At 35.9% G+C, this 72089-nt stretch overlaps 1 protein-coding gene across 3 annotated transcripts; it reads left to right on the plus strand.

The window, feature by feature from the left end:
- Window positions 1-20692: 20692 nt before the first annotated feature.
- LOC107774644 (MADS-box transcription factor 23-like) lies at window positions 20693-40169 on the plus strand. Of its 3 annotated transcripts, none has more exons than XM_016594248.2 (9): window positions 20693-20767; window positions 20863-21065; window positions 30499-30577; window positions 32692-32753; window positions 32837-32936; window positions 33024-33065; window positions 33200-33283; window positions 39312-39460; window positions 39974-40169. In XM_016594248.2, the coding sequence occupies exons 2-9, from the start codon at window positions 20884-20886 to the stop codon at window positions 39975-39977; spliced, it is 702 nt and encodes a 233-aa protein (XP_016449734.1). In that variant the 5' UTR covers window positions 20693-20767; window positions 20863-20883; the 3' UTR covers window positions 39978-40169. The 3 variants fall into 3 exon arrangements, with proteins under 3 accessions (XP_016449734.1, XP_016449736.1, XP_016449735.1); XM_016594250.2 differs by having other exon boundaries at window positions 33200-33241; XM_016594249.2 differs by having other exon boundaries at window positions 32701-32753.
- Window positions 40170-72089: the final 31920 nt, after the last annotated feature.

A 72089-nucleotide genomic window follows, 5' to 3' on the forward strand; every position in this document is an offset into this window, starting at 1 on the left:
CTATGAAAATTTTTGGCAAATATTTCTGAAGAAAAAAATTATTATTTCATTTTCATAATTTAATTTATTCTTATTAATTCTTTTGTTACTACAATATTTCCTGGATACATTAACCCCAATATTTTCTGAATCAAATCTAAATTAGTGTCTATAATTCTCTTGTATACATTCCTTTAACAAACCCAAACTACGGAAAGATACCATGGCCCATGATATTTCATCCCCAAAATCCACAAACTCAATTGCCCAAGCTTAAATGTCGGAAGACCTAACGCTCTGCCCGGCTCTAAGTAGTCTATTATAAAGGACGAAATAGTGTTTTCTTTATCCGATGTGGTAAAAGAGAGGCTAAGTTGCTGCCAGCCATATCTCTTCCAAAATCAGGATGTAAAATTATTCTTTTCTCTATCTTTTCTTTGTTGAAGAAAGATAAGAATGAATTTATCAAGTATAACCAAATGGATCAAATTAAGATAGTTTTTAATGATTAATTGACAGTTCATACCGTGTATAATTTGTTTCCTTCGAGGAACACAATTTTGGATATTAGAGGTCTTATATAAGAAAAGATTGATAATGTTACATTTATACACCTTAAATAACACATTAAAATTTTATATAATAATTTCTTTAAACAAGAAGTAAACACACTTTACATGGATAAGTAATTGATAAAGTTATTAGCTAATTCTAACCATGTATAGAAGATCCAGTTATTTCAATAATATTAGAAGTTAATCAAGAGGATTTAGAAGTAAAATTAGAATGTTAATCAATACTTAAGTCACACCTATAATATGCACAAATAAATATCATTTAAGTAACATTCTATAGTTAAATTACATTATTTTTAATACATGTAATAATAAGATAACACGTAAATAAGATATACCGCTAAAATATTAGTATTTTTCCTTGTGCATATTGTCTATTCGAAGAGACAATTAAACTTCATGTCAATAATAGCTATAGTTGAATATTTTTTCTACTTTAAAAATTATACTTAAAATTATTCAAAAATGCCAAATTAAATATATTTTCTAATGATATTAGCTCAACAATAGTTGGATTTATGATAATTAATATGTTATTCCATTAGTAACGGGCGTTATTCTTTTGTAATATTCAATCCAAAAAAAATTGCAACTATGATCCTCGTATGAGATTAAGTTCTAACCACAGGTATCTTTAAAAAAGAAAATATATGCCAACAATAAATAAATTAACTAAATATGATAATTCTATTAACAATTCTATCAATATTGTTGCTTTATTCCTTTTTCTTTTCAACCCCTTTTTAGAGTGAGATTATTGCATAATAATTTATTGACTTGATAAAGAAACTAAATGTTTAAAAATAACATTCACTTGTGATATCATTAGCATTTTCTATATTATTATAATTATAATTTCTTAAATATATTTTTTTAAAATTATTTCCGGGATAATCTCTAGCTAAGTAAATCCTTAAGTCAATCCACAATAAATAATCTTCAGCTAAACTTGTAGCAACAAAATCCCCGCGTAAATTCTCCAAAAAAAAAAGAATTCTCAAGTAAATCCGCAATAATAAAATCTCCAACTAAATTTGCATAATAAAAATCCCCAGGTAATACCATAGATAAGTATATCCCCAGGTAAATACCCAAGTAAGTGTCCCTAACTAAATCCGCAGGTAGATTTACCTAGGAATTTTCTTGCGAATTGGCAAAGGAATTTATTTTTGTTCATTACTTGCGGATTTATCTATGAAAACGGTACTTGCAAATTAATTTCCCAAATAATTCCCCAGGTAAAATTTTGCGCAAAATGGCGCCAAATTTACCTACGGATTTGCCTAGGGAAAAGTTTTTGTCATGTGCAATATTCTAAAATTTAAGAATTTCATATTTCTGCATGGAAATTCGTAGGAAATATTTGCGGAAAAAATTCCCAAGTAAAATCCCTAGGTAATTCGCACTTTTCTTGTGACCAAAAAAACCGATATTTTTTTTTGGCTTAGTTTGGTTTTGGTTTTGAAATTTAAAAATCGATCAAATTTGGTTTGATTTTGGTTTTAATTAAAAAAACGAACCAAACCGAATATAGGAATAACTATTTTAAATTTATTAAAAAAAACTGAACCAAACCGAATATAGGAGTAGCTATTTTAAATTTATTATTACACCTATATATATATATGTATACTTTTATACAAAGTTTTAAAATTTTTATAGTAAATATTAATCGTTTGCACTTTTAGTATAATTCTTTACCTTTACATTTTAGTTTAATTGGTGGTTTTCTTTTGTTAAGTGTAAGAATATATTTCATGTTAAAAATAATATATTTTTATATTGAATTCTGCGTTCCGAGGCCTTAAAAATCTCTTTTAGCATCACCTCGATTTCCGTGAGCAGTCTGGACGCGTAGCCGGAAAGCTTATATGTGAAAATCTGTGAAAAATGATAAATTTTGACTATAAAATAAATTAATTTGACTTCGGTCAACATTTTGGGTAAACGGACCCGGACCCATATGGGACTTGGGCGTATGCCCGGAATCTAATTCCGAGGTCCCAAGCCCGATAAATGAATTTTTAAAGAAAATTATTTTCCGAAATTGTTTAAAGGATTTGGAAATGAATTTTGATTAGAACATATTGGTATCTGGCACGTATTTTGGTTCCGACGCTCGGTACAGGTCTTATATGTGATTTAAGATAATTCTGTGAAGTTTGGTAAGAAACGGAATCCGTTTGACGTGATTCGGACCTTAAATGTAAAATTTGATGTTTTAAGAAGTTTTGAAATATTTTATTGATTTTGAGGTTTAAGTCGTTGTTTAAGGGGTTAATTTGGCGATTTGATCGCACGGATAAGTTCATATGATTTTTTGAGTTAGTATGTATATTTGGTTTGGAGTCCCGAGGGCTCGAGTGTATTTCGGAAGGTTTTTGAACTCATAAAAGTTGCAGGTTTTTGTTGTTCAGTGCCGAGGGATTTTTCTCTTCGCGTTCGCGTGGGCACACTCGTGAACGCGTAAGGCAAATCTCCCAGGTGCCAAATTTCTTCTTCGCGAACGCGAGGCTAAGGGGGGATACCCTTCGCGAACGCGACTTAGCATACACAAACGCGATGGCTTATGAGCTTGGGTAGGGTGCGGTATTATACCTACGCGAACGCGATCACCTGGACACGAACGCGAAGGCTCGAGGAGTTAGTTCTCCGCGAACGCGAGCCCATTTCCGCGAACGCGAAGGTCTCTCAGTCCTAGCTCATCGCGAACGCGATGAGCCTGTCGCGAACGCATAGAGCAAATTCGCCCAGTTATTTTAAGTTTCAAAAACAGAATGTATTACGGGAATTCCACCATTTTTCATATACTTCATCTTCTCCACACCTCTTGGGCGATTTTTGAAGGGGAACTTCACCATAGCTTCATAGGTATGTAATCCTAAGCTCGTTTTCTTCCATTTTATCAACACCCACTTAATTTCTAGGCCTAAAACATGAAATTAAGGGTAGAAAATTAGGGATTTGGGTAGAGTTAAGACTTTTTGATTATTTGGGAATTTGACCTCATTTTGGAGTCGGATTTCAAAATAAAATATATATTTGGGCTCGTGGGTGAATGGGTGATCGAGTTTTAGTCTGAACCTCGTGTTTTGACCAAGCGGGTCCGGAGTCAATTTTTGATTTTTGGGAAGAATTATGGGAAAGCTATAATTAAGCATTGGAATTGGATTATTTAACGTTTATTGATGTTACTAAGTCGATTATGTCTAGATACAATTGATTTGGAGCCGAATTCAAAAGGAAAAACTGTGTTTGAGGCTTGAGTTGGTCGTGGAAGTTCGAAGTAAGCGTTTGGTCTAACCTTAGCTTGAGGGATTAGGAGTTGTGTCCTATTTGATATTTGCTTCTTGTTGAGTACGACGTATATGCATGGTGATGAGTATCTATACGTTGGTGTCGAGCATGACCGTGAGTCTTAAATTGTAATTTATTGTGTGTTCTTAAATAGTACTATAGATGCTTTAATTGATGATTCTCGATATTGAGCAAGGATTAAGTTTGTTTTCGTGGAAATTACTGATGATTGAGTATTGGTGTTAGCTGAGATGAGTAGAAGTTGGGTTAAGATTGGTTATAGTTGTTTCTCCCTTGCCGGGACGTATTTACTTTTACTGTCGAATCCCTTGCCGGGATAGTGTAGTTTATTATTGATCCCTTACCGGGACTCTTGGTATGGTTGTTGCTAAAGGTATATAAATTTTATGTTGGACCGGGTTGCACGCCGCAACAATACTATATATGGAACGGGTTGCACGCCGCAATAATGTTATGTTGGATCGAGTTGCACACCGCAATAATACTATATATGGAACGGGTTGCACGCTGCAACAGTGTTATGTTGGATCGGGTTGCACGCCGCAACAATGTTATATTAGATCGGGTTGCACGCCGCAACAGTGATATAAATGGATCGGGTTGCACGCCGCAACAATGTTAAATGATAGGGATTGGATTACGCGCCGCAACAGTGTTATTATGGTTTTGTTGTAAATCTTGAATTGTTCTCTCATATTTCTCTTAAGTTTCTGCTGGATTCGATATTTCTCCCGTAGCATGTACCCCTCCCATGTTAATTGTTTATTCCTGTTTATTTTCCGTTGTATATTATATAACTGCACAGGTTTATCTGGAGTCTGGTCCTAGCCTCGTCACTACCTTGCCGGGGTTAGGCCAGACACTTACCAGCACATGGGGTCGGTTGTGCTGATGCTACACTCTGCACTTTATGCAGATACCAGAGTGGCTTTTGGACAGTAGCACTTGGGGAGCCTGCCTTCAGTCCAGCAAGAAATCCCGAGGTAGTCCTGCAGGCGTCCGCAGGCCCGACGTTCTCTTCTACTTTATTATGTACTCTGTTTTCATTAGATTTCGAGACAGATTGTATCTCTTTCAAACATTTGTTGTAATAATCTTAGTCCGTCTGTGATATTGTGACACCGAATTCCGGGTAGAGATGTGTGTTGTCATTATCGTACTGGTCTTGGTTATTATTTGATTAAGTCTTCCGCTTGATTTCATTTATCGTTAATATCTAAATGTTGGATACCTGTTAATTCAGATTGTTAAAAAGGGTTAAAAATGAAAGAGTTAGAAATTTTCTATGCTTAGTGGCTTGCCTAGCTTCTACGAGTAGGTGTCATCACGACTCCCGAGGGTGGAAAATTCGGGTCGTGATAATTTTTAATTTAGTCTTTAAATTATTCATCACTATTTGATTCAAATATCATCAATATATCTTGGTAAATAATAGACTTCTCAAAGAGCAATTAATTTGATAGTGTTACGTTGAAAATGTGGTCGCCGAAATGTGTGTTTGGTAGTGTATCTTATATCTAAGAAAAAATCGACAAATAACCGAAAAAACCAAAAAACCGACATAAATCGAATCGAGAAAAAATCGACTTAATTGGTTTGATTTGGTTCTAATATTTGAAAAACCGACTTACCTGATTTGATTTTTTTTATAGGAAAAAACCGATCCAAATAGAACCATGAACACCTCTACTCTTACATCAGTAAAGATTCAGAATTAATAGTATAATAGTACACCACCTGATGAGTAAAATATGTGGGCATTTTTGATAAAAGGGTAAAGGAGAGGTTGAATAGTAACTTTCTTCTTGGTTTTTCAAACTTTATGATATGCTGATGATTGACACCTGTCTTAGCTCGTACTTAGAGGTATAGAATATGGAGTAGAATTTATCCCACCAATTAAATCTCTCTCAATCCAAGGAGTTCAATCCCAAATCAAGTACAACTAGTCGTGGTTTTTTTAGTCTTACAAGTATTATTACGTACAAAGGTTTACAATAAGAGCCAATGTCATTGGTTATAGAAAAATTTTCACGTGGGCTTAACCAATGGTAAGCCAATTTCAGCAGACAAATCAGCCATTGCCTTTTGTGATTGTCGTCTCCCTAAAAGCAGTAAATATATATAACCACTCTAATTTTCAGCTTTCAGGTCATTCTAAAAGCACTCTCACAACTCATCATCATGCTCATAAAAAGAAAAATATAATAAAATAAGTAATCTTTTACTGTTAATATATGTTAAATTACGTACATGGATAATATAAAAATTTATGGTATATCGGCATTGTTTTCTTTTCTGTGCATATAGCATCATAACGTACTCCATTAAAAAAGGAAACAAAAGATAGGATTGAGACTTGTAGCTGGCACGCTTGTCCAACTAAAATGGCAAATGCTGATAACAGACAATAAAAAAGGAGGCCTCACTCCATCTAGATTGAAGTTATTATTTTGTGTCTCATACAATTGACACTAGTTTTATAAAGCTCCTTTTTGTCTCACAAATTTGTGGATCTCAATTTTACACTTCTGGGTCCATAAAAATCTGGGTCCACAAAACTATGACACAAAAAGGAACCTCATACAACTAGTGTCAGTTGTATGAGACACAAAATTAAATTTTCCGTTCTCGTACACACACATAGAGAAAGAATGAGTTTTTCGAGAAGAACGTTGTGTTTGACATCTAAAAAGAAAAAATATACTTTACTACTTTATCTAATCTAATAAGTCCAAAGCTTACATTAATTAGTTTCTGATTGAGTATTCCTACGATTTATACTTGGTAGTTTTCGTAAAATATTGATGGTACTGATATATTGTCTTTTTTTCTCATTTTCTCTTTTTGCCTCTTTTCGTTTTGTCAAAATTAAGGACAACTGAGAGTTGATCTACAATGACAGTGATGCTCTAACCTAGAGCTCATGCATGGAGGAATTTTCTAGAAGTAACCGATAGAAAAGAGGAAGAAAAAAACTTTTCTCATTAGCTTGAAAGAGTACAAGTTGGCTATCTTTATAGACTCACATACACGTGACTATCATATGTCTCTAATCACCACTAACATTGTTTAACTAACTCTAATGACAGTTGTACATTAGCTGGCTTATTACACATTAACAAAGCAAGTTATTCAACTAACTATTTTAATACTCCCCCTCAAGCTGGAGGGTGGAACAAATCAAGCACTCCAAGGTTGGATAAAAGCAGTTGGTGATGCTGAGCAGTTCACAAAGCCTTTGTCAAAAGGTTTGCCAATTGAGTTTTGGTGTTGACATGCTCAGGCAATATTAGACCATCTTTAATGGTGCCTCGAACAAAATGGTAGTCTATCTTTATATGCTTCGTTATTTCATGATAGATAGGACTGGATGCAATTTGGATAGCTGTCTTGCTATCACAAAATAATTTTACAGGCTTAGTGACAGATACATTCAGCTCTTCTAACAGTCCAGTTAGCCAAATCACCTCTGAAACTGCAGCTGCTATACTTCTATATTCTGTCTCTGCTGAGCTTCTACTCACAGTGTGTTGCTCTTTTGATTTTCATGATATAAGAGAATCCCCCATCTTCACAATGTATCCCGACTGTCTCGTATTTGGGCAGGCTGCCCAATCACTATCACAGTACACAGTCAACTATGTGTATGAACTATTTTTCAGCAGAACACCCTGACCAGATGACCCTTTCAAGTACCTTACCAATCTAAGTGTTGCTTCCCAATATGAGACTTTAGGTTGCTGCATGAATTGGCTAAGCACTTTTACAACAAAGCTAATATATGGTCTGGTCATAGTGAAATAGATTAGTCTCCCAATAAGCTTCTGATATGAGGTAATGTCTGTAAGAATAGGATATGTGATTCCTCTACATGTGCATCACAGTCTACTGTGGTAAACTTAGCATTTGCTTTCAAAGGTGTGTTCACTGGCTTGGCTCCACTTAAGCCAACATCAGAGATTAGCTCAAGGATATACTTTCTCTGATTAAGTAGTATCCCCTTCTGAGATTCCAGAACTTCAATCCCCAAAAATATTTGAGCTCACCTAGATCTTTTACCTTGAAATACTTATGTAGTGTTTGTTTTGCTTGATCAATTAATCTTCCACTATTTCCAGTAATAAGGAGATCATCCGCATTCACTAGAATGATAACTATCTCATTTCTTTCTTTTCTAGTAAATAAAGAATGATCATAGGTACTAAATGTAGTTAGCTGCTTTAAGAGCATCAGTCAGCTATATGTTTCATTGCATGGATGCCTATTTCAAACCATATAACGATTTGAGAAGTTTGCACACCTTATACTCCCCTGGCTTTGGAACCCTTGAGGCAAAACCATGTAGACTTCTTCCAATAAATCTCCTTGTAGAAAAGCATTATTGATATCCATTTGGTATATAGGCCAATTGTGTGAAGCTCCAACACCAATCACTGTCCTGACAGTTACCATCTTGGCAACTGGGGGAAAAGTTTCATAGTAGTCCAATTCCTCTTGCTGAGTGTAGCCTTTAGCTACAAGTCTTCCCTTGTACTTGTCTACTTCTCCATTTGGCTTGTACTTGATCTTATATACCCATTTTGATCCAACTGCTTGCTTCCCTTTAGGTAGGTATACTAGCTCCCAAGTCTGATTTTGTTCTAATGCATTAATTTCTTATTGCAGAGCTTCAATCCACTTCTAATCTATGGATGCCTCATTGAAGGTTTTTGGTTCTGTATGAGCTGAGAATAGGCTGAGATATTCTTGATAGGCTCCAGACAAGTGATCATACCCCACATAATTAGCAATGGAATATGAACACATGGTAGGCTTTACTGCAGTGGTGACATGATCTTTGAGCCAAATAGGTGGCTTGATTACTCTCTTTCCTTTGCCACAATCAGGCATTTGTTCTCCAACACTTTGTTCACCAACACTGACTTCTTCAGCTGGTTCTGAAGCCTGCATAGGTTCTATAGGATCTGCTGATGTATTGGATTGTGAATAGGTGGCATGACCTTCTGTGTCTGCAATATGTACTGTCTGCATCTCATGATCAACATTGGAAACTGGTTCTGCTGCTTCTTCAAATCCTACAGAGTTGTCTACTTGTTGAACTGCAAGAGGTTGATCCTCATACACATTATAATCTTGTGTATGTTTAACATTGTTTGTCATGTCTGTAAGAGGCATAAACAACACCTCCGCTTACTTCTCAACTGGCATTAATCTAAAGGGGGAAATCTCTTCTCTGAAGCTAACATCCTTGCTAACAAAGAAAATTTTTGAGTCTAGATCAAACAGTCTATATCCTTTCTAAGTCTCAGAGTATCCCATCAGTACTGCCTTTCTAGATCTTGGAGCTAGCTTTTCACCCCTAGGTAAAGTGCTTGCATAACACAAATATCTAAATACCCTAATATGGTCCAGTTTGGGCTCCTTGCCATGAAGCAATTTGTAGGGTAAATTTCCATCCAACATTGTAGTAAGTAACTTATTGATCAAGTAGACTGCAGTCTTCACACATTCTCCCTAGAATTTGATAGGGATGGAACTGTAAATCTTCAGGGCTCTTGCAACTTCCAATGTATACCGATGCTTTCTTTCTACTATACCATTTTGTTGGTATGTAAGCACAACTGCTTTGGTGAATTATACCAAGAGAAGAGAATAATTCATTACATTGAGAGTTGAAAATTTCTGTTCCATTATCTTATCTTAATGTTTTCACAGTGACATCAAACTGATATCCTATCATTGCTAAAAAATTATTGAGTACAATTAAGACCTCACATTTTGACTGAATCAGACAAATCCAAGTGTATCTACTGTAGTCATCAACGATGGTTACAAAATACTGCTTTCTATCAAATGTAGGCTTTCTATAGGGTCCCCAAACATCAACATGTATCAGCTGAAAAATACTATTGGACTTACTTCTACTATTAGGAAAGCTTAACCTGACTTGCTTTACCATTGGACATACTGGACAGTGTTCCTGCACTATGCCATTGGCTTTATTCTTTAGACTAGGTATGTGCTGCACTGCAACTGCTGATGGATTCCCTAGCCTTAAGTGCCATAGTTCTGCTCCATTTTCATCATTCTTTATTATTGTTGCACCTATAGTAGGCGTCCACCCTCTTTGTAGAATGTAAAGACCATTATTCTCTCTACCAATTCCCATCACCTTGCCACTGTAAAGTCCCTGAAACACTCAGAAACTAGGGAAAAAGGTGACTGGACACAGTAACTCCTTGGTTAACTTCGAGACTGAAAGCAGATTGAACTTGAAGTCTGGTACATGTAACACATTTGTGATTTTTTGACTTCCTAAGATCACTGTACTGCCTGCACTTGTTGTCACACCTCCTTTCTTACACTACACCCCCATAAAGGGGTATATAAGGAGTTTTTCCAATTAAAGGACAATCGAAATGAGATTTACATTAAGAAATTCAGAGTTGCCACTTAGGAGATTTATGGTATCCCAAGTCGCCGGTTGAATCCCGAATCGAGGAAAATATGACTCTGTTTAACAGTCCGCGAACCAGAAATCCGAGTAAGAAATTTTGTTAACCCGGGAGAAGGTGTTAGGCATTCCCGAGTTCCGTGGTTCTAGCACGGTCGCTTAACTGTTATATTCGGCTTAATTATCCGATTTTAATACATGTTTTAACCTATGGTGCAATTTTGACTTTTATAACCATTTTTATTCAATTTCAAAGAAGATTTGAACGTCGTTTAAAATACGTCTTTGGATCGCGCCACATAAAATGCACCCGCAATCCTAAACATATTTTATTCAATGTTTTAAGATTTGATTTGGGTCACATGAAATGCACACCCGAGTAATTAAAATGAGATGAGAATAACCAAATCCCCCTTTTTATGTCCAAATTCCTTCTCGTTACCAACCAAAACATACATCCAACTTCAATCTTTCTTGAATCAAAAAAAAAAAAGAAAAAAAAACAGCCCTTGGTCTTGTTGACTTGATACTAACATAAGCAAAATAAGATAATAGAGATTTATACCTATTCCTTAATAAAGCATCCATGAAACTTTAACATAAATAAACAGAATTAAGAAATTTTAGACAAACAATGCCATAACAGAACACACACATAACATCCATAGTCATCAATATTGAGAGGAAATTAAAAATCATAGAGAAGTTAACCTCAGAACAACGCAATGTTGGTTCTGAAATGCATAACACCAGAAAATTGGACAGCAACAATTCGACGAACCCACGAGTCTGCCCGGAACCCTCGAACGGACAACCTCAATTTGAAAATGACACTACTACCACAACAATGGTGACACTGGAGCAACAATCAAAATGACACACACGAAGGATCGCCAAAGATCTAAGTCCGGCCGAACTCGGTACAACACATCACAAAATCCAGAACTTGTTAGATCTACACTAGTTCGGCGTAGAAGTAAAACACACGTGAATAATGGTGATGAAACAATTAACTATTTTCTGTTCGTTCATCCTTGACAGTGTGAATCCGACGGTACAAAGTCAGTAGAGGGGGAGGAAGGTAAGAAGCAATGGCTAGGTGCAACATCAGTCATGGTCATCGCTGGCCATCACCTCCGGTAGCGGAGACCATGTAAAGGGCGAGACCTAGCTTCAGCGAGCTTTATTTTTGCAGCTGCTAAGAAATGGCCTGGGCGGATCTGGGTCTGTCAATGAAGAAGAAGAGCTTAGGGTGTGTGTGAGGTAAGGCTTCATTTATGGCTGGTTCGTGGTGAAGGAAGGTCCGGCGATGGAGTTTTGGTGGTGAGTGTGCGGCTGGTGGGACGTGCTAGGGCGTTAGGCTGCAGGGTGGTCGACTGGTGGCATGAACGGCGGTTCACGTTGAGATGGAGTTCAGGTTTCTGGTTTTGAAGGTGATGAACACTCGAAACTGGATCATGAACGCATAAACCAATTTCGTCTAGGGTGGAGATGGTCGCTCTAGGGTGCGTCGTTCATGTCTGTTCCGTGCAAAAAAGAAGAAACAACGACGACAGGATTTTTTGACATCGCCGAACTTGGTTGACGGGGGGATGCAGAGGGTCGCCGTCTGGGTGATCGGCGTGAGGTCAGGCGCGTGGTGCGGTGATTTCCAGCGAAGGGTCACTATTTTGGGTTATTCTCTGAAGAAGATGACTGACGGAGGGGGGGGGGGTCTCCTTGCGCAGCTATTTTCAGCTGCTCGTTCAGCCTTTTTCGTTGTTTTTTTTTTTTTTTGATTTTTAAGCACTTATTTATAGGTAGAGTCTAGGTCTAGGTGTATCTTTGTGTATTTTGCCCATTAGTCCCTAGGTCTTTTATGTTAAGTCCTTAGAGTCTTCTTTATTTATTTATTATTTATTCCAAAGAAGAGTCTAGAAGGGTCCCTAGGCTTAATGAACTAATCCGAATTGGGCCAAGAATTGGGTTCTAAAACTCTTAAAATTATGATCCAACGCCTAAATTGACTCAATTTAAAGTAAGATAAAAATACTACACAGTCCAAAGCTAATCCTAATTAATTAAACTAAACATAAAACTATTTTTGTATTTTCGAAATTATATAAAGATAAAAACAAGTACTATTTTTGTATATTTTTATTTAAATTTATGAAAGATACGTAAGCTAAAAATATATTTTTTCGTAATTTTCCATTTTTATGACGAAAATAAAGTAAAAAAGTTAAAAATAGTTGAAATATCTATATTAGGCTTAAATTAAATATTTACATACTAAAATACAAAAAAACTTGGGGAGGGTCAAAAATCACATGTCTACACTTGTTATAGATGATTTATTCCCTGTTGGTACTTGTACTCTACTATCATGTTGTTTCTCTAAACTTCTTTACTCTTCTAATAACTCTTTGTAGAGTGTAATATGATGTGAAGCTCTAGAATCAATTATTCACTCACAAGCATATGTAGTAGATAACAATGAAATAGTACCTGCTACCATATTTGTATTGCAATCAGTTGGTGGTGGCTTGTTTAGCAATTCCATCAGCTGTGAATATTCTTCCTCAATGAAAAAATGTCCTTGCATCTGACCTTCTGCAACTACATTATTGACTTAAGGTCTGAACCCTCCACCAGCTTGTGTTCTTACATTCGATTGTCCTGAGTTTCCACCAAATTGTCCTATTTTCTTCTTGCTTTTGAAATTTGGAGGGTATTACAATCTTGTAACAATTCTTCTTTAAGTGCGTTTTGTAACCACAATGTTCATACACCAATCCTGTAGCTTTCTACTTAAATCCTTGTGTCCTCCCTGCAAGCATGGTTAGTGGATCCCTATGAGTGTCTACTATACCTAGCGACCTGGCTTTCTTCCTGAGTAACAACAACATATGCCTTATTCACAGTCACAACTGGTCTTCTAGCAAGGATATTGCTTCTCACATTGCCATAGCTCTCATTTAGGCCTATAAGAAACTGTAACACACGCTGTAACTTTAAGTGTTCTACAGATGACCTAAATTCTTCACAATCACAGGAAAATAGTTGGGCTAAAACATCCATTTCATCCCATAAGTCTTTCATTTTTGTGTAGTAACTAGTCACTAAGTCTGTACCCTGCCTCATTGTTGCAATTTCAGTCCAAAGGTGATAAATTCTAGTTAGGTCTGATCTGTCAAACCTTTCTTGAAAATCATTCCAGACTTTTCTCGCATCTGAGGCGCACACAATACCCGGCATCAACTCAGTCGAAACTGTACTCCAATCTATGACAAAACTATTGCGTTACCTTTTTCCCACTGCTCAGCTAATTCCCCTCTGTATCTACTTTTCACACATGATCCGTCTACAAATCCTAGCTTACCCTTTCATCGTAGAGCTAATTTCATTGCCCTTCTCCACATGGCATAATTCTCTGGACTTGTGAGCTTAATCGGATTAAAACTAGCCCTGGAGTATCTCCTGTTTGGAAAAATAGCGGATGAGTGTGATCGAGTGAGCTTACCTCATTTTCGGCCATATCTGCAGATTTTACCTTGGAAAACAGCTTGATTTCACCAGAGTTTTGCACCGATGCAGATTCCTCACGATCGCCGCTCTGATACCATGTCAAAATTACGAGCAATTGAGAGTTGATCTACAACGACAGTGATGCTCTAACCTAGAGCTCATGCATGGAGGAATTTTCTAGTAAACGATAAAAGAGAGGAAGAAGAAAGTTTTTTCTCATTAGGTTGAAAGAGTACAAGTTGGATGCCTTTATAGACTCACATACACGTGACTATCATATGTCTCTAACCACCACTAACAGTGTTTAACTAACTCTAATGACAGTTGTACATTAGCTGGCTTATTACACTAATAAAGCCCAGTTATTCAGCTAACTATTTCAATACATTTTCTTGAGCTAATGGTCTATCGGAAACAACCTCTCTATTCTCTCTGGGTAGGGGTAAGGTTTGCGTACATAGTACCCTCCGTAGGCCTCACTAGTGAAATTTCACTGAATCGTCGTTGCTGTTGTTGTTTTCGTAAAATTGGCTCTATGCCAATAATACCACATTACCGAAACATTTCCTCTTCCTCTCTTTCTACTTATCATGTCTCTATGAATTTGCAGATAGCCAAACCTATGGAGTATGTCTATTAATTTGTATGTGATTATTATTAAAGTTCCTTCCGACATGTTGAAAGACATAATTAAATAAATAAATAAATATTTTTTAAGAGCTTAAATTATTAAATTAGATTATTACGTACTTCAATATAGTATCAAAGCAAATAAAAGTGATAGATTCGAGTCTCCACCACTAATTATTAAAAAAAAAATTCACGCGCATGACCTATGAAAAAGAATTAGGTCCGCACATTTTTGTCCATGGTTAACATATACATGCTCATTTTGATACTTGCTACTACAAATTTCATCAGACTTTAATACTAATTATCTCATTTTCTTTCCATAGCCGTAGATTTGGCTTTAATACAGCAAAATATTAAAACAGAAAACACAATTTCCCCAATAGACAGATATCTTTTGAACTTACCTCATTTTTTAAACAGGCATTTTCCAATCATTTTTAGGGCAATTCCTTGTGCGTGCCAGAATTAGGAAAAAAGAGGAGGAAGAGGAAATTTTGGGAGTAAAAACAAAAGACACACAAAAGAAAATTGGACTAATGGACTGAAACTTGAAAGTGAACAACATTAATAGGGTGAAACATGTATTACGAGAAAGGTCACGTGAATCTCTTGAAAGTAGCGAAAGAACGCTAATATTTTTATTAAAAAATTAAGAGTCAGAGTGAGGTCCTAAAATGTTTGCCTTTTACAGATAGTTTAAGGTTGAAGTTATTCAAAATGGGAAAATACTTTTTCCACTTTTAGGAAAAAATAGGGAAGACTTGGATTCCCCACGCGTCAGTGATTTATATGGCGACGGCGCCATCAAATGGGGTTCCCACTCCTCCAAACTTAAAAAAATGTAGTCCTAGCAAAAGTTTAATTAAAAGCAAAAAAAAAAAAGTAAAGTGTAAGAAAGTGAATTTTAGTTTTATGTATGACAGTCTAATAGTTTAACGTTTAGCGTATTATTTCCCAAAATTTAGATCTGCATTCAACCAATTAGATTTAATAAAATAAAATCAATCTTAACTAATATTAATGTCCGAAAGATATGTTAGCTGATTTTGTAGTTAGATAATATGTATATTATCCTAATGGCAATAAATGTTGATAACACTAATAATATTCAATGAACCAAAAAGAGGGGATATTATTAAATAACAATAAATAGCAATGAATGACATTTAAGTAAATAATAACGTGTAAGTCACCCGAAAAGGAGTGAGATCTATGGATATTCCTTCTGACAATGATGAATAATTGATGAACCTTCTAATGTTCAGGCTGTTCTTGGATCAAATGGAAAAGTTAGGTAAGAATCTTAGAAAAAAGGTATTTGTTGTATGTTTGCAATAAAGCCATATTCTGTATAGAAAGTCAATGTGTTTTCTTACAAATGAATATGTTATGCCCCCTATTCTTGTGCCTCTTTCTATTTATAGGGAACATATACCAAAAAACCCTAATAATATATGTACAAAAAATATCCACTAGAATATTCTCTTTTGATATCTTATCCTAAAACTAACCGTTATTCACGTCCATCATTTATTTCTCTCTTAAGCAACTAACTTAATTAAGGCTTCACTATTAAACACTACTAGAAATTCGGTAATTAGACACCCAAAAAAGCGACCAACGTTGGTCGATTTAGGCAAATTACTGACCAAAACTCGTCCAAACACGTTTGGTCGCTATTTTGGTGGTCGTTTTAGTATACCGACCAAGGTTGGTCGCTAATTACCGACCAACGTTGGTCGCAAAGGTAAAAAGACCAACTATGCAATTTAAAGCACATACCGACCAACTTTGGTCGGTAATAATATTTTAATAATTTAATTTTACCAACCAAAGTTGGTCGGTATATTTAAATTACGTTATGTTATTAATTATTAAAATTTAAAAATTAGCGACAAAAGTTGGTCGGTAAAGTAAAATATATATTTTTTTATAAAAAATTAAAATTTAACCATGCCGACCAAAGTTGGTTGGTAAAGTTGAAATCTGGGTAATCCTTGTTCAATAACCGACCAACTTTGGTTGATAATTTTTTTTTTAAAAAAAAATTAAGCGACCAAGGTTGGTCGCTAATCAACAGATTTTTGTTTAATTAGGAACCGACCAACTTTGGTCGGTTTTCTGGGTTTTAATTTTGGCAGAAAATGCCTGTTTTGGCAGCTACACCACCTGCCAGCATACCTAAATCCCTAAACAACAACAACACAATTCAATAAATACATTAAAACTAACAAATTAAAGTTTAATAGAACTAAAAAATGCAAAACCAAGTTCAAACTTATTACAACTAGTTCAAAACCGGTTCTATTTGTCTAGTTCAAAGTATATAAAAGTCAAGGAGTGTTTATTACAACATCATCATCACCGTCTGATGAAATTTCATCTAAAAGGCGGTGTCGAGAAGGGTCTTGTGGAGGACGGAAAGAACGACAACGGGGAGGACGGGAGGAACGATCACGGGGAGGACGGGAGGAACAATCACGGGGATGACGGAAGGAACGCTCACGTTCATGTCGAGCCTCTGGCGATGACTCACGAGACCAGGCAACAGAAAAGCTCCAGTAGATAGGAGAGTTCTGATCTGAGCTTGCATACCAAGGAACTAAACATCTCTATCCCTTCCTCTTTCCTTGGCCGCTTCTAGTTCAGATGTGAGTTTTGTCGCAGTCTCCGCATAGCGGAGAGGCTCTCCCTATCAAGTTGATAGCCTTGCTAGGAAGTCCCTATTCCTTTCATTCCACACTTATAGTGATGAAATTTCTTAGTAGGAAGCCCGTATACCTTCTCCCATTTTGGACCTCCAGCAGACTTCATCCATATTCTTTTAGCATCCTCGTCCGAAGGTTGGGTTGGCTTACCCGATTCAACAGCTGGCTGAGTTCGGATGAATTCCTCCACGTTAGTTTGGTAGCGACCCTATACGAAAATTTAAATTGAATTAGTATTTCAAAATTTATATAAAAGTAAATTAAAATACTTAAAAAAAGTGAAAGCTTACAAATACAGTCGAGGCCCGGTCCTCGACCCACCTTTCTTGATCCGTCTCTTTCTTCTTGTTTACAATATGCGTCTGCTTGAATAGCTCATCATGGTTCATTGGACGCCCCGACTTCTTTTCTTGAAAACAAATTAATTTAGTTAATAAACAGAATAGATATAGTTTGAAAATTAAAATAATTTAAGCAATTACATACTAACTTTCTTTTTATTGTCCCTAGGCTGATCGCACCTCCAATGTGCAAGGAGCCTCCCTTCTCAGATGCACGAGCTTTCTTTCCTTTTTCGCTCTTCTCTAAGAACTTTGCGGTAAGCCATTGCCTTTGCAAATCATCCCATAAATTTTTAAGTAACCAGTCAGGCTTCTTGTTCTTCTTTCTAGCTTCGGAGAAAGTATGCGACAATCGCTTGCGAGCTTTATGATGGAAATTTGCAGCCACTTCCGCACTATAGCGGTGTTCCATACACACTTGCTCTGTATTTCTATGTATTTCAAAAATTTAATATTATATGAAAATATCATAAATATAAATTATTAAACTGCTTAAAAGAACATTTATACCTTAAATTGATTGAAAATTTACTCCTTTAGCGAGAATGGGAAATCAGTCCAAGTCGCATAAGGGCTATCATAAAGCTTTCTGATGGCTTTGGTGATTATCCTCGTAGTCTTATTACTCGGGATGAACCTGCAATTTAACAATAAAAACACATTAATATTTTAGTAAAAACTTTACAAAACAATAAACGCAAAAATAACAAATAATTCTTACCTATCACCCTCAAGGACTACGATGATCCTGCCATATTGATCATAATGCTCCTCCTCTTCATCATCAGCATCATTGTCTGAAGCATGTATATCAGAGGTATGTATGGACGGTGTAGGGGGGTCAGAGTTACTACCTCGCAGGCGAAGGCCTGAAATAGATGGAGTCGATGATGAAGATGGTTGCGATCCCTATGACTGCGATATAGCTGGATGGACCCTAAGTGGTTGTGATACTGATGGATGTGACATGGATGGATGCGATCCATGAGATGTAGATGGCTGCAATCCATGTGGTTGTGAGGCAGCTGGATTGTATGTCGGGCGTATAGTCCTATAGCCTTATGATGAAAGACCTGGTGTCTGTACGAAGGTGTAGGGCTCGTGATGCTGTGGCAACTCAGTATAGCCGTGGGGTGGAGGATAAGACATAGGCATAGGCATAGGCATATTGAAGAGGGTGGAGCAGATGGAGTATCATTTTCTACCCCCCCTCTTTTCCTTCCTAGCCTTTTCTCGACCCCGAGAACCAGTAGGGTCATTGTTACCTTGACCCTTGCCTGCCATATGCATAATATAATACATATTTAGATTGAAACATATAAGAAACTAGCTATAAAATGAGAATTATTTTAAAAACCAACTTTTTAAAGCTCATCGACGTATTGTTTCTCGTCCGAAAATTCTTCGTGCTCACTTGTTTGAGCTTTATCACGTGATTCTTCGTCCTCATTTTCTATAATTCTTACTTAATTTATATCAACTTCTTCCAATATGTGTTCAGGATGTTCCAAATCATTTTCTAGCTGATTGTCCACTATTTGGTGAACACTGGAGATATCATTTTGATATGCAACATCTAACACATTCTCGACTTCCACCCTACCTACATGCTTAGTTTTTAATACAACCCACCAATCAGACTTATTCCGCCACAATGGATAAGGAGCATAATACACTTGCCTAACATTATGTGCAATTATGAAAGGATCATAGCGATCATACTCCCTCGTATGATTAACCTCAATTATGTTGTATTGGTTGTGTACTCTTGTACCTCTTGTTGGATTTGGGTCAAACCACTTGCATCTAAAGAGTATCAATTTCTTATATGGCCAACCTGTATATTCTAGTTCTATTATTTCTTTGAGCATACCATAATAATCAATATCTCCAACTTGGTTGCCATCACCTCCTTGAACCCACACCCCGCTGTTGTTGCTATTTATATTTTAGAGAAATTCTCTGTATGGAACTTATAACCATTTACTACGTACTTAGACATTGTTATGACCTAAAACCCAGGTCCCCAAGATATATCTATCAAAAATTAATTTACACCATTATTTGGATCATTTACCTACATGGACTTGTGAAGATCCTAATTTATCATCAAATATATCTGTTTGGAAATTGATTCATCGACTTATAACTTACTTAGATGCATCGTTGAATATTAAAAATAAAATGTCTGACCTATATATATATATAAGGGCCGAGTTCTTTTAGGGATTGATAGACTTGTGAAGATCCTAATTAGTATATATAATTTATCATCAAATATATCTGTTTGGAAATTGATTCATCGACTTATAACTTACTTATATGCATCGTTGAATATTAAAAACAAAACGTCTGACCTATATATATATATATATACACGCTTTGTTATGCTATTTTAACTACACATATATCATGTTATAGTATATGTTAGTGTATTCATCCCTTTTACTACAAAAGTGTTAACAGATTACATTTATATTATTTAGATAGTAAATATAACAGTGATTTTAAATTTTGACCAATGTTGACCTAATAACCGACCAACATTGGTCGGTTATTTTCCAGAAATTAAAGTATAGCGACTAAAATTGGTCGGTAAATGTTTCCCCCAGTATTAATCGACCAATTTTGGTCGGTAATTTTAAATAAGATTTCTTTATATTTTATAAAATATTTTAAGTAATAATATAACTATTAAAATTTTTTAACTAGGTCCCACATTACCGACCAAAGTTGGTTGGTAATGTGAAATTATCTTTGACTAAACAAGTCTGACCAGCTCGGTCAACTTCTTGACCACTTTACCGACCAACTTTGGTCGGTAATTTATTTAAAATAATTATAAAATATTTTTCTCTCCTTTATCGACCAACTTTGGTCGCTTTTTTGGACCGTCCAATTTTGGTGGCTAAATTTTTGTCGCTAATTTCCGGATTTCTAGTAGTGAAAGTTTGAAAAGAAAAAAAGAAGAAGTAGTAATTCTTTTTTGTTTGTCTTGAATTTCAAATATTTTAGGATAAATTTAGTCTGCCGAAATGATCAATTTTGAGGAGAGGGAGCAGTATATTTAAATGACCAAGTTGTACAAAATATATTTTTTTTATGTCAATAGTGCTTATGATGGGGCCTCAGACTTCTCATTGGCTTATAAAAGTAGCTCCTTTCCTGACTTTGATGTGAGGCAAACCCTTGGCCAAACTTCACCAAAAAAAACTTTGTTTAATTTCCAAAAAGCTCAAACAAACCCAAGTGAGCTTTCCTTTCCTTCATACTTCACTTTTAACCTAAAAGACCTACTATTCTTCTAATCCATTCGTTTTTTCTTTACTTAATCTTTTTTGTAGAGATAACCCTAGCAAGCTAAGATGGGAAGGGGAAAGATTGTGATCAGAAGAATTGATAACTCATCAAGTAGGCAAGTGACTTTCTCTAAGAGAAGGAATGGATTGTTGAAGAAAGCTAAGGAGTTAGCTATCCTCTGTGATGCACAAGTTGGATTGATCATTTTCTCAAGTACTGGAAAGCTCTATGAATTTTCTAACACAAGGTAATTATTTTTCATTTTCATATATAGTATCTCATTTTGTTGTTTATATTATGATGTTCTTTTTGTTCGAATCCTCTGCTGTATAATGTGGTAAGCACTAGGTAAATCGAGTATTTGAATAATTGCTTTTTGCCTTCTTGTCCAATACCATTCAACTTGCAATTGAATATTCCTAACCTGTTCTCTATTTTCTGCTTATAAAAAAAAAATACATCTCTTTTGTTCTTATATACTAAGTAGCTTGAGGGTCTCTCTTTGCTTATTTGATGAGATCATGAGCTAATATTCACTAATAATTTGATGAGATCATGAGCTAATATTCACTAACAATATGGCAGCTTAATTTGAGCTAGCTTAATTATAATACAAAAAAAACAAAATTTTAAGTGATACATCTATTATATACAAACTATATGTTGGTCCTTGTAGATTATATATGTGTTTATACATATTTGAAGGGACTTTTGAAAAATTCGAACAACATAGATTATATATGTATTTATAACAAGAATACATATTAAACTGTATAATTATTCACTGAATGGTCTTTTTTTATTTTTCTCATTCAGTTCTTCAAGGATATTACTTCTGTTAATGTTCCCTTCTCGGTTATACGGGTTCCTAATTCGTCATAAACAACGAAATAAATGCAGAAAGTTGTTCAGATTTAGTAATTTTTCCTTAGGACAGGCAGAGATAACACGAAGCTGCTTAGATTTGGGTCATGAGATAGATCATAGCATGATTATGGTTTGTCCATGATAAGTAAGGGAGGACTGTCCGGTGCACAAATCATCCCGCATTCACACAGAGTTCGAGGAAGGGCCGCATCCCAAATGGTGTAACCAAATGGTGTAACGTAGATAGCCTACCCTAATACAAGCATTAGTAGCTACTTCCATTTTCTATCCACTTTTCTAACATTATATCAGAATGAACATTGATAATTCCATACCTAAAACCTAAAGTTCTACATGAGACCATATTCTATATATTATTAAACCTAAGAAACATCACTATATAGCATACATAGTGCATTGTTTAGCGTTGCACCATAACGGAAGCTCTAAAATTTAAATCTACTGATCAAATGATTCCCCTTTAAGGTGCCTTGCACGTTAAAATATTATCAACTTCATCTTTAACTTCTGAGAGTTTAGGAGCTATACACTGATAGTCTAAAAAATACTCACACAATCAAGTGACATATAATTAAGTATTAGCCAGGTATATGATAAGTATTGCCGTAGTTGTAAGCTATATAAAAATGGTAACTAAACTACGCAATGTATTAAATTACGTACATAGTGTTTATAACTTAATTCCTTTCTCATACTCACGTTTTTATTCATGTGACGTAGTTTGACTCGATATAGATTTTAGTAAAAATGAAGACTTCTGAAACTTATGGTTTTAAAAGCTTAAAGGGCAAAAGCTTTTGTGGGACTCTCAATTTATGTGGCTATAAAAACTTCTCATTAAGGGTACATTGGATAAACGGAAAAGTTTAAAGTTAAATGATTGCAAATATAGTAATGTTTCATTCTTTTTAGAATGTATTAACAAGAAAGCATGGATGGATAAGTGTAGCTACTAGCTAGTAATTGTTGCTCCCTAACACACACGCAAGTATACGTGGTCGACAAGTAATATAGGATTGTAAGTTCCGATATCGTACCCACATGGACTTGTGATTAACTATCAACCAATTTAAACCCAAACAATTAATCTATTCAAGCGAATTCTAAAGTATGAATATTTAACTAAAGATAATCTAGAGTAGTAAACTAAGAAACAAAGGAAACAAATTGGCGAACTTAGACACGAATTCAATAGGAGAAAATATTCTAGAGCTATGGGTTAGCTAATAATCCCGTTGAGTTTTCTACCTAGATTTGTCTAATTAATTTATCTAGTTTATTGGTTGACGGGGTTAATATTGCTCGTAGCCTTCTCTCGAAGTACAACTTGCCTATTCAAGCTAGCCTAACGCCTATATTCCTATGGAATTAGGATTAACAAGAATGCATTTATAATTCCCGTATAATAACAACGCAAGGCGATTAGGTATATTCCTATCATAATCACAAATTTGTTGCCGATACTCGAGTTCAAGATCTTGCTCTACTCAATCTTATATGCAATCTAGAATTTCCTCTCCCGAGTTCAATCCTAGATTCGTAGATAGTATTTAATTGGTGATCAAACAATCAAATAATTAAGCGAAAGATTGAATAAATAAACCAATATGATAAAATAATAAGAACATCTTAAGCTTCAAACTACAACGTTCATATAGCAGTACCCCACAACTCTAGAACTAATTATGAAATTAAGAGAAGAGAAGAGAAGAAAAACTAATTAGAAGCCTCCTCCAAGTGTGGTATGTGTTCCTTCCTCCCAAAAGTCACGTTCTCTCCACAAAAGTCACGTTTCAAGTTTAAGGACTATTTATATGTTTGCATAGGGTGAAATAATACAAGCCCACTTCAGAACAACTAGCCTTTTTAGGTTAGCTCGTTCACTCTCTCGTGCGCACGCGAGAGTGAACGAGCGAAGTGCTTCTCTTTTTCTTTTCCTTTTAGGTCTCTCGTGCACTTTCACTCTCTCGTGTGCACGTGAGAGTGAACGAGCAAAGTCCTTCTTTTGTCTTTTGGTCCCGAATCAACTTCTTTTGCTCACATTTCGTTTAACTTGCTCCTACACATAAGAATGTATGTAATGAACATAATTCTTTACAAAACTCATGTAATATACCGTAACCACACAAATTATGAGATGAAAGTACACTAAAAAATATGCCTTTTTGGCCGTTTATCAACGCCCCACACTTAAACTCTTGCTCGTCCTCAAACAACTTTCTACATTTTACAACAACACGACCTTTTTAAACAACTCTCATAACTCATCATACCAAGAATATTTAAAATAGACTAGGCACAATAGTGTAATATCCTCACCTCAAGATTTGACTCACAAGCACCACGCATTTTTCACAACACGTTCACTTACTTTAACATAGAGGTCAATTCCATTACCTTTCCTTCATGAATCAAGTGCCCTCACACAAGAAAAGAGAGTAGTTCCATACATATAAAATTCAAGAATAATTAGGAACTCAATATAGAAAGAATTCACTCACTCTCAGAAACAACATTCATATGCCACAAAAGATGAACCATAGGCTTGCCCGTAGTGTATTACTCTACTAATCGAGCTTATTCAGTCTAGGATCAAATAGGACTTTAATTGGTTGTAATGCAGGTTGTGGGATGAGTATGATCTATTTGGATATAAGAGTGACTACACCTCCCTAAGCACTTTAATACATACACTTTAACAATTAGAACCCCACACTTATGTTAAACCCTAACTCCACCTTCACATCAATGTATATTAACTCCATAGTTCTTTAAGCACAATTACATCAAAAGTACCACTATCAAGGAATATTTTTTACAACAATACAACTATATATATATTCAAGTGACTCTTACTTTATCCAAACAGTGCACCTTTATCCTTATTTTATTAGTTCCACTCAAAAGCCAAACCAACCACCCCACACTTTAACTTTTACAAAGTTAATTACAATTCAAGTGCTCATGAGAGGTGAAAAGGTTCAAATAGATAGTTAATTCAAACAAATGGGTAAGATTTGTAATGTGGTTGCCAAAGAAACATGATTATAGGCTCAAAGGGTTAACTACGATACATAACAATTAGGCGGGTAAAATATATAACTAGTTTAACAAAGAAACGCCTATATCACTTCCAACACTGAACAAAACTACTATTTCGCTTTGCAAACACACGAGTAAGTTTTAGACATCAAATGCAATGCACAGAATGACACAAACAATCCTCACAAACATATGGCACATAACTCACTCAGGATTGGACTCATCAAGGCACTTTAGTCAAAGAAGTTAATCAAAGTTAAGATCATACAATTAAAGATACTTATACAAGAGTCAAAAACTGAGCCTAAGAGTCACAACCAAAGTACTCACTATTATCAAGGCATAACAAAGTCAAGAGATATGGTTTCAATCACATCATACTAGCTCCTACGTAGTCCTAAAAAAATACAACTAACTACACCCGATTCAAATAAAACCTTTTGAAAAAGAACCGTGGCACAAAGAAAATACAAGGGGGAATTATTACACTACCTAACAAAAGAAAATCTTTTTGTCTTTTTTTTTTCCGACTTAAATCACTCAAGATACCTGTTGAATGAGATCCATCATCGGGAGAAGTCCAATTTTTCTACTTTTTTTATTTTTTTAACAAAAACTACTGCACTCAGAACAAGTACTACTAATAAGCTAAGATAGCACAAAAAATCACACAGATAATCTCCTCACCCCACACTTAAAATTGTGAAATATCCTCAATTCACAGTATAAATAAAAGAGAGTAAAAGAGACTCCGTGGTAGGCCAACGACCGAAGAATTAGCAGCTCACGGGATACTCAGATTTCTCCCGAGTGGTATCCTTTGTGCGGGCAACCCCCCACTTTGTTCCAACCATTGCACATGCCTAATGGCATTGAATCCATGCTCATACTCCTACAAAACATAAAAAAAAATACAATAATAAATTAAAAAAATAATCAAAACAAAAAGAGATAATAGGATTGGGTTACCTCCCAACAAGCGCTTGACTTAACATCGCGGTACGACGCCATTACTTTCACCACTTTTTCCTCCACCTTGAGGATATGAATTGCGTCCCTAATTTTGCATCAATTTTTCTGTCACATTCCTGGGCGGTGGTGTTAAAATAAAGGAACCAAGCAATAGGTATCGCATCTTGCACTTCTTGGCCCTTAAGTGAGGGATGTCATTTTGTCTCTTTGGCATCACTAATTTCAGAATATATGCCATTTGTACCTCTTCCATTGACTCCTCAATATGCTCAAATGGATCAATTCTCGTGTCACTAACCAAGAACATTGTTGAAAAATAGTTAGAATGAGGTCCAATGCGCTCCAAATCTAAAATTGCTTCACTTTTGACATCCTCACTTTTGCGCACTTCGTCAACCTTGGAAACATTAATAATTTGGTCGAATAGTTGGAATTCCTCTTTTTCGCTCCATAAGCTGGCATGTATCCACAACAATTAGTTGTAGGGCATCAGACGCCTCAATCTTTTTATTCAATTGAGCCTGCAGGTCATGAATATTTGAGCCAAATTGGTCTATTTCTAGCCTGAGCTCATTTTCTTCCTTCTATCAGTTGTTCTATCATATTTCAAAGACCATCACAGAGAACTCATAAGATTTATCAATTGAGCTTGTTCCTCTAGCCAAGATTGGTTCACTATATCTATTTCTTTAAAATTATCTTCTTGTGGGAACTCGCTCTCTTTAGCCAATTCTTCCGCCTCGACCTTCATTCTCATTATTTCTGCACCAATCCTTTGTATAGCCTTAGGATTTTCATCTTGTTGCACGGCTACTTGCGTTATCATCATGTCCTGTTGCTCGGCTGCTTGCCTCATCATTTCCATAATATGAGCCACGCTTTCCATATTCTCCACTTTATTGCCCATATCAAACTCATACATTATTAGATTTATAATAAGAGCTCTGAGAATGACAAAGACTTGTGATTAACTATCAACTAAATTAAATCCAAACAATTAATATATTCAAGCGAATTCTAAAGTATGAATATTTAACTAAAGATAATCTAGAGTAGTAAACTAAGAATAAAGGAAACAAATTGGCGAACTTAGACACGAATTCAATGGGAGAAAATATTCTAGATTTATGGGTTAGCTAACAATCCCGTTGAGTTTTCTACCTAAATTGTCTAATTAATTTATCTAGTTTATTGATTGACAGGGTTAATATTACTCGTAGCCTTCTCCTGAAGTACAACTCGTCTATTCAAGCTAACATAATGACTATATTCCTATGAAATTAGGATTAACAAGAACGCATTTATAATTCCCGTATAATAACCAAGCAAGGCGATTAGGTATATTCCTATCCTAACCGCAAATTCGTTCTGATACTCGAGTTCAAGATCTTGTTCTACTCAATTTTTTATGCAATCTAGAATTCTCTCTCCAAAGTTCATCCCAGATTCGTAGATAGTATTTAATTGGTGATCAAGGAATCAAATAATTAAGCGCAAATTGAATAAATAAACCAATATGATAAAATAATAAGAACGATCTAAGCTTCAAACTACAACATTCATGTAGTACCCCACAACTCTAGGACTAATAAACTATGAAATTAAGAGAATAGAAGAGAAGAAAAATTAGTTAGAAGCCTCCTCCAAGTGTGGTGTGTGTTCCTCTCTCCCAAAAGTCACGTTCTCTCCACAAAAGTCACGTTTTACTATTTATATGTGATAGAGTTAGCATTGAGTGAAATAGTACAAGCCCACTTTGAAACAACCTTTTTAAGTTAGCGCGTTCACTATCTCGTGCGTACGCGAGAGCACTACTAAAAATTCGGTAAATACCAACCAACGTTGGTCGGTTATGACTAATTACCGACCAAAACCCATCCAAACAAGCTCGGTCGCTATTTTGATGGTCGTTTTAATATACCAACCAACTTTGATCGGCAATTGACCAAGGTTGGTCGGTATTTTAAAACGACCATCTGAAGAATTTAAAACATTTACCGACCAACTTGGGTCGGAAACATATTTTAATAATTTAATTTTACCGATCAAAGTTGGTCGATATATTTAAATTATGTTTTTTATTAATTATTAAATTTAAAAATTACTGACCAAAGTTGGTCGGTAAATGAAAATATATATTTTTTTTAAAATTAAAATTTAACAATACCGACCAAAGTTGGTCGGTAATGTTGAATTCTGGGAATTCCTTGTTCATTAATCGACCAACTTTGGTTGGTAATTATAATTTTTTTTTATTGATTATTGACCAACTTTGGTCGGTAATTTGCAGAAAAGTATTTTTTTTAATTAGAAACTGACCAACTTTGGTCGGTTTTCTAGGTTTTAAATTTGGCATATAATGCCTGTTTTGGAAGCTACACCACCTTCCAGAATATCAATACATCTAATAGCAAACATAAAACAACAACAACAACACAACAACAACAACAACAATAACAACAACAATACAACAACAATCAATAAATACATTAGAACTAATAAATTAAAGTTCAGTTGAACATAAAAATCCAAAACCAAGTTAAAACTTATTACAACTAGTTCAAAACGGGTTCTATTTGTCTAGTTCAAAGTATATAAAAGTCAAGGAGTATTTTGTACAACATCATCATCACCGTATGATGAACTTTCATCTAAAAGACGGTGTCGAGAAGGGTCTTGTGGAGGATGGGAAGAACGACCACGAGGAGGGCGGGAGGAATGATCACGGGGAGGACGAGAGGAAAGATCACAGGGAGGACGGGAGGAACGGTCACGTGCAGGTCGAGCCTCTGGCGATGACTCACGAGACCGGGGCAACGGAAAAGCTCCAGTAGATAGGAGAGTTCTGATCTGAGCTTGCATGCCAAGGAATTGAGCATCTCTAACCCTTTCTCTTTCCTTGGCCGCTTCTAGCTCGGATGTGAGCTTTGTCACAGTCTCCCACATAGCGGAGAGGCTCTCCCCATTAAGTTGCTTGCCTTGCGAGGAAGTCCATATTCCTTGCATTCCACACTTATAGCGATAGAACGTTTTAGTAGGAAGCTCGTATACCTTCCCCCATTTTGGACCGCCAGCAGACTCCATCCACATTCTTTCATTATCCTCATCCGAAGGTTGGGTTGGCTCGCCGATTCACCAGCTGGCTGAGTGCGGATGAACTCCTCCACGTTAGTTTGGTAGCGACCCTATACGAAAATTTAAAATGAATTAGTATTTCAAAATTTATATTAAAAGTAAATTAAAATACTTAAAGAAAAGCGAAAGCTTACATATACAATCGAGGCCCGGTCCTCGATCCACTTTTCTTGACCCGCCTCTTTCTTCTTCTTTACAATATGTGTCTCCTTGAATAGCTCATCATGGTTCATTGGATGCCCCAACTTCTTTTCCTGAAAACAAATTAATTTAGTTAATAAACAGAATAGATATACTTTGAAAATTGAAACAATTTAAGCAATTACGTACTAATCTTCTTTTTATTGTCCCTAGGCTGATCGCACCTCCAGTGTGCAAGGAGCCTCCCTTCTCATATGCACGAGCTTTATTTCCCTTTTCGCTCTTCTCTAAGAACTTTGCGGTAAGCCATTGCCTTTGCAAATCATCCCATAAATTTTGAAGTAACCAGTCAGGCTTCTTGTTCTTCCTTCTAGCATCGGAGAAAGCATCCGACAATCGCTTGCAAGCTTTATGATGAAAATTTGCAGCAAATATATCATCAAATATATCTATCTAATTAGTATATATAATTTATCATCAAATATATCTATTTGTAAATTAATTCATCGACTTATAACTTACTTGGATGCATCGTTGAATATTAAAAATAAAATATTTGACCTATATATATATATAACACGCTTCGTTGTACTACTTCAACTATATATATATATATATATATATATATATATATATATATATATATATATAGCATGTTATAGTATATGTTAGTGTATTTATTATTTGTATTACAAAAGTGTTAACGGATTACATTTATATTATTTAGATAGTGAATATAAAAGTGATTCATAATTTTGACCAATATTCTAATAACCGACCGACTTTGGTCAGTTATTTTTCAGAAATTAAAATATACCGACCAACGTTGGTCGATAATTGCTTCCCCTGCATTAACCGACCAACTTTGGTTGGTAATTTTAAATAAAATTTCTTTAAATTTTATAAAACATTTTAAATAATAATATAACTACTAAAATTTTAAAAATTGGGTCCACATTACCGACCAAAGTTGGTCGGTAATGTGAAGATTTCTTTGACTAAGCAAGTTTGACCAACACGGTCAACTTGTTGACCAAATTACCAACCAACGTTGGTCGGTATTTTTTTAAAATAAATGTAAAATATTTTTCTCCCAGTTTCCGTCTAACTTTGGTCGCTTTTTTTGACCGACTAACGTTGGTTGGAAAATTTTGGTCGGTATTTACCGGATTTCTAGTAGTGGAGGTGAACGAGCAAAGTTCTTTTTTTTTTTTTTTTTTTTAGGTCTCTCGTGCACTTCCATGCCTTTTGATTCCACGGTTCGAACTAGTGACCTATAGATCACGCGGAGACAACTTTATCGTTACTTCATACAGGATTGAAATTAACATTATTAATTAGTTGCTTGGGAAGGAAAGAAAGATCAATAATGTCGTTAATATATTTGGAATAGTTACTCTATCTGCTTCACTTTGTCGTTTCCTTTCATATATTTATCGTCAGTATACATATAGAAACAATACAATTAATTGACCGGTTATTTTCCCCTTTTCAAATAACAGTATGAAATCAATTGTTGAAAGATACAATAAAACGAAAGACGAGCGTAACCAATTGCACAATCCAGTTTCAGAACTGAAGGTAATATTTTCATCACCCTACTACTTCTTTCTGCATGTGCTTGAACATTTCGGTATATACGTGCTAGAAATTTGCATCTTGTCATGTTTTTGAGATAGTTGGCTGACTTTATTGTTATAGTGGGAAAAAATCATTGATCATATTCGAAATTCATTCAAGAGAATTGATTTACTTGAATTAGGGCTCTCTGAGAAAAACAACACTTGAACATCTAAACTAGAATATCACCATCATATCCCTTTGACTAGTACTATATAGTCCTATTAGATCCACACAAGGAATGTGAAGAAAACCTCAATTAATTGAGAGAACGTACGACTATTAGGCAACAGTTCTAACAGAGATTTTCTTGATTTGCAAACACTAGCTACTCGGGTAATCCAAGTCCTGTACAATCAAGAGGAACGAACTATTTTTTAATGGAATTATGTCAGAGGAAGAAGCAGACATCTGAAGAATACTTTCTGCCACTGTGTGTTCAAGTACAAATCTTTGCTAGATGAACCAGTATATAAACCTAATGTAGTGAATGGTTTAGGTTATTGGATGTCAGATGAAGTGTAAATCCTGGGGGCACATGATTGGATGTCCAAATGTAATTGGAAATTAGTGAAAGATATAGGCTATTAGATATGAGCCTTTTCTTTAAAGAACAGCGAGGCGCTACCCAAGGAAATGTAATCCCCATAATTAAGTCAAATATTGAAAGATAGCTGCATTCTGAAACCCAGCACACATATAGCTAGCTGCAAAAGATCTCTTTTCATGATCAAATGTTGTTTCGCATGATTCCATAAAAAAATAGTTCGTTTGTCTTGGTCGAACAGTATGGCTGGGATGTGATGTGAGTCGTGATGCATCCCCTTGTAACATATTTTATAAGTTCATCGTCAATCTATCTTGAAAATATATACTGAAGAGAAAGAGAAGCAGAGGCATCCCGCGGTTTACTTAACCCACTATACTAATCAAGTAGTATTGAAAAAAAGAAAAGAAAAAAGAACGCAACTTAGTAGCAGCGGCGGATCTAGAGCAGTCCAATGAGTTTAACTCACCATATTACTTTCTAATCGATCCACAAGTACATATGCAAACAAAAAAGAGTTGCTTGTGTATATGTATAGATAAAACGGATCATTCAGAATTCACTGACTATAAATTCTTGAATTGCCTCTGCTTACTAGTCTGCACATCCAATGTGTGATTAACTCATTTGGTGACATCGTAATACAGACATAGTTCGAAATAAAGATCTATACAACGTCTCCAGCTCAGCAAGGTAATTGAAATTGAGACTCCTGAGAGGTAGCAGGAAAAAAAAAGTCTTCAATTTTCAAGAAGAAAACATCCTTTCTCTGTGTGGTTTCTGTAACCAGAAAGATGGAAGAGGAAAGTGTACATAATATCAGCATGTATCTTTGATTTCAGAAGCTCTTATATATATTCAAGAAAGGAATTACTAGTTTTAGAATCTAGTTGGGCAACTATTATGTGATAACTTTCTCTTCTTACCCATCGTTCAAGATATTGTGCGAATAGTCTATGAATTAAAACTTAAAATAAAGTAAAAGTAATCTACTCTGTTAAGTAGTTTCCTAGATAATCGAAGACAAAGGTTCTTGATACATTCAAAATCTGGAGGAACTGTGCGGGAAATGTGAATGAGTAAGAAGCTAGACCGACTTGCTCTTAGATAAGGGATAGTACCAGAATCTCAGATTGATTTCTAGATAATATTTGCTGTAAAAATGGGCACTGAAATTGGAAGATTGACAGAAGGATGGGAGTTGATTTCTTTGTCAATAATTTGGCTGCATAACTAGTGGGATGAAATAGACAGACTACCTGGACAGAAGTAAGAAGTTTAATGCTATGCCAATGAATTATACAAAAATCTCACAGTATGTCTAGTTAGGGTCTAATTTACACACAGTATATTAAACTGCGTTACCTATCATTTATTCTTGGTTACTACTACTTAATAAATGCGTATTATATAGACCTGCAAGTGCCTTTTAAGTGGCGAGATTATATAAATATTTTTACACGAACTTAACGTCTATACTTTTGATACTGAAACTTGTACATTCACAATCCCTGAGTATTCTTGCTAGCTTTGGCAGAAAGAGGCAGCAATGTTGCGACAACAATTACAGGAACTGCAACAAAATCATAGGTAGTGTATTACTCTTGATACTTGAGGATATATAGTAGTCTTATTCAAGCATAATGCTAATCAACTAGCAACTAATAAACCAGGCAAGTCATGGGGGAACAGCTCTATGGGTTGACTATTAAGGACCTACAACATCTGGAGAATCGACTAGAAACGAGCATAAGAGGCATCCGTATGAAAAAGGTCAGCAATCAACATGACTCGATAATATGCATCTTGGATTGCTTTGCTGGAACTGAAAAACTCACTAATGTCCTTTGATTTGTGCAGGAGCAAATATTACATGATGAGATTCAAGAGCTATCTTGGAAGGTATACAAAATAGTAGTAGCAATTTTCAAGTTTCATCACATGAAGAGATAAAAAGAATTGTTCTTCCATCAATTGCTAAAAATATTGTTAATCTGATGTCTTGACTATGTTCCTATGTTTACTAACTCACACAGGGAAGTCTAATGCATCAAGAAAATTTGGAACTCGTCCAGAAGGTAAACATCATTCAACAAGAAAATGTGGATTTATATAAAAAGGTAACTTGGCTCTTAAACATAACATGCCGCATCAAAACTTTCCCTTACTATTCTTTCTGGAAATACTTATCCACTGTTTACTCCAAACCAAACAATGTAACCATAAGATTCACACTTAGAAGTGAGAAAACAAACGCACTACTTAGCCAGAGTGAAGTGATAAAAGCGTATATGCATGATCCAAATGCTTTTATTTGCTTGGTTTTGTTGGAATCTCATATGTGAAGACCAGTTTGATATAAAGAGGACAGTGGCAAAATGGATTTGGGGATAGGGTCCAGAAACAGAAAAATGGTCCAACAATTGAAGACCCAAGCCCAAATTCTGATTGGAAACATAATAGCTGTCAAATTGGAAACAAAACATAGTTGCTCCCATCTGAAAACCATTAGGTAGTGAGCATGTTACTATATAAATATAATAAAACATAGTTGTATATAAATATTGTATAAAGTTATACATAGTACATAGCTATAATTTGTTTGTATTCAATAGACAATAGGTAGTGGACATGTTACTATACTGGTATAAATACCAAAGTTTCACACCAATGAAATACACAGAAAATTCTCCTAATTTTGATCTTTCAAAAATTCTACATGGTATCAGAGCAGTAGCTCTAAAGCATCGATCCTTTAGTTTTTTTTCTGTTCATTTTTATCTTCACTCTCCTGTCTTCAATGGGTTCTATTCCTGAAACAACTGAGGTCAGTTCAGCAAATGTCACCACTTCTGCAAATAATGGAGGTGGAATGAAGGACTCAAGTCATCCTTACTTCCTTCACCCCTCAGATTCACCCGGAATGAACTTGGTAAACACAAACTTTGATGGTAGAAGCTATGGAGGGTGGCGCAGGTCCATTCTTATTGCTCTTTCTGCCAAAAACAAGGTGGGGTTCATAGATGGAACCTGCCTTGCACCAAGCTCAGAAACACCTGACTTCAAGTTATGGAATAGGTGTAATGACATGGTCATATCTTGGTTGTTGAACTCCCTTTCCAGAGAGATTGGTGAAAGTGTTATCTATTCCAAAACAGCCTAACATCTGTGGGATGATTTGGAAGATAGATTTGGTCAATCAAATGGTGCAAAAATGTATCATTTACAAAAAGAGTTGAGTGATTTGGTTCAGGGGTCAAGCAACATAGCAGGGTATTTCACTAAGATTAAGAGGCTATGGGATGAGCTAGATACCTTGAATACACATGTCAACTGCTCATGTGAATGTAGTTGTGGAGGAAAGATGAAAATGTCCAAATCACTCCAGGATGAGAGGTTAATTAAGTTTCTCATGGGGTTGAATGACACCTATGCCTCAGTGAAGAGTAGTATCTTGATGTTGTCACCCCTTCCAACTGTGGGACATGCATATTCCCTGTTGATGCAAGATGAGAAACAAAGGGAAGTTTATGTCAACTCTCAATTCCCTGGAGATTCTTCATCCTTCATGGCTGCAAATCAAAATCATCCAAGTCAGAAGTTTGGAAACTCTTATTTCAAGGGAAAGAAGAACAATTTGAGCTGCTCTTACTATAAAAAACCTGGGCATTCAGTGGATAAATGCTACAGGATCATTGGATTTCCAGCAGACTTCAAGTTCACAAGGTCAAAGAAGTTCCAAGCACCTGTTAAGAGCAATGCAGCATATTTTGACAGTGAAGTAGGAGAGCAGAGCATTGTTGATGGAAGCAATGGAAATCAACAACTCACACAAAGTCAAGTTTCTCAGCTAGTTCAACTTCTTCAATAGGTGAAGGGTAGTCAGACAGTGTCTTCAAGCTCAGATGTTGGTGCAAATGCTGCCAACTGTGCAGGTATATCCTTTAATGGTTCAACTTCTAAATCTTCTAATTTCAAAATCACCTTTTGGATATTGGATTCAGGAGCTTCTGAACATATGTATTCAGACCCTACAATTTTTTCCACAATCAAACCTCTTCCAAAACCTTTAATGGTAAATCTTCCTAATTCATATAGAATAAAAGTGACTCACATTGGAGATGTATCTATTCCCGGTAATCTGACTCTAAAAGATGTCTAATATGTGCCTTCTTTCAAATACAATCTACTTTCAGTTCAAAAAATTTGCAAACAATACAATTGTCTTCTAATCTTCTCCGCTACTGCATGCATGATACATGGCCTATCAATGAGGATCCCTCAGGGTCTTGGTGAAGCAAAATGGGACATCTATCTGCTAGATTCTTCAAGCCATAGGCCTAAGAAGTCATCTAACAACAATGTAGTTTCATTACCTAAAGCAAGACAATCTAGTCATGTTATTTCCCTTTCTTCAGTTTCTTTTCCTGAAAAGGTTAATTCCAATGTAAGGCTATGGCATCTTAGATTAGGCCATATGCCATTTTCTGCAATGAAAAACATTAATATGCCATCTATTTTCCCTTCTATATCCAATGTTAACTATCAATGCGATATCTGTCCTTTAGCTAGACAAACAAGAATTCCCTTTCATTCAAGCAATATCATCAGCAAACATATCTTTGAACTAATTCATATTGATACATGAGGGCCATATAGGACAACTACCTATAATGGATATAGATATTTTCTTACCATCATTGATGATTATAGTAGGGGAACTTGGACTTTTCTTTTAAGCACAAAAAGTAACGCTTTTTCAGTATTAAAAGACTTCTTGGCCATGGTAGAAAGACAATTTTCCACCAAAGTTAAAATTATCAGATCAGACAATGCACTAGAATTGGGTACAAGTTTAACAACCTCTGAATATTTAGTTTCTCGAGGGATCATACACCAAACTTCATGCACTGCTACCCCTCAACAAAATGGAGTTGTTGAGAGGAAGCATAGACACCTTTTAGAAACATCTAGGGCTCTATTGCACCAATCTAAACTTCCTATTTCATATTGGGGAGAATGCTTACTCACTGCCACTTTTTTGATCAATAGATTTCCTTCAAGAGCCATTAGGAACAAAACACCTTATGAGATTTTGTTTGGTAAAACTCCTAATTATGATTTCCTTAGATCCTTTGGCTGTTTGTGTTATGCCTCAACTCTTTCTCATAACAGGGACAAGTTAGGAGCAAGGGCTAATGTTTGTGTGTTTATAGGGTACCTTTATGATAAGAAGGGATACAAACTGCTAGATTTTAATACTAAGAAGATCTTTGTTTCTAGAGACGTGCAATTCCATGAATCTATTTACCCATTTTCTCTACAATCAAGTTCTCTTCCTATGTTCCCTGGATTTTTTCCACTTATTGATTTGGTTGACAGTAATTCTGATGTCATCCATTGTCCTTTCAATTCCACTCATCCTATTTGTGATACTCCTAATCCAGTTCATTCTTCTACTCCCATTTCTCCTTCTAGTCCTACTTCAAACCAAAGATCAGAATCTCCAATTTATCCTACATCAGAGTTAGATCATTCACAACAAGGTACATCTCTACTAGTCTTGAGAAGATCAGAAAGACCTCATACTAGACCAACCTATTTACATGATTATGTTTGCAGTAATGTTTACTTGACTACTTTAACTGATTCATGTTTCAATCAACCTGTTAATCCTACCATTTTTTCCTTTGCTGGACTTTCCACTATCAATCAACATCTTATCAACTCTATTTCAAATATAGTTGAACCTACTAGTTTTTACCAAGCTAATATGCATCCTGGTTGGCAACAAGCAATGGACACTAAGTTTAAAGCACTAGAAGCCAACCAAACTTGGGAAATTGTGGAATTACCACATGGAAAAAAGGCTCTCCCTTGCAAGTGGGTTTATAAAGTAAAACATAATGCAGATGGAAGTGTAGAAAGGTTGAAGGCTAGGTTGGTTATTCGAGGTGACATTCAAAGAGAAGGGATTGACTTTAACGAGACATTTTCCCCAGTGGTAAAAATGACTACCATACGATGCCTTCTAGCTATTGCTATAAAGAAAGGATGGGGCATCTCACAGCTAGATGTAAACAACGCATTCTTACATGGTGAATTACATGAAGAGGTATATATGAAGTTTCCAGCAGGAAAAATTCCACCTAATCCCAACCATGTGTGTTTAATTCGCAAATCACTTTATGGTTTGAAGCAAGCCTCGCGCCAATGGTATGCCAGGCTAACAGCCGCATTAAGTTTCAAAGGGTTTCATTCATCTCTTAATGACTGCTCACTCTTTTACAAGAAATAAATAGATTCAATTTCAATTGTCGCAGTTTACGTAGATGACATACTACTTACAGGAAATAACAAGGAAGAACTTCATCAATTGAAACAATTTCTTCACCAGGAATTTCAGATCAAGGACCTAGGTGACTTACACTATATTTTGGGTCTGGAGACTCTTCGTGAGCCACAAGGTTTAATCATCAGTCAACGGAAATTCACCTTGGAAGTTCTTGAAGAATTTGATTGTAGTAGTTTGCCATCTGCCACATCTCCATTGGACCCTTCATGCAAGCTTAGTAGTGAATCTGGTGACCTTCTTTCCGATCCAACTGTCTATCGCCGACTCCTAGGCAAATTAAATTATCTCACTCACACAAGACCAGACCTTTCTTATCTGGTACAACACCTCAGTCAATTCATGTAGCAGCCCCGTGTGCCTCATTTTAATGCTGCCCTACGGGTGGTTAGATATCTCAGAACCAACCCTGGACAGGGTATTTTCATGTCCACTGATCCCTCCTTCACACTACTTGCATTTTGTGATGCAGATTGGGGATCTTATGTTGATACACGACGATCTATAAGTGGGTATTTTGTCACTCTCGGCGGATCTCCAATTTCATGGAAATCAAATAAGCAAGCTTCAGTATTGCTCTCATCCGCCGAAGCAGAGTATCGATCTATGAGGCGAGTAGTTGCTGAAGTCACTTGGCTAACTCGACTCTTGACAGATCTAGCTACACCACCTTCTCTTCCGGTTTCTATTCACTCTGATTCACAAGCTACAATTCACATCGCTCGGAACCCTGTATTCCATGAGCGAACAAAGCACGTTGAACTTGATTGCCATTTTGTGAGGCAACAATTTCTCTCTGGTTTGATTTCTCTGTCATTTGTTCCATCATCCCCTCAATTAGCCGATATCTTCACCAAACCGCTCTCCGGGCCATCCCATAATTCGATTCTTGGCAAGTTGGGCGTCGCTACACTCCCCTCCAACTTGAGGGGGGTGTTGGAATCTCATCTATGAAGACTAGTTTGATATAAAGAGGACAGTGGCAAAATGGATTTGGGGATAGGGTCCAGAAACAGAAAAATGGTCCAACAATTGAAGACCCAAACCCAAATTCTGATTGGAAACATAATAGCTGTCAAATTGGAAACAAAACATAGTTGCTCCCATCTGGAAACCATTAGGTAGTGGGCATGTTACTATATAAATATAATAAAACATAGTTGTATATAAATATTGTATAAAGTTATACATAGTACATAGCTGTAATTTGTTTGTATTCAATAGACAATAGGTAGTGGACATGTTACTATACTGGTATAAATACCAAAGTTTCACACCAATGAAATACACAGAAAATTCTCCTAATTTTGGTCTTTCAAAAAATTCTACATTAAACCAGGGGCGGCTCAAGCACATGTGTGGCCTAAAGCCAAAGTTTACTATGAGGCCTAAAATTATAAAAGATTGTTAACACTTGAACTAATGAAATCTTAAAGAAATAAAGTGAGTAATGAAATCTTGGATCAGAGAAAGAAAGTGAATAACAATATCAAAGAGAAAGACATAAAAAATGTAGGGGTTTCTGAAATATGAAAAGATTAGTTTATTTATATATCTAAAACATTGTTTTTCCTTTTATATAAAAAAATTCTACTACTAAATATATAATTTTAAATTACCTATAAACCTATTATTTCTAAAAATAAAATAAAATGGGGCCCCTCAATTTTGGGGGCCTAAGACACAAACCTTGTAATAACAGTAGAGCCGGACCTGGTTTAAACACTAGATGCGAGTAAATTTTTTCCCTATTCTTTCTGCCATTAAAAAGTAATGAGTGAAAAAGAATTTCTCAGGCTTTTGGTACAAGGGATGCAAATGAATTGAATGGAAACAGCACTACTCCATATTACTTCACAGTTAGTAGGGAAGTGCATGCCCCCATCCATCTGCAGTTAAGCCAACCTGAGCCACACAATTTTGCAAGAGTAGTATCTAACCAAAGGTAAATCTTTTTTCCTTTTATTAGCAATTGCGAATCAAACTTCAATAAACAAATTGATGTGAAACTCTAGCAGCAATAGTTGTTTCTGCTTAAAAGTTCCTCAAAAATTGTGTCTGTTTACAGATATAGGCTTTTCCGCAAAGCAAAACAAAAAACCTTACTCCAATAATATTGATCAATTATTTCCTACCCTTGGTTTCTAATTCATTATGAACACGTAAAAATATATGAGATACAGAGCATGTAGTTTCACTCGTAGCCAACAATGGATTTAACTTATATACATTGACAGTGCAAAAGAATTTTATACTGTCAATATATTTTAACTTGTTGTAGCAGATAAGATATTTTATTTTCTAGGTTATTAATCCTATTTTTTATGAACGTTGCCTGTAGTTATCTTTTAAATGGTCTGATAGCTTAAAAATTCTATCAGAAAGAACTTCCTTCAATGCCAACACCATTCCTGATAATTGGCTTATCTAAGATAAGATGGTTTTTGATATTTTACAGGTAAAAGTCAATGCCAAAAATAAAGGCAAATGACTGAAAAGATAGAACTACTCATCAGCATACACAAAAGGCCAACAAAAGTTATACTGGGGTTTCAGTGATTAAATATTGTGTTGTTGTCATGTAGTAACGAAGCGAGATCATAATTATGATGTACTATATATGTTACTCATACTAAATGGAATTATATGTAAAATCCTAGCTGCAATACATTTCGAGCATTTGATGCTTCATACTAACAGAGTACAAGTTCATCATATGGAAAAACTGTTTTTCTGAGAATGTCTTACAGAATGAAGGGAATAGTTACCTCAAACAGAAACTTGGACACAAAAACATTGAATATAAGTTAGGATTTTTTCCTTCCTATACCATATATGAAATTTTATTACCAAATATGTGCATAGTATTTAAATTACCCGCCTAGTCCACATTTTTCCTACAATTTCTATACCATTCGTTTATTAGGAATTAATAGGGCAAAATCTTCCCTTAATAACGCGCGAAAAATCAGGAAAGAATCTTGAGATTGATTGATTCTACATTAAATTCAAGTTTTGAAACGGAAAGGTAAAACCCATTAATTTGGCGTAAATCAGATCAAATCTATTCTTCCAGATATTCCTATTTAGGTGCGCTACAATTATGGAAGTAAATATTCTTCCAGATATTTTCCACCATTGATAGCCATTAAAAAGCTTGAAAGTTTTGAATTCAAATTTGGGTTTTCAAATATTATTATTTTTTTTGGATTGGGTGTTGTTGAAAATAATCGGGAATATGGTTTGGAGTTTATATCTCAATTTTGAGGGGTTTTGGTGAAGATTAGACTTGGTTTTGACTGAATTTAAGATTGAAACTCGTCGTCGACGAAGAAGAAGAAGAAGAAGAAGAAGAAGAAGAAGAAGAAGAAGAAGAAGAAGAAGACATATTGCAGAAATTGTAGATAAATTGTAGATTATTTGTATTCTGGTTGTAGATGCTTTATTTTCTGTTTTTACAAATAAAAAACGGCTAAAACTCCTACAAATCTTCTGAAAAAACGTAATTATGTCAAAAATTACAATTATGCTACAATTGGATGGGAATTGTGATATAAAAATTCAATGTATCCAGTTTGTAGATATTTTGTAGATAAATTGTAGATTATTTGTATTCTGATTGAAGATGCTTTGTTTTTTGTTTTCACAAATCAAAAACAAATAAAACTTCTACAAATCTTCTGCAAAAAACGCAATTACGTCGAAAATGCCAATTATGCTACAATCGAATGAGAATTGGGATATTAAAATTCAATGTACCCAGTTTGTAGATATTTTGTAGATAAATTGTAGATTATTTGTATTCTGATTGTAGATGCATTTTTTTCTGTTTTCACAAATCCAAAACGATTAAAACTCCTACAAAATCTTCTGCAAAAAATGCAATTATGTCGAAAATACCAATTGAGCTACAATTGAATGAGAATTGGGATATTAAAATTCAATGTACCCAGTTTGTAGATATTTTGTAGATAAATTATAGATTATTTGTATTCTGATTGTAGATGCTTTATTTTCTATTTTCACAAATCAAAAATGACTAAAACTTCTTCAAATCTTCTGCAAAAAACAGTCTACAATTTTTCTACAATTTTCTACAATTTATCTATAATTTCTGCAATATGTCTTCTTCTTCTTCTTCTTCTTCTTCTTCGTCGTCGAGTTTCAATCTGAAATTCAGCCAAAATCAAGTCTAAATCTTCACCAAAACCCCTCAAAATTGAGATATAAACTCCAAAACATATTCTCAATTACTTACAACAACACCCAATCAAAACAAATAATGATTTTTGAAAACACAAATTTGAATTCAAAGCTTCAAAACTTTTTAATGGCTGTCAATCGTGGAATTGCTGCTCTCTTGTCTCTTTGAAGGTTTGTTCTTCTTCATTGAGAAAATTTGAAGCTGAAGATAAATGTGTGTATGAACTTTGAAGATTTGACTTCAATTTTGATGAACTTTGTTGTTCTTCATTGATGAACTTCAATTGGAGTAAAATGGGGAACCAACTTTGTTGAAAGGTTTCTTCAATTTTCTGTGAATTTAGAGGGAGAATATGGTTTCAGAAGATGGAAAATGGTAAAAAGAACGTGTGTATGGGTAAAACGTAGGTGGGACTGAGGGATTAGGAGAGAGAAACGTGCAGATTCCTTTAATTAAGGAGTAAAAAATATATAATTAATTATACCCTTAATTAATTATGGTATAAAATTGATAATTTAGTATAATACGTGTAATTAAATCAAACCTTAAACATTTAGGGTACTGAGGTTTCCTATGTTGCACATGAATGTAAAAATTTCATATAAGTAACGTCTAATGTCAACATAATTTGTGACGGACAATTCATCGACGTGGATGAAACTTTGCGACGGGAAACTTTATCATAGAAATTTCAATTTTTAACGACCAAAAACTATTTTTTTTGGAAAGTAAAAATATTTCTTCATGAAAGGAAAAAAGGCCACCTAATTTCTTTTTCTTTTCCAGAAAATCTTTTCAAACCCAAAAGAGACTTGATAAGAATAGCAGGAGCCAAGAGACAACCAGTGATATTTCGACAGAGTTGTTTATAACTAATCAATATGTCACTGACACGATCATAATTACCAAAATATAAGATGCTACTTGACGCTTCATGTGGATCATGGCTGCAAAAGAAAAAATTATTACGTACTACTAGGGGGTCATGATTCGATTTGGATCGATTTTTGCCTAAAAAGAAATCAAACCAAGTCAATTTTTCAAATATTAGAACCAAATCAAACTAATTAAGTCGGTTTTTCTCGATTGAGTTTATGTCGGTTTTCCGATTTTTTCGGTTATTTATCGATTTTTTCTTAAATATAAGATATACACTACCAAACACATATTCCGGCGACCACATTTTCAATGTAACACTATCAAATCAATTGCCCTTTGAGAAATCTATTATTTACCAAAATATATTGATGATAATTGAATCAAATAGTGATGAATAATTTAAGGACTCAATTAAAAATATGTTATTTTTAACACGAAATGGATTCTTACACTTAACAAAAGAAAACTACCAATTAAACTAGAATGTAAAAGTAAAGAACTATACTAAAAGTGCAAACTATTAACATTTACCATAAATTTTTTGAAACTTTGTATAACAATATACATTTGTATAAGTGTAATAATAAATTTAGAATAACTACTCCAATAATCGGTTTGGTTCGGTTTTTTCTGATCAAAACCAAAACCAAACCAAATTTGATCGATTTTTAAAATTCAAAACCAAAACCAAACCAAACCAAAAAGTATCGATTTTTTTGCTCGATTTGATTTGATTTTCGGTTTTGTTCGATTTTTCGGGTTTTTATGAACACCCTTGCGTATTACTAATACTTTTTCCACCTGAAAAGTCTACGTGGATTGTCTTAATATTACACCAAAAAGTTTCTACGAATATTTGAAAATGGTACAACTCTTGACAGAGGTGGATTTAGAATTTTAAGTGTATAGGTTCCTAAAGAAATCTCAAGTTAATATATAATAATAATCAAAGGCGGATTCAAAATTTAAATTTTATGGGTTCAATCTTTAAAGTTCTTACCATTAAACCCATTATATTTGTAAACTTATGGGTTCATATCTACTATTTGTTGTATTTTTCGTGATTTTTATAGATAAATTTATGATATGTGCCGAAAGTACTGGGTTCGGATGAACCTGCTTACAGTAACCTGCATTCGCCCCTGATAATAACTGAATTAACGGATTGAGTTCCAAGCTAAATATTCTTATACATTTAACAGATTTTTCAATACAAATACAAGATCTAGACAAAAGATACTAGGTTCATGGGAACCCATAGTTATTGTGTTGGATCCGCCACTGGCGGATCATATGAAAACTAAGAACCCGTTTGGCTGATTTTGGCCACCCTTTTTGCAAAAAAAAAGTTGAAAATATTGTTCGTTCACGGAATATAATTTTTTGAAAAAAAAAATTAAAAAAAAATTCAAGTTCCCCAAAAAACAATTCCACTCACAAAAGTTCATCTTTTTTTATAAAAAGAAAATACTACAATTTCAACTTCCAAAAATTATTTTTCAACATAACTTCAAAAACTCTTTTTTTAAATTTCATCCCACTAGCTAAATTAGTAAGATTTACAGGAAATAAATATATCGGCTTACAGTGTGATTTGAAATTTAACATCCTAAGACTCTTTAAAATAGGTTAGAGATAGTTCTTTGACCTACCGTAATCGCCCGTGAAATTGGACAAGTTAAAGAGTTTAGCCTTTAGATTTTTTTACAACTGCACTTATTATACTTTTGAAATTATAAATTAAAAATATACTTTTTGTTTTTATAGAAATTTTCATATTTATATCTATACTTTATTCCGAAATTACTGGGTATTGATTGAACTCATTATTTACACATGCTCCATCTTCCATCAAATTTATTTGTCAATACTAAATATATTATACATATATTGACATAAACTAGGAGCACAAGTCATACACTGAACCAGTTCTTGCCTCCAGACACCAACTTCTTCAGCATCATCCGAACTCGTAAAAAAAAAAAAAAAAAAAAAGGAAGAACAAAAGGGGGGCGGGGGGCTGTTGGAGACAATTCCTGGTGCTTTGACAAAGTTGTTAAATAATCAGTATGTACTGACACTTCAGGAATCATGGTTACAAGAAGGATCTATAAGTCTATGAGAGATATCCCCCAGCACAAGCTGTTACTAATCCTGTATTTGTAAATAATGATTCTGGAAATTAGAACATTAGCATATAAACGTAAATATAAATGAAACAGTAATTAATTCGAGCCCACTGAATTCACAGTATTTCCTTAAGGAATTTAATCCCCTCCTAGTACACAAGGTTATGAATTATTTCCTTCCAGGATAAAACGAATTACACACTGGTGTAACGGTACTTTAAACCCCAGTGTTTCAGCGAACACAAAGTTCGGCAACAAATCACACTTACGGTTGCTTTGTTTGTAGTTTAAAGTAATGCACAAGAAAGGAGGAGAACTCAGAAGTCGAATGGAAATTCTGAGAGGAAGGAAATGCAATTTATAGCCAATGTTGAGCGATAACAGAAGAGGAAATCAGATTGCTCGTTGCTTTCTGTTTTCTGTCCTTTTTTTTTCTGTATGTTTCAATAATTTGCTCATCATCTATTTATAGTGCAATTCCACTTATTTAGTAGAGCACTTTTTTCATGGTGGATGTAGCATCAATCTGTTATAATGGAGTATTATGTATAGTGGCATTAGGTATGGTGGAATGAGCACTTGTTGCTGGAACAGATCCACGGATTTGGAATACATCCGTTACAAATACGGATATTATTACGTTAATATTTACTATTAACAAATAAAGTTGGTGCAAAAAATTAATCAATCAATCATTTGACCGAAGCCGAAGCCGAAACAGAGCCGAGCGACGACGACAGGGTGATGCTTGCCTTTTTCCTAACTCTTTAAGAGCTACATGAAGTGCATTTGAATATAAACCCACCAAACTCCTTTTCCTCTACCAATGAGGGACAATGTCTCATTAAAAGGAGAGAGAAACTTAAAATTTTACTCAAAATTTTCATTTTCCTCCATTTCCCATTTACCCTCTTTTTAATACCTTTCTATATTAAAGACTCTTTTTAATACCTTTCTATATTAAAATGAAACTCAACAATCCCCCACATGAATGGGGAATGGCTATATCACGAAAGTATGCATGAAAAACTTGTGTGATTTGCAAGCAAGGATTAATTGCATCTTGATAAGTAGGTTTCCCTTTGAACTTTCTGTAGTGAGCTTATGTCGGATATACTCGGTCAATCGTTAGATTTGATATCTTTGAACCGTCGAACTTTAGTGTATACCTAGACAACCATAAGTCACACAATCAATCCCTTAACTGTCTTTGGTTCTCATTGTTGTGTTCGTTTCAGCCATGTACACTTCCTGGTTTCATAAGTGCGTAGAGAATTGGCCTTGCAAAATTCTCCTTGAAGCGGCTAACACTTCACAATTACATAGGTAATTCCTAAACGTGTCATCCCGTGGATACACTATTTGATATACCCTGTATCAAATTTAGAAATCATTAAAAAGCCTTAATGCTTTACCCTTGGTACTGAACATTGTCTCATCACGAGAATGGACCAAATTTTTTGTTGACAATATTGAACCGTCATTAATGACTTTGTTTGATCTCCTTGAACCTAGATCTTGGGATCTCCAGTCTTCTAGGTAGAGTTACTACCACAATGACATGTTCTCGGCCATAGTCCCATTCCCCTCGATGATTCCTCAACTACCTCTCTAGTTAGGCCTTTTGTAAGTGGATCCGACACATTATCACTTGACCTTATATAGTCAATCATGATAATTCCTCTAGAGAGTAGTTGCCTAACGGTTTTATGTCTTCGTCGTATATGACGAGATTTACCGTTATACATAACGCTCCCAGCCCTTCCAATTGCTGCTTGGCTATCACAATGTATGCATATTGGTGCCAACGGTTTGGGCCAAAATGGAATGTCTTCCAATAAATTCCGGATCCATTCAGCTTCTTCACCGACTTTATCTAAGGCTATGAACTCAGCCTCCATTGTAGAGCGGGCAATACATGTTTGTTTGGACGACTTCCAAGATACCGCTCCTCCACCAATAGTAAATACATATCCACTTGTGAACTTCGAATCAGTTGAACTGGTAATCCAATTTCCTTCACAATATCCTTCAATCACCGTAGGATATTTACTGTAGTGCAAATCAAAGTTTTGGGTTTGTTCTAAATATCCCAAAACTCGTTTCATTGCCATCCAATGAGATTGACCTGGATTGCTCGTGTATCGACTCAGTTTACTTATAGCACAAACTATATCTGGTCGTGTACAATTCATGATGTACATTAAGCATCCCAACACATGATCATAATCCAATTGTGATATGCTTTGGCCTTTGTTCTTTGCTAATGCAAGATTCACGTCAATTGGAGTTTTTGCAACTTTAAAGCCTAAGTGCTGGAATTTTTCAAGTACTGTCTTAATATAATGAGATTGGGACAATGCCAGACCTTGAGGAGTCTTTTGGATCTTAATCCCCAGAATTAAATCCACAACTCCCAAGTCCTTTATATCAAACTTGCTAGTTAGCATACACTTAGTCGCATTTATGTTGGCAATGTCATTACTTATTATCAACATATCATCCACATATAGGCAAACAATGACTATGTGATTTGGAACATTTTTAATGTACACACATTTATCACATTCATTTATCTTAAAACTATTTGACAACATTGTTTGGTCAAATTTCGCATGCCATTGTTTGGGTGCTTGTTTTAGTCCGTAGAGGGACTTAACAAGTCTACATACCTTCTTTTCTTTACTTGGAACTACAAACCCTTCAGGTTGTTCCATGTAAATTTCTTCCTCCAAATCTCCATTTAAGAAGGTTGTCTTTACGTCCATTTGATGAATTTCAAGACCATAAACTGCAGCTAAAGCTACTAGCATTTGTATGGACGTAATTCTCGTCACTGGAGAATATGTATCAAAGTAGTCAAGACCTTCTCGTTGTCTATACCCTTTGACAACAAGTCTTGCTTTAAATTTATCAATAGTGCCATCATCTTTCATTTTTCTTTTAAAAATCCATTTACACCCCCAAGGTTTATTTCCAGGAGGAAGATCAACCAATTCCCATGTATGGTTGTTCAATATGGATTCTATTTCACTATTGACTGCCTATTTCCAGAACAATAATTCCGAAGAAGACATAGCTTCTTTAAATGTTCGAGGCTCATTTTCCAATAAGAAAGTCACAAAATCTGGTCCAAACGAAGTAGACGTTCTTTGACATTTACTACGTCTTGGATCCTCCTGATAAAATGTACTTTCTTTTGTTTCTTCCCGAGGTCGTTTAGATCCTTCACCAAACAACTCACATTCCTTTTTATACAGATATATATTTTCAAAGAACTCAGCATTATCTGATTCAATAACCGTATTATTATGAATGTCAAGATTTTCTGATTAATGAACCAGAAATCGATATGCTTTACTATTGGTCGCATATCCTATGAAAACACAATTAACTATTTTCGGTCCTATTTTTACTCTTTTGGGTTTAGGAACTTGTAATTTTGTCAAACATCCCCACACGTTCGGTGGAAAATCAGAACTTATCAACAATGCGTTCATCATCTCCTTTAATGAATGATTCTTTCTTTCCGCAATCCCATTGGATTGGGGTGTGTAAGGGGCTGTTGTTTGATAAATAATTCCATATTCTAAACATATTTTTTCAAAAGGAGATTCATATTCATCACCCCTATCACTTCTTATCATTTTGATTTTCTTGTTAAGTTGCGTTTCAACTTCATTTTTGTATTGCTTAAATGCGTCTATTGCTTCATCTTTACTATTAAGTAAGTAAACATAGCAATGTCAAGTACTGTCATCAATAAAAGTTATGAAATACTTCTTTCCACCGCGAGATGGTATTGACTTCATATCACAAATATCTGTGTGAATTAAGTCTAAAGGATTTGAATTCCTTTCTACCGACTTATAAGGATGTTTAACATACTTAGATTCCACACATATTTGACATTTTGATTTTTCTCATTCAAACTTAGGCAATATTTCCAAGTTAATCATTTTCCGCAAGGTTTTATAATTGACATGACCCAAACGTACATGCCATAAATCATTTGACTCAAGTAAGTAAGAAAAAGCCGAAGTCTTATTATTATTGTCAACAAGTATTACATTGTGCTTGAAAAGGCCCTCAGTGAGGTAACCTTTTCCTACAAATATTTCATTCTTAGTTATTACAACCTTGTTGGATACAAAAACGCACTTGAAACCGTGCTTTACAAGAAGTCTAGTAGAGACTAAATTCTTCCTAATTTCGGGAACATGAAGGACGTTGTTCAAAGTCATGACCTTGCCAGAAGTCATCTTAAGAAATATCTTACCATATCCTTCAATTTTTGCTGTAGCAATATTTCCCATAGAAAACGTCTCTTCGGGTCTAGCAGAAGCATAGGTAGAAAATGTTTCCCTCACAGCACAAACATGGCGAGTGGCTCCAGAATCAATCCACCACTCCTTAGGATTTCCTACCAAGTTGCATTCAGAGAGCATGGCACATAAGTCATCAACATCATCATGCTTTTCTACCCTATTTGCTTGACCCCTTTTCTTGTCTTTCTTCCGGGCACGACTCTCCGTAGAGTTTTGTCCGGTTTTCCCACAGTTGTAGCATTTTTCACTGAACCGCTTCTTGCTTGGGTTGTATTTCGGACCAGAAGCCTTCTTTCTCTTTTTGTTATCTTCAGCAATATTTGCTCCCATTATTGTTGAATTTCCATGGCCTCTCTTTTTAGCAGCTTTATTGTCCTCTTCGATTCTCAATCGAACAATGAGATCTTCAAGGGACATCTCTTTTCGTTTGTGTTTCAAATAATTTTTGAAGTCCTTCCACAATGGAGGCAACTTCTCAATTATTGCTGCTACTTGGAATGCTTCATTGATGACAAGACCTTCAATGAAAATTCCGTTAGTAAAAGTACTAAAAATTTTACTTTCAACATCAGTATTCTTTTGAAATATACCTTCAGCAAGTCGATCATGAATAATTACTTGCAATTCCTGGACTTGGGTAATAACAGACTTGCTATCTACCATTTTGTAGTCCAAAAATTTTGCAACGATGAATTTCTTCATCCCGACATCTTCAGTTTTGTATTTCTTTCCAAGCACATTCCACAATTCTTTTGATGTCTCCACGCCACTGTATACATTATACAGATTATCATCCAGTCCGCTAAGAATATAATTCTTGCACAAAAAATCAGAATGCTTCCACGCCTCAATCATGAGAAAGCTTTCATTCTCTAGAGTTTCATCTTACAGATCAGAAACATCTTCCTTAATGAACTTCTGTAGACATAATGTAGTCAGGTAGAAGAACATCTTCTGCTGCCAGCGCTTGAAATCAATCCCGGAAAATTTTCCAGGTTATTCTGCTGGTGCTAAAGCCGGGGTTCGGCTTGTTGATGCGTTGGCTGTCATCATCGGAACAGCTCGGTTTCCGTTGTCATATTCCATTTCTGTAAAAGAATGACACAAACAAACGTTTAAACTTGGAGAAAAAAAATCACGTAGATTTTAATTTCCAACAAACCGTCACGAAGGCTTTACTTTCCAAACGGGAGTACCCAAAACCACAAAGGTTTTAGTTTCCAGAATAATAAGAATAACACAAATACAGAAATTAAAATTATTAAATTCCTTAAGCTTGTTACTAATCCTGTATTTGTAAATAATGATTCTGGAAATTAGAACATTAGCATATAAACGTAAATATAAATGAAACAGTAATTAATTCGAGCCCACTGAATTAACAGTGTTTCCTTAAGGAATTTAATCCCCTCCTAGTACACAAGGTTATGGATTATTTCCTCCCACGATAGAACGAATTATACACTGGTGTAGTGGTACTTCAAACCCCAGTGTTTCAGCGAACACAAAGTTCGGCAGCAAATCACACTTACAGTTGCTTTGTTTGTAGTTTAAAGCAATGCACAGGAAAGGAGGAGAACTCAGAAGTCGAATGGAAATTTTGAGAGGAAGGAAATGCAATTTATAGCCAATGTTGAGCGATAACAGAAGAGGAAATCAGATTGCTCGTTGCTTCTATTTTCTGTCCATTTTTTTCGGTGTGTTTCAACAATTTGCTCACCATCTATTTATAGTGCAATTCCACTCATTTAGTGGAATACTTTTTTCATGGTAGATGTAGCACCAATCTGTTATAATGGAGCATTATGTATGGTGGCATTACGTATGGTGGAATGAGCACTTATTGCTGGAACATATCCACAGATCTGGAATACATCCGTTACAAACACGGATATTATTACGTTAATATTTACTATTAACAAATAAATTTGGTGGAAAAAATTAATCAATCAAACGATCATTTGACCAAATCCGAAGCCGAAGCCGAAGCCAAAGCCGTAGCGTAGCTGAGCCGAGCGACGACGACGACGCGAGGCTTGCCTTCTTCCTAACTCTTTAAGAGCTACATGAAGTTCATTTGTATATAAACCCACCTAACTCCTTTTCCTCTACCAATGAGGGACAATGTCTCATTAAAAGGAGAGGGAAACTTAAAATTTTAAGTTTCCCCCATTTCCCATTCACCCTCTTTTTAATACCTTTCTATATTAAAAAGACTCTTTTTAATACCTTTCTATATTAAAAAGAAACTCAACAATCCCCCACATGAATTGGGAATGGCTATATCACGGAATTATGCATGAAAAACCTGTGTGATTTGTAAGCAAGGATTAATTGCATCTGGATAAGTAGATTTCCCTTTGAACTTTCCGTAGTGAGCTTATGTCGGATATACTCGGTCAATCGGTAGATTTGATATTTTTGAACCGTCGAACTTTAGTGTATACCTAGACAACCATAAGTCACACAATCAATCCCTTAACCGTCTTTGGTTTTCATTATTGTGTTCGTTTCATCAATGTACACTGCCTGGTTTCATAAGTGCATAGAGAATTGGCCTTGCAAAATTCTCCTTGAAGCGGCTAACACTTCACACTTACATAGGTGATTCTTAAATATGTCATCCCGTAGATACACTATTTGATATACCTTGTATCAAATGTAGAAATCATTAAAAAGCCTTAATGCTTTATCCTTGGTACTGAACATTGTCTCATCACGAGAATGAACCAAAATTTTTGTTGATAATGTTGAACCGTCATTAATGACTTTGTTTGATCTCCTTGAACCTAGATCTTGGGATCTCCAGTCTTCTAGGTAGAGTTACTGCCACAATGACATGTTCTCGGCCATAGTCCCATTCCCCTCGATGATTCCTCAATTACCTCTCTAGTTAAGCCTTTTGTAAGTGGATCCGACACATTATCACTTGACCTTACATAGTCAATTGTGATAATTCCTCTAGAGAGTAGTTGCCTAACGGTTTTATGTCTTCGTCGTATATGACGAGATTTACCGTTATACATAATGCTCCCAGCCCTTCCATTTGCTGCTTGGCTATCACAATGTATGCATATTGGTGCCAACGATTTGGGCCAAAATGGAATGTCTTCCAATAAATTCCGGAGCCATTCAGCTTCTTCACCGGCTTTATCTAAGGCTATGAACTCAGCCTCCATTGTAGAGCGGGCAATACATGTTTGTTTGGACGACTTCCAAGATACCGCTCCTCCACCAATAGTGAATACATATCCACTTTTGGACTTCGAATCAGTTGAACCAGTGATTCAATTTACATCACAATATCCTTCAATCACCGCAGGATATTTACTGTAGTGCAAATCAAAGTTTTGGGTATGTTCTAAATATCCCAAAACTCATTTCATTGCCATCCAATAAGATTGACCTGGATTGCTCGTGTATCGAATCAGTTTACTTATAGCACAAACTATATCTGGTCTCGTACAATTCATGATGTACATTAATCATCCCAGCACACGAGCATAATCCAATTGTGATATGCTTTGGCCTTTGTTCTTTGCTAATGCAAGATTCACGTCAATTGAAGTCTTTGCAACTGTAAAGCCTAAGTGCTTGAATTTTTCAAGTACTGTCTTAATATAATGAGATTGTGACAATGCCAGACCTTTAGGAGTCTTTTGGATCTTAATCCCCAGAATTAAATCCGCAACTCCCAAGTCGTTCATATCAAACTTGCAAGTTAGCATACGCTTAGTCGCATTTATGTTGGCAATGTCATTACTCATTATCAGCATATCATCCATATATAGGCAAACAATGACTATGTGATTTGGAACATTTTTAATGTACACACATTTATCACATTCATTTATCTTAAAACTATTTGACAACATTGTTTGGTCAAATTTCGCATGTCATTGTTTGGGTGCTTGTTTTAGTCCGTAGAGGGACTTAACAAGTCTACAATTCTTCTTTTCTTTACTTGGAACTACAAACCCTTCATGTTATTCCATGTAAATTTCTTCCTCCAAATCTCCATTTAAGAAGGCTATCTTTACGTCCATTTGATAAATTCAAGACCATAAACTGCAGCTAAAGCTACTGGCATTCGTATGGACGTAATTCTCGTCAATGGAGAATATGTATCAAAGTAGTCAAGACCTTCTCGTTGTCTATACCCTTTGACAACAAGTCTTGCTTTAAATTTATCAATAGAGCCATCATCTTTCATTTTTCTTTTAAAAATCCATTTACACCCCAAAGGTTTATTTCCAGGAGGAAGATCAACCAATTCTCATGTATGGTTGTTCAATATGGATTCTATTTTACTATTGACTGCCTCTTTCCAGAACAATAATTCCGAAGAAGACATAGCTTCTTTAAATGTTCGAGGCTCATTTTCCAATAAGAAAGTCACAAAATGTGGTCCAAACGAAGTAGACGTTCTTTGACGTTTACTACGTCTTGGATCCTCCTGATAAAATGTACTTTCTTTGTTCTTCCTGAGGTCGTTTAGATCCTTCACTAAACAACTCACATTCCTTTTTATACGGATATATATTTTCAAAGAACTCAGCATTATCTGATTCAATAATGGTATTATTATGAATGTCAGGATTTTCTGATTTATGAACCAGAAATCGACATGCTTTACTATTGGTGACATATCATATGAAAACACAATCAACTGTTTTCGGTCCTATTTTTACCCTTTTGGGTTTAGGAACTTGTACTTTTGCCAAACACCCCCACACTTTCAAATAATTCAAGTTGGGCTTTTTTCTTTTCCATTTTTCATATAGAATGGATTGTGTTTTGCTATGGGGTACTCGATTTAGTATCCGGTTAGCCGTAAGAACGACTTCCCCCCACAATTTCGGTGGCAAATTAGAACTTATCAACAGTGCGTTCATCATCTCCTTTAATGAATTATTCTTTTTTTCCGCAATCCCATTGGATTGGGGCGTGTAAGGGGTTGTTGTTTGATGAATAATTCCATATTCTAAGCATATTTGTTCAAAAGGGGATTCATATTCACCACCCTTATCACTTCTTATCATTTTGATTTTCTTGTTAAGTTGCGTTTCAACTTCATTTTTGTATTGCTTAAATGCGTCTATTGCTTCATCTTTACTATTAAGTAAGTAAACATAGCAATATCGAGTATTGTCGTCAATAAAAGTTATGAAATACTTCTTTCCACCGCGAGATGGTATTGACTTCATATCACAAATATCTGTGTGAATTAAGTCTAAAGGATTTGAATTCCTTTCTACCGACTTATAAGGATGTTTAACATACTTAAATTTCACACATATTTGACATTTTGATTTTTCGCATTCAAACTTAGGCAATATTTCCAAGTTAATCATTTTCCGTAAGGTTTTATAATTGACATGACCCAAACGTACATGCCATAAATCATTTGACTCAAGTAAGTAAGAAGAAGCTGAAGTCTTGTTATTATTGTCAACAACTATTACATTGAGCTTGAAAAGGCCCTCGGTGAGGTAACCTTTTCCTACAAATATTTCATTCTTACTTATTACAACCTTGTCGGATACAAAAACGCACTTGAAACCGTGCTTTACAAGAAGTCCAGTAGAGACTAAATTCTTCCTAATTTCGGGAACATGAAGGACGTTGTTCAAAGTCATGACCTTGCCAAAAGTCATCTTGAGAAATATCTTCCCATATCCTTCAATTTTTGTTGTAGCAGCATTTCCCATAGAAAGCGTCTCTTCGGGTTCAGCAGAAGCATAGGTAGAAAATGCTTCCCTCACAGCACAAACATGGCGAGTGGCTCCAGAATTAATCCACCACTCCTTAGGATTTCCTACCAGGTTGCATTCAGAGAGCATGTCACACAAGTCATCAACATCATCATGCTTTTATACCATGTTTGCTTGACCCATTTTCTTGTCTTTCTTCCGAGCACGACACTCCGTAGAATTTTGTTCGGTTTTCCCACAGTTGTAGCAATTTCCACTGACGCTTCTTGCTTGGGTTGTATTTCGGACCAGAAGCCTTCTTTCTCTTTTTGTTATCTTCAACAATATTTGCTCCCATTATTGTTGAATTTCCATGGCCTCTCTTTTCAGCAGCTTTATTGTCCTCTTCGATTCTCAATCGAACAATGAGATTTTCAAGGGACATCTCCTTTCGTTTGTGTTTCAAATAATTTTTGAAGTCCTTCCACAATGGAGGCAACTTCTCAATTATTGCTGCTACTTGGAATGCTTCATTGATGACAAGACCTTCAATGAAAATTCCGTTAGTAAATTACTAAAATTTTTACTTTCACATCAATATTCTTTTGAAATATACGTTCAGCAAGTAGATCATGAATAATTACTTGCAATTCTTGGACTTGGGTAATAACAGACTTGTCTACCATTTTGTAGTCCAAAAATTTTGCAGCGACGAATTTCTTTATCCCGACATCTTCAGTTTTGTATTTCTTTCCAAGCGCATTCCACAATTCTTTTGATGTCTCCACGCCACTGTATACATTATACAGATTATCATCCAGTCCGCTAAGAATATAATTTTTGCACAAAAAATCAGAATGCTTCCACGCCTCAATCACGAGAAAGCTTTCATTCTCTTGAGTTTCATCTGGCAGATCAGGAACATCTTCCTTAATGAACTTCTGTAGACATAACGTAGTCAGGTAGAAGAACATCTTCTGCTGCCAGCGCTTGAAATCAATCCCGAAAAATTTTCCGGTTTATTCTGTCGATGCTAAAGCCGAGGTTCGGATTGTTGATGCGTTGGCTATCATCATCGGAACATCTCAGTTTCCATTGTCATTTTCCATTTCTGTAAAAGAACGACACAAACAAACGTTTAATAAAAGTTTAAACTTGGAGAAAAAAAATCACGTAGATTTTAATTTCCAACAAACCGCCACGAAGGCTTTACTCTCCATACGGGAGTACCCAAAACCACAAAGGTTTTAGTTTCCAGAATAATAAGAATAACACAAATACAGAAATTAAAATTGTTAAATTCCTTAACCTTGTTACTAATCATGTATTTGTAAATAATGATTCTGGAAATTAGAACGTTAGCATATAAACGTAAAATATAAATGAAACAGTAATTAATTCGAGCCCACTGAATTCATAGTGTTTCCTTAAGGAAATTAATCCATCCTAGTATACAAGGTTATGGATTATTTCCTCCCAGGATAGAACGAATTACACATTGGTGTAGCGGTACTTCAAACCCCAGTGTTTCAGCGAACACAAAGTTCGGCAGCAAATCACACTTACGGTTGCTTTGTTTGTAGTTTAAAGCAATGCACAAGAAAGGAGGAGAACTCAGAAGTCGAATGGAAATTCTGAGAGGAAGAAAATGCAATTTATAGCCAATGTTGAGCGATAACAGAAGAGGAAATATTTACTATTAGCAAATAAATTTGGTGCAAAAAATTAATCAATCAATCATTTGACCGAAGTCGAAGCCAAAACCGAGCCGAGCGACGACGACGGGGTGAGGCTTACCTTCTTCCTAACTCTTTAAGAGCTACATGAAGTGCATTTGTATATAAACCCATCAAACTCCTTTTCCTCTACCAATGAGGGACGATGTCTCATTAAAAGGAGAGGGAAACTTAAAATTTTACTCAAAATTTCAATTTCCCTCCATTTCCCATTCACCCTCTTTTTAATACCTTTCTATATTAAAAAGAAACTCTAACACAAAGCAGCATTAATTTTACAATCTGAAATATTTCTGTAATAGCTTTTGATGTGAAAATTACTGGAGAACTTTTAGACTTAAAGCGTGACTCGGTTTTTAAAGAGTTAATTTCTCTTGTTCATATTATTTGTACTTTTTAGGTTTTTGCACACTCCTTAAGAAAGATAAAGTAATAAACTAATAATCTTAATTTTTAATCATAAAATTATGTCTAGATTAACATTACTTCACCTCAAGTGTTCCATTCAATGACACAGAAAGTGATAGATGACTTCTTGTTCTTTATACTTTATCGAGGAAATGATCACCGATGTTTATTAATAGAAATAAAAATATATTTTGAATATAATGGATTAGTAAAAGTAAATCGTGTGAGTATAAGATTTGTGATGACGGCAATACCAAATCTCTCACCTAAAATTTAGAGAGTTAAAACGGATTAGATACCTCACACTTTGACCTAGTCGCTCAAAAGACTTATCATCTTCATTCGCAGTACCTCCCGTAACTGCGGATGAAATCATGAAATTGAACAAGTCAATTATTACGAGTCCGGAATTAAAATGTTATTTTTTTGGACTCAAAATACTTAAATAGGTTTAAAAAAACTTATTGATCAAAATATATAAAACGCAGTTATGAACCACGTTTTACCTTAACGTCCGTTTGAGACGTTAAGGTAAAATGCGATTTAATACTGTGTTTAATATAAAATGCAGTAACAAATCGCGCTTTACTTGAAAGCTGATAAGACGGTTATATAAAGCGTGGTTCATTAACGCGTTTTATATAAAACGCAGTACCAAACCGCACTTTACATGTTTAAGTAGTCGTCCCCTTCCCTTTCCCCCCACGTTCTGAAAAAAATCCCCCCCCCCCCTAAAAAACTAACAAAGGATCCCCCTCCTCCTCCAATAACTCGATAAAAAACTCGAGTGGATCCCACTCGTCCCACAAAAACTAATCAATGTTGGTCCCACATCCTAGTCAAGCCTTCTATTTGAGTTTCTCCTTCAACTCCGCAATTTCTCATTTATATTCTCGTTCATATTCTCACTATTTTTTTGGTCAAATCATGAATATACTGCAAAGATTTTTTGTATCATTCCTGCTCACAGTTTTCATCAAGTCATACCTCAAAATTGCAAAAATTTCCGTTGTTGCTTCGAAACCTGTTCACACACATCCAGTATCTGCGCCCAACTTGATCATCATCCCAAAAGTCCGCCATCGTACAACGTTTGCCACATTGTCACATTGGTACATACATGCATTCAAACATTTGTTATAGCGAAAAAAAACCCTGCTTTTATGGAAAGTTTTGCTATTTGTTATGGTTAAGCGCAGAAAATAACTAGAATGCACCCGTTATTATAGGCAAGGCAACACACATAACGTAGTATTTAACCAAACTATATATATATATATTCACACAAAATGTAGTATTTAACTGCACTATGCTTCGCGTGTTAAAGATTCTTTCTGATACAAAACATCTTTTTCGTAGTCGGGTAGCTTTTCAGATTGACAAGACAACACACATAATGTAGTATTTAACTGTACTATATATTCACACAAAACGTAGTATTTAACTGCGCTATGCTTCGCGTGTTAAAGATTCTTTCTGATACAAAATAGCTTTTTCGCAGTCAGACAACTTTTCAGATCGATAAGACAACACACATAACGTAGTATTTAACCCCACTATATATATTCACACAAAACGTAGTATTTAACCCCGCTATGCTTCGCGTGTTAAAGATTTTTTCTGATACAAAATATCTTTTCGCAGTTGGGCAACTTTTCAGATCGACATGACAACACACATAACGTAGTATTTAACCGCGCTATATATATTCACTTATTTATCAAACATCTTCCTCCTTTAACAGCGTAGTTTTCTAATAATTTTAGAGTGAAACTCGAAAGTGAACGTAAAATATTTTCGTTTTTAGTCCAATACTATAAATGAACGAGAGGGAGAAATTCATTAATTTAGTCAACTAAAAAATATTAAATATCAATAAGATTTAACAACAATGGAAACATAATTTTATTTGATATATCTTGCAAGATAAACAAGTACATACACTTATTACAAAAAATATTACAAAAATAAAACACTACGTGTATCCTTGATAGTTGGGCACATTAGATGAACTTGCACTAGGAGCTGGATTACCACCATCACCCAAACCAGCTAAAGGACATTTACGACGGTCGTGTCATGTTTGCGAGCATATGCCACATTTACATGCATAAATGATGTCACCAACATCTATTTGGTTTCGTATTCTTTTTTGCATTTGTAGCTTACACAAATAGTCCTTGTTATACAACATTTTAAATGGTTCCGACGGCCAATAACGCTCAACACCCACTGGCTGCAACTGCCCACTATATGTGTTTAAGTATGCAACAACACTGTATTGCCTATCAACATAGTTGGTTGGACCTAAACCTATATGTTGAAAGTACTTCATGGCATGTGAGCACGACATGTGGTAGATGGACCATTTCCCACAAGAACACAACCTGCTCGCTTTATTTATGGTGTGTACATTATTCCCCCGATGTTGATGGATAGCGGTGCGAGCTTCAAAAACACCTCGATCGTGATCATACTATAAAAATGAATGCCAATATGCTCGCCTCATGTATTTCTCAAATTTTTTTATTGGTATTGGCATAAATTCAACATCCCTATCCATCAATTCCGATGCACCTCTATGCCTTTCAACAAACCTCTTTGCCATCTGTTTGAATGTCATTTGGACCATGGCAGTGAAAGGCAATCCACGTGCAGACTTCAATAACCTGTTGAAAGACTTCGACATATTTTTAGTCAGAGTTCCCCATTGTCTGCCACCATCCACATGCAATGTCCACTTGCGAAGCTCATGTTGCATCAACCAATGATAGGCTCTTTCGCCTAACTACCGAATCGATTCCATGCGCCTCCTGAATTTGCACTGCTGGTTGCAGCCATCCACATTAAATTATGCAAGTCCTTGTTGGGATTTCTTCTGGAAATTGGCCTTCAGCTGCCTCATACAGTATCAGTGGTATGCATAAGGTTTCTGCTATTCAGGCAAACGCTCTACAGAACTTAATATACTACCATCCCAATCATAAATTATACAAATACCTGAACGTTGTTTGACAATGTGCTACTTCAAGTAGTTCAAAAATAGCGTCCACGTCTCTCCGCTTTCATTGGCACAAATGGCAAAGTTAGTGGAAATATTTGTCCATTGGCATCTACTGCAACGACGATCAACATTTTAATATCATACTTTCCATAGACATGAGTACCGTCCATGGAAATTACCGGACGTCAATGCACAAAACCATCAATTGCTGGTTTAAATGCCCAAAAGACGTATCTGAATATATATTCTGGTATTCTTGCACTCCGCTCAAGTTTCTATTCAACAACAGTCCTGGGGTTAAAGTGTTTTAATGCGGCCATGTACCTGGGTAGAGATGCAAATGACTTATCCCAGTCATCATAAACAATTTCAAATGTATGTTTGCGCCCGAGATATGCCTTTCTTTTGGTAATAGTACACCCATATTCTTGGTGGACGGATGTAATACACTCTTTGATCTTTTACCTTATGGACGCTTCAATGTGTGGAATCAGTTGAAACGAAATCAAGTCAACATCCAAGTTGAAGTGATTCCCATTGAATGTGTCCATTTCACAATTATGGGTGCCAATATATTTACCCACTTTCCACAACCCTATTTCCTTTTTGGTCGCACGCAACATCCAGTGACAACCCGTAAACCATCTACAGCAAACAACCTTGTATATATCCGGACTTAACTCCCATACCATCATCTCATGACACTCTCTTACTCTGTACATTTTACAATCCTTGGTTAGGCGAGCTTTATTAGGAAAAAGTATGCCCTTTGTCAGCACTGTTGGTCTAGACTCATCCCACATTGTTGTCCGAATTTTGTCAAGATCCCTTGTGAGAGCATCCACATCCGGCATACTTGGCGAATTATCAAGGTAGGGAATATGCCTTGAATGAAACGACACTTTGGACTCGTACTCTCTTGGTCTAACGGGAGGTGGAGCATGCTCCCTCGTCAGCTCAGGCTCGACATTCTCTTCCTCCTCCTCATCACCCTCGTCAGGGAAGGATGTGTCATCTCCAGACTCATCGACATTGTTGTCACAATCACTATTATCTTCCTGACTGTGCGTATCTGCCAAATCCCGAGTAAATATATCGTCTACGGGCAACTGAGTGAGATCAGGACCATCAAGTTGCTCGTTTTCACTACACAAACAACATAATAAGCTACTCAAATTGATAAATACTTTACATAACTATATCATTTCACTTACAAGTCGTAATGTGTTGACATTCCATGATGGACATTATCCTGTTGGTGATGACTACCGGATGGACCACCGTGATCCAACACACCAAAACTACGCATATTCCAACTGGGCGTGGGTTCATAACTTGTAAAATTCATATTTGAACGGTACCCTCTGTGGAATATATGAGTGTTAATACAAATTCAAAACAACAAAAATAAACATCGTAACACAAAGAAAAATTGAAGTTTACCAGTCGTCTTGTGGATTATGTAAAGTAGAAGAGAAATTGTGAAAAAGATTGAGAATTTAACAACAAGAAAAATTTATCATGAAATTGGAGTATTTTTGAATGATTTTTCTCAAAACCCTTAACGCCTTTAAATAAGGCAATGCCCAATCCGTGGGGGGGGGGGGCAAATTTTTGGAAGTAAAACGCAGTTTAAAAGGGCATTTTACATATTTGAATTATTGTTATGTCAGTTAAGCGCATAAGAGTTATTGATGGACCCACAAAACCGCTGTATATAGCCGTCTTATCGGCTTCCAGATAAAGCGTGGTTCATAATTGCGTTTTACATATTTTGGTAACTAAGTTTTTTTCCCCACCTATTTAAGTATTTTGAGTCCAAAAAGATAACATTTCGGTTCCGAACTCCAATTATTACTATCATCCCACAGCTTCAATAGATACTATATTATTCATTTTGCCATAAACGAGTAAGAGTACAGTGTACAACGATACTCTAGGGCGGAGCTAGAGTATTATACGCACGAAACTAGTAATTTTTGCTTAAATCTAATATTTGTATTAATTTTTTTAAAATATATATAAATATTTAATTGTGAATCAAATAACGTGGACTGTATGTTCGGTGACCACTCCAGAACCAATGCCTTATTGACTGAAATAGATCTACAAGAACCCAATGCCTCCAATAAACAGTATCAAGAATCCATGTTTTTTCTTTCTTTTGATCTTCTGTTAACTTGTAACTTACTGTCCCGAGTTAATTAAGTTTTTATATATTTGCTCAAGCGAGAAACAGATTGAAACCCAAAAAAAAAAGAAAAGGAAAAGAAGAAGAAAAGGAAAAGAAGAAGAAGAAGAAAAGATAGAGGCATTATGATCTAGACTTGAAAGATAGTACTATATAACAATTCTATGCCCTGATTAAAAATATACAAAAAGTTGTAATAATAAAAGCTCTATTTACTTCTGTACATTAATTCTGCAATCTCTGAAAACTTGGTGATGACGTGGAGGAAAATCATAATCATCTTTGTTACATCCTTCATCGAAATTCTGCGAGTAACTAACAGCATCATAGTGAAACTTCAAAGTCTTTTTGCCGTACACATTCTTCCCTTCATTCACCAATTTCTTCAGCAGCTTTCTCCACGATCTCCGGGCGCAGCTGTCACCTCCCCGCGGCCGGCGGTACTCGTTTATGCGTGAGTATTCGTCGTGCACGGGAATGCACGACGGCGACATACAGCCGTAGAATTGCGTCGCCGGCCGCCGGTAAATTGAATCAGTCCCCATGGATGATGTTAACAAAGAGAGTGTATATTCGAGTTAGATGAAAGTTTGTTGGCTTTCTAATTTGATGTGTGACTCTCTCTCTCCCACTGTATAATATAATGTGAAGGGTAATGTACTGTTTTTGTTGGCTGTGGCAAGTGGAATCGAATATGTAGGACTCAGCGTAGTAGCAATTTTTTATCCATTCTGCACCACTTTTCTGTGGGCCTAACACATTTCCCTCTTTCATTGCCCACAAAAAAATAATGGATTTAACTCATATATAAAGATAGTAAAAAATGTGTACTAGTAATGTATTTTAACCTGGCAAAGGAAGTAATTTGTCTAAATTTACTTTTATGAATGGTTATCACTGTCCCCATATAAAAGTTAAACTCTCGACTTATACATACTGGCTAGGTAAAATCTTAACAACACCAAAATATTTTAACACATTGTTACAATGTAACTTGCCTTATTTTTAAATTACTAATCTCCCTTGTTATAAATGGTTACCTTTAATTATCTCTTTAGATGAATTAAAAATGTGTGAGTTTATTCTTACATCGTCACAGTATAGAAGATAAATTCAATTATAATTTTTCCAACATACACTGACGGACCAAAGAGATTTTTGTGGTTCGATATAATTCACATTGTTCAACTTGTACCGTATCATGTATGTATGTGTGAAAATAGAATATAAATAAAGTTGGATATGAAAAATTCACTTTAGTTCTAGGAATATATGGTGTCTAGATGAATTCGACAACATAACTATAGTGATTTTTGTTATGTTATGGTCCGATTAAATCTAGCAAAATGAATGTAAAGAAGTGATATAATTGACACTAATTAATAGTTATAATTGAGATTTAGTAGATTTGTTGAATTATGTTGGAGCTGAGGAACACCTAATATGTCACTAACTGTCATGACGCCCGAACGGCTGGATTAGTGAGATTTAAAGAGTATCAATGAATATATGCGAGTGATTCTACCAACTAAATCATCATATGCTGTATAGACTAATTTAGTGTGATAAATTGTGGTTGGCTTCATAATTATTACAGATACTCAAGGGTCCCAGGACAATGGACATTAATAAACCATCCTCTAGTTGTTTCCTTTTTCTTTATATAGAAAACATTGTAAATGTATACGGTCGAAATCGAGTTCGCCTATTGTATGATCAATCGAAACAGAAGCATGACAGGTACTTAAAGTTCGATCTCGGGTTATATCAGACCGAAGTGCAAAATTTCATCATTGGGCTCGCGACCCCATGACCGAACAAAATCGAGACCAAACAAGATCGAGGGAAATTTGCCGAGCCGAATAATAGAAGGCCGAAATATCCGCGACCGACTGGAAATCATGACGGAAATCTTGGTACGTATCAAGGAGAGGCCGATTAATTAGCAAATCATGAGATTTTTTACCTTGTATAGAATTGTATCAAGAGTAGGACACCCCTACTATATAAAGGAGGGTCTGATCAATTGTAACACATATTGAACTACGCAATACAGAGCAATATACTATTATCTCTAGCTTTTATCATCTTGTTATTCTATTCTTACATCAGTAAAGGCATCTCTTGGTTCGAGGATGATCGAACTCAAAGGCCAAGGCTGTTCAATTTGTGTGGTTTGCATTCATTCTCTTACCATCAATTTCAATAATTATTTTGTCTCTTAATTTGTATCAAATTATACCACGTATCCTTAAAATCGCATATAAATTCAATTGTTAACCATTTTTCAGGGTAAATAGTTTGGCGCCCACCGTGGGGCTAAGGATGATAGTGATTATTTGGTGCAAACTTTCATAACACACACTATTTTACACTTGTTCTTTGGAGTATCTTTAATTCCAGGACCAAAATATCGAATTCTCTGTCGGCAATGTAAGCACGTGATTTTTGCCCTATATGAGAATTACTCCCAAAAATTCCCAAAAAAAAATAAAACAATTTTTTGTTTGTTTGCAATTGTTGTGAGTTTTGTGTTATTTTTCTTGTATTGTTTGCATTTGTCTGCGCATCTTTATTTGATAAATTAAAAAAAAAATACAAAAATATGTCGTATTTGCATTTGATATTTAATATAGTATGTTTTATAAAATGAAAAAATCATAAAAAATAGTGTACGTTGCATTTTTAGCATTCAATGTCAAATTGTGCAATTTTGTTTTAATTGGTGTTTAATTATGTATTATAAATGTTGCTAGGAATTAGTTAGTATTTTTGATAAGTTAATTTAGTTTATAACGTAATTTAGAATTTTAGTTTTATTTATTAGAAAGTAAAAGAAAAGAGAGCAAAAAATAAGAAAAATCGGAATTGGGCCTCTACCCAAACTAAATAACCCCTTATCCAACCCAAAGACCCACCGGGTCGACCCGACTCGGTCCGCCCCATAACCCCAAATGAACTAACCCCTCCTATCTTCATTTCATTTTTTCCTAACCCTAAAACTGAACCCATCCGCCCCCCTGTCTTTCTCTCCATCTTCTCCAAGCTTCCAAGCTCCCAACCATGGCTGCCTCTTCTCCTTCACCATCTCCAAAACTCCAAAACACACACACACACTCACACCTCACGACCAAACGACCACCTGAAGCAGCCACCTGCTGCCGCTGCTTCATCTTCTTCGTCTTCGTCATGGAGCTCGAGCTCCTATGGTCGCCTTCTTCGTCGAGCTCCATGTTCGCCGCCTCCATAGTTGCCTTCTGATACGTCCAGCCATGGACGACACCAAACCATCACCATCATCTTCCTCCTCACGACCAGCTGCTCCATCAAGCAAGCATCCATGAACGAAAAGCCCATAACCATGCACAGCAGCTCCAAACCAAAAGCCAAGCAAGCTGCTTTCTTCTTCGTCGTCGAGCTCGAGCTCGAGCTCCCATGGCTGCCTTCCTCGATGACCAGCACCCTAGCACCTCGCCTTCTGCTTCGTCTTCAAAAGGCCACCATCAACCAGCCTCTTGCTTCGTTGAGCTCCAGCCATGGACGTAGGGTTCGCTTCATCTCCTCCGTCCAAATGACCAGCAGCTCCGCCAACAAACCTTCGTCCAGCATCCGCTTATGCTGCGTTGCCGCTGCCTCATCGAGCATCTGATTCCAAACAAACCCCTTCGCTACTGCTTCACTTTTTTCCGTCGCCTTCATTCCAAATACGAGACCCAACCATCTCGTTTGTTCGAGCTTTGGTCGGGGTTGTCGAAACAGTTCATACATAGTCGAGGTCGTCGAGTTGCAGTGCGTCGAGGTTGCCATTCGAACCCAATCCCTTTAATATCGTAGGATTCCGATCTATTTTTTGTTATTGTTAGCTTTCGTTCATCTTCTGCTCAATTCTCGTTCCGGGTAAAATTAAATGTTTGGTTTATTCTGATTTTTCTTTTTCTTTGTATCGTTGCATATTTCAAGTTAGGAAGTTCAATCAGTCTTTTATAAAACCGTGGCTATTCCCATAAGTGTTTATTATTGTTATTGGTTCAAATGTTTTCGTTTTGTGTATTGTTTGGTTTCCTGCTCTTTGTTGTTCATCATATGATTTCAGTTTTCATTTCGATTCAGTTAATTGTGATTCATGTTGTTTCAGTTCACTTTTGTTGTTAATATTGTTGTCTCCTTGCTCATTCATTTTGTCTAGGTTAACCAGGATTGGTTCCCAATATGGTTAACTTATTCCCATTAATTTGATGTTGTATGATTCAATCTGTGTTCATGGGATTTGTTGTTTGAATTTGTTTAGGAATTGGTTATATTTGCTGTATTTTGGTTGGAATTGATTAGGTGAATTGGTTATAGCTGATGGGGGTAGATTGGTAAATTGCAGTACTTTCAGGGGTAAAATGGTAATTTCAGTAAGGTCGGAGGGGTATTTTTGGAATTGAAAATTTGAACAATTATTTAATCTGAGTGCTCCGTCCACTAGGCATTAATAATATTAAAAATAGTACATAGTGGGGGACAAGACATCAAGTAGTGGGGGGTTGATATAATTGTTTAATATAGTGGGGGACAAGACATAAATTAGTGGGGAATAATGTAGTCATTTAATATAGTGGGGGACAAAACATGTAGGCATGGGGGACAAGGGAATTAAATAAGAAAAACATTAAGTAGTGGAGGCAAGGCATGCAATTAGGAGAATATTTCGGGTTAGTGGTTCAAGACAAGAGTTTTGCTATAAATAAGAGTCATTTTGACATAGAAGGGAGGACATTTTTAAGGGGACATTTTTTTGGAGGAGAACATTTTTAGGAGAGGTTATTTTTTAGAGTGGATTTTTGGAAGAGGAAGACATTCTGAAAATCTCAAGTGTGTTGGAAAGTTGAAAAAGAGAAAACAAAAACAAAGTGAGAAACGAGTTTAGTTTCGGGTTTAATACACGCGTGGGTTGTTGTTGTTTAGTCTTTTTACATACTTTTGGGTTTGTTCTATTGAGCTTGTATGGTTTTCTTCAAAGTTTTCTGCGCCTTGAATCTGGTTCGAATTACTGCTGTTGGGTTGTTGTTGCGTTGCTGTGTTATTACTTCTGCTGACTCCTCCTTCTTTTCTTCTTGTACTGCCATTTCCAGGTACACATTTGTATACTTTCGACTTGAGGCGAAATGAAGTATTAACCAGGCTTTGTTCCTGTTGAATTCCTCCTGTTTAGATTTGTGCTTGAATAGAATTTTCCTTTCTTTGTATAAAAATGTAGTTGACTGATTAATGAGTAATGAGGTTGCATATGTATAACTTCTTCATCTAATAATGTTAGTTTAAATTAATCAAAGAATAGTTAATTTGTTTTGATATTATTGTGTGTCAATCTCATGTTCTAGAGTTATTAAATAATAGAATATAGAACGAAAGCAATCTTTCTTTGTACAAACTCGATTGCAATTTTTCATTCGCATTAGCCGTAAATTAATAACTAATAAGTTACATCTTTTTTAGCATGTAATTAATCGGGAGATTTTCTTTTATTTTAGAGACGAACTTAGTAGAACAAATGTAGTCACTGTAGGTTTATCCTTTTAAATAAAAATGAGACGAGCCTCGCCAAATAAAATGCACAGATTGCGGGGCCCTCACAAAATGTATGTGTTAATTACTAAGAACTCGGGATCGGCCGCTTAGCGAACTTCACGGCCTTTTTCCAAAATAACCACGCGTCAGTCTCTTTAGGTGCGTATTTAATAATGTTATCTCCCTAAACTCGAGTGCACATTTATGTGACTCAAATCCAAATCTCAACGACGTTGAAATATGTCTCTAACCACGGGTACATTGATTGTGACGTGGTCCGAGATGCATTTCCACGACGTTGCAAATTCTTTAAAAGAATAATGAATGAGATGAGCCTCGACAAACAAAGTGCACAAGCTGCGAGGCCCTCCATACGTGTTGGTAAAATTACTTAGACTTCGGGATGAGCTGTTTAGCAAAATTCCACGGACTTACCCAGAAATAATAATACGCTAATCGCTTTAGGCGCGCATTTTAATAATCTTACCTTCTTAAACTCGGGTGTGCATTTCATGCGACCCAAATCCCAAAACATTGAATAAAAATGTGTTCTGGATTGTGGGTGAATTTCATGTGACGCAATCCAAAGACATGTTTTTAAACGATGTTCACATTCTTTTAAAAATATAATAATAAAAGCGGTAAAGAAGTAAAATTTGCACATGAGCTCATAATTGTATAAAATCAGATAAACAAGCCGAATATGACAGTTGAGCGACCGTGCTAGAACCACGGAACTCGGGAATGCCTAACACCTTCTCCCGGGTTAACAGAATTCCTTATCCGGATTTCTGGTTCGCGGACAGTAATACAAAGTCATTCGTTTCCTCGATTCGGGATTAAATTGGTGACTTGGGACACCCTAAATCTCTCAAGTGGCGACTCTGAATCTTTAAATAAAATCCCGTTTCAATTGTCCTTTAATTGAAAAAACTCCCTTCCGTGCCCCTTTGCTGCGGCGCGGGCGAAAAAGGAGGTTTGACAGCTCTGGCGACTCTGCTGGGGACCGAACCCAGAACCACTGGTTCAGGGTTACAAATCGAGCTTAGAATAAATTGTTGTGTTTAGCTTTATCTGATTTTGTTACATGATCTGTGCTTAATGTGCTAACTAACTGCTTTTACCGCTTTGATATTTTGTGAACTGTATATAAACTGTGCCGAAACCCATCTCCTCTCCGAGTCTTCTAAATCATGAAGAAGGGTGCACTTCGTGTTACTTATTTTCTGTTTAGAGTCAATCCCATTTTTGGAATGAGGTTCGGATACGTTGCAAAGCCGGGTTGAGCTTCTGTATCCCCGGTACGCTGCCCCCCCTCGGCTCGAGTAAGCCAGGTCTAGAACAAACACCCAGGTTCTGAACCTAGAATAACTCAACTTCATGCCGGATCCCTAGTAGGAACGCTTATCTGCATCATGTGCATTTTTGACTTAGGGGACTCAACACAGGGGCTGGGTCCGTCTAGGAATAACAACCTGAAATAGAAAAGACCATCTTGATGCATCCTACTTACTTCTTGTGCATTTTATTTGCTTTGGACTTGCATGCTGACCGGTTTTTGAATATCACGAATATTGTGAAATTGAGGGAAAGAAAAAAGTAAAAGAAATAGCGTTTAGAGAGTTAATTATTTATTTTTGAAAAATCCAATGCCCAAATACTGTCGAAACTCTGCCGAAATTTTGAGAAAATGAAAAAAAAAATATTTTATTAGTTTGTCTTACTAAAGGCAAAGGACAAATAGAAAAAAAAAGAGTCATTGTTCTGTCTTGTTTTCAAAAATAGAAAAGGAAAATAGTTTGTCTTCCCATGAAAAATGAAAATGAAAAGAGTCGTGCTTTGAAAGTGGTTTTGTTATTTGCTACCAAAAATGAAAAAAAAATCCTGTTTTAAAATAGTTCAGTTAATTTCCCGAACTGCGCGTGCCTGATTCTCACCGGATGTGAGATACGTAGGCATCCCTAATCGGGTCCAACCTCCCCTTTTGCTAAAATAGCCAAAAAATATGTCAAATTTTAATTTGAAAAACAACCTTTGGTTATGTTTTGATTTTTGACCCTCGCAGCCTTAAAATCTTCGCCCTAGAGGCGCTGAAAGGTCGTGTTTGCAATACCGGGTCTTTTATTCTAATTTGAAAAAAAAACAAGAAAAGAGTTATAAATAAGTTGGGCCACGCCGTTTTGTCAAAAATAGCCGAATGTCCCCGAAAGGGACGCCGGAAGGCTGATTTTGCGTAAACGACCATCTTTGGTCATTCTTTTGGGTTGCTACCAGTTATCCCGCACAACCTTAAAATCTTCATCTCCGAAGTGCTGAAAGGTCGTGTTTGCAAAACCAGGTCTTTTATTATTTGAAAAACAAGAAAATAGTTAGTGGTCAAGTGAATACCGTTTGGTTTTTAGTTAAAATAAGCCGGCCCGGCTTCGGTGATGTCTTAAACCGTTCCTGCCGAGATAGCCTTAGAGTATCTTTCTGTCATCAAAGGGCTATTTTCGTAAAAGAACGAACAAGTTTGTGAAAGGTCGTAAAATAGTCCTTCCCTGCCTTAAAATTCATGTGAAATTGAGAAAGGGTCACGTCTGAAAAACAACAATTTGGTTATAATTGGCATATAAGGGAGGGAATCTGGCTGTTTGTTTTTGAGTTTGTAATTCTTTGATTAGAGTATGCGAGTTATTTGATTTTCTAGTCCGTTTGTTGTCTTTTGTCGAAGTATGTTAGTATGGTCAGTTTTTAAACTTTTATAATCAAGTTTGTTTTATTATGAAAATTGAAAAAAAATGTTTTATTATTATTTATCTTTTATGGGCACGAACTACGCCTGGTCTGATTCGTGCGGGGTCACGATACGTAGGCAATCTCTATAGGATTCAACCGTAATTGAAAAAAAAAAGAGAAGAAGAAGAAAAGAGAGGTCTCCGAAACACTCGAAAGAGGCACAAATAAAATAAGCCGGGATGATGCATGTGGTCAGAGCAAAAGCATATTAGAAATGGTTAACTACCTAAGAACATTGCATCCCCCAACGTGAAATTACAATATCTGTTAAGACTCTAACACTGACAAGTTTGTTGTTTTTCCAATCTATATCAGTTAGTTTGTTAAAACGTACTGGCACCGTACCATTATCAAACAAGATCAAAAGGGCCCATACCAGAAAGCAAGACTGGCTCAGACAACAGTGTTGAGTCGGAAAAGACGACAAATCAGATGTTGAAGGAGGCCATGGAAAAAATGGAAAAGATGAGGCTGGAAATGAATGAAATGCAGATAGCCTTAGCTAGAGCCCAAAAGGGGCATGAACTACCCGTTTCTCCTACCCTCTTACCGGCTCGGACTCTGGAACACCCTCCCACTGGTCCATCAACAAGCTTCCCCATTGCCCAATACTACAAAGGGGAAACTTCCTATAATCCCCCAAGCACCACCACCCAAACAAAACCCTCCTCCGCCAATCGTCCCCGTCTTAGGGGCACCTCCACCAGCCACACTGCAAAGATCCTCCAGCGAGCCGTTGTTTCAGGCTCATGATAACCAGTATTATCCTCCTGAACCAACCTTTAAAGCACCCGAACCATACACTTACACCCCTCACCTCCAACTCCCGGCAAAAACTAGGAGGCCGACTAAGAATCCAGAGCAGGATGAAGTGCTTCGTAAAATGAAAAGCCTGGAGCAATCTTTCCAGAGTATGCATGGATTGGGCAGCCAAGTTAGTGTGGCCTACAAAGATCTGTGCCCTTTCCCTGATGTGCAATTGCCGGCAGGTTTTAAGATGCCCAAATTTGATCTATACGAGGGGCATGGTGATCCCATGGCATATCTGCGAGGTTTCTGTAGTAAGATGAGAGGAGCAGGTGGAAAGGATGAGCTTCTGATAGCTTATTTCGGTCAAAGTTTAAGCAGGTCTGCACTCGAATGGTACATGAGGCAGGATCCTAGCAGGTGGTATACCTGGGACGATCTAGCACAAGCATTTGCGGGTCACTTCCAGTATAACCTTGAGATCGTCCCGGACCGTCTCACACTGTTAAAACTTGAGAAAAAGCCTGGAGAGAGCTTCAGGGAATTCGGATTTCGTTGGAGGGAACAAGCAGCAAGAGTCGATCCACCAATGAGGGAAGGTGAAATGGTGGACTACTTCTTACAAACTTTGGAGCCAACTTACTTTGGTCACCTGGTGACGTTAGTTGGTAAATCTTTCAACGAAGTAGTAAAAATGGGCGGTATGATCGAAGAGGGACTCAGATCTAACAAAATACTGAGCTATTCGGCGATTAAAGCAACCACTCAGGCCATCCAGAGAGGCGCAGGAGGTGCGCTCGGAAAGAAGAGAGAGGAGGTCGCAACGGTCGAAACAGGTACTTGGTCCAAATCCGGAGGTCTTTTCCCTCACTACCAGCCCAGACCCCATCACCCAAATTATCCACACACTCCATACAACCTTCC

The sequence above is a fragment of the Nicotiana tabacum genome, chromosome 3 (genome assembly GCF_000715075.1).
Source record: "Nicotiana tabacum cultivar K326 chromosome 3, ASM71507v2, whole genome shotgun sequence".
NCBI classification, from domain to species: Eukaryota; Viridiplantae; Streptophyta; class Magnoliopsida; order Solanales; family Solanaceae; genus Nicotiana; species Nicotiana tabacum.

Excerpts from the sequence above, each read along its gene's own strand:
- LOC107774644 (XM_016594248.2), top strand. The coding sequence starts at position 20,884 with ATGGGAAGGGGAAAGATTGTGATCAGAAGAATTGATAACTCATCAAGT. Across the intron at positions 32,937-33,023 it reads GAGGCATCCGTATGAAAAAG|GAGCAAATATTACATGATGA; the intron begins GTCAGCAATCAA and ends TGATTTGTGCAG. Across the intron at positions 33,066-33,199 it reads TTCAAGAGCTATCTTGGAAG|GGAAGTCTAATGCATCAAGA; the intron begins GTATACAAAATA and ends TAACTCACACAG.